The sequence below is a fragment of the Somniosus microcephalus genome, unplaced genomic scaffold, assembly GCF_052327205.1.
Source record: "Somniosus microcephalus isolate GS21.2 unplaced genomic scaffold, FLI_Smic_1.0 unresolved_chr9, whole genome shotgun sequence".
Classification (NCBI taxonomy): domain Eukaryota; kingdom Metazoa; phylum Chordata; class Chondrichthyes; order Squaliformes; family Somniosidae; genus Somniosus; species Somniosus microcephalus.
In genome coordinates this window covers 42198872-42270960 of record NW_028225187.1, presented here as the reverse complement: position 1 = coordinate 42270960, position 72089 = coordinate 42198872, and the positions used below count along the sequence as shown (strand labels likewise).

General features: G+C 46.1%; 1 pseudogene across 1 annotated transcript; it reads left to right on the top strand.

The window, feature by feature from the left end:
* The first annotated feature begins 23589 nt into the window (after nt 1-23589).
* Nucleotides 23590-56127, top strand: LOC147085122 (NACHT, LRR and PYD domains-containing protein 3-like; annotated as a pseudogene). The gene is made up of 4 exons (XR_015075907.1): nt 23590-23653; nt 48892-49113; nt 49219-49284; nt 54352-56127. The product of XR_015075907.1 is annotated as an NACHT, LRR and PYD domains-containing protein 3-like (transcript).
* The last annotated feature ends 15962 nt before the right edge of the window (nt 56128-72089 follow it).

The window sequence follows — 72089 nt, the reverse complement described above, 5'->3', positions numbered from 1 at the left end:
TCTCTGGCTTAGATTACCCTACCTTCCCCCCTACTGGAAATGTACCTAGACTGCACCCAAACTATCTCCTCTTCAAAGGCAGCCCACTGTTCGATTACAGCCTGCCAATCTTTGATTCCAATTTACCCTGTCCAGATCTATTCTCAAACCTTCCTCCAATTAAGTATTTTTACTCTAGATTGCTCCCGGTACTTTTCCATATCTAATCTAAAGCTTATGATACCGTCATCACTGGTCCCTAAATGTTTCCCAACTGACATTTGCTCTATTTGACCCATCACATTCCCCAGAACCAGATTCAGCAATGCCTCCTTCCTCGTTGGGCTGAAAACTTACTGATCAAGAAAGTTCTCCTCAACACACTTCAGAAATTCTTCTCCCGCTCTGTCCTTTACTCTATTACTATCCCAGTCTTTATTAGGATAGTTGAAATCCCCCATTATCACTACTCTGTACTTCTTGCAACTCTCTGTATGTCCTCTTCAAATTTTCTCCTCTATATACTTCCCACTAGTTGGCGGCCTATAGAATGCATCTAGTCATTTAATGGCACCTCTACTCTTTCTGAACTCTAACCAAATAGATTCTGTCCTTGAACCCTCCAGGACATCCTCTCTCTCCAGCAATGTTCTCCTAAATCAATACTGCCACCCCACCTCGTATCTTTCCTCCCGTATCTTTCCTGATCACCTTATATCCAGGAATATTTAGCACCCAATCCTGCCCTTTTTTGGAGCCAGGTCTCCATTATCGCCACAACATCATATTTCCATGCGGCTATTTACTCCTGCAGCTCAGCAAACTAATTTACCAAGCTTTGTGCATTCACACACATGAATTGTAATGCTTTTTTAGACTTTCTTGTGTTCTCTCGTAGTCTGACCCCACCTACCACCGTACTATTTCTTGGTCTAGTGCTATCTGTCTCTCCCAATCCATTGTGCACATTGTTTCTCCATTCTAATGCGACATCCTCCTGCACACCCGCTGCCGAATTAGTTTATTCCCTCCCCAGCATCAGTAGCAACACCCAACCCCTGGTGGATATTGGACCCAGCCTTGTTGAGGTGCAACCCATCCGGCCTGTACAAGTCCCACTTCCCCCAGAATCGGTGCCAATTTCCCAGAAATCTGAAGCCCTCCTCTGCACCATCTCTCCAGCAACGCATTTATCTGTTCCAACCTCCTATTTCTACATTCATTAGCTCGAGGCACCGGGAGTAATCCGGAGATTACTACCTATGAGGTCCTGCTTTTTAATCTCTTTCCTAGCTCCCTAAAATCTGCCTGCAGGACCTCATCCTTCTTTCTAACTGTGTCATTGATACCGATATGGGCCACGACCTTTGGCTGTTCACCCTCCCCTCTCAGAATGTCCTGCAGCCACTCACTGACATTCTTGACCTTAGCACCACGGAGGCAACATACTATCCACGAATCACGTCTGCAGCTGCAGAAAAGACTGCCTGTTCCCCAGCTATCGAATGTCCTAGCAATATTGATTTCCAGATCTTCCTCTTGCCCCCCTGCCTCCGCCCCGTTCACAGCTGAGCCCCCCCATGTTGCCATGGACTTGGCTCTGGCTGTATACCCCAGAGGAACCATCGCCCTAACCATACTGGTTAGAGAGCGAGATGCACTCAGGTGACACCTGCATTCCCTGCCTGGTCTTCCCTGTATCACTGACGGTCACCCACTCCTTCTCTGCCTGTGCACTCTTATGTTGATGGGTGAGCACCTCCTGCAACGTGCTGTCCACGTCGCTTTCAGCCTCATGGATGCAGCGCGATGACGCTAGCTGCTACCCAAACACGGAAAACTGGTGTTTGAGCTCTTCTGGCTGCTGACACTTCCTGCACATGTGGTTGTCCAGGACATGGGATGCGCCCTGGAGTTCCCACATGGAACAAGATGCGCATTCAAGATATAATAACTCCAAGTTTGCAGATGACACAGAGCTGGGTGCGCATGTGTGCTGTGAGGGGAATGCAGCGAAAATCCAGTATGATTTGGACAGGTTGAGTGATTGGGCAGATGCATGGCAGATGCAATATTACGTGGATAAATGTGAGGTTATCCACTTTGGTGGCAAAAACAGGAAGGCAGATGGTTATCTGAATGGCAGTAGATTGGGAGCAGCAGAATTGCAACGAGACCTGAGTGTCCTTGTGCACCAGCCGCTGAAGGTAAGCATGCAGGTGCAGTAGGCAGTTAAGAAGGCAAAAAGTATGTTGGCCTTCATGGCGAGAGGATTCGAGAACAGGAGCAAGGATGTCTTGCTGCAGTTCTACAGGGCCTTGGTGAGAGCACATCTTGAGTATTGTGTGCAGTTTTGGTCGCCTTATCTGATGAAGGATGTTCTTGCCATGGATGGAGTGCAGCGAAGATTCACCAGACTGATACCTGGGATGGCAGAATGATGTATGAGAAGAGATTCGGTCTATTGGGCTTATATTGGCTAGAGTTTAGAAGAATGAGAGGGGATCTCATTGGAACTTATAAAATGCTGACAGGACTGGACAGATTAGATGCAGGAAGGATGTTCCCAATGGCGGCAGAGTCCAGAACCAGGGGTCACAGTCTAAGCTTAAGGGTTAAGCCATTTAGGACTGAGATGAGGAGGTATTTCTGCACCCAGAGAGTGATGAACCTGTGGAATTGTCTACCACATAATGTGGTTGAAGCCAATTCATTAAATATATTCAAGAAGGAGTTAGATATATTTCTTAAGGCTAAAGGGATCAAGGGATATGGAGAGAAGGCAGGGACAGGGTACTGAGTTTGGATGATCAGCCATGACCTCATTAAATGGCACAGCAGGCTCGAGGGGCCGAATGGCCTACTCCTGCTCCTATCATCTATGTTTCTATTCCAAGGGATCGAGGTGCCCTGCAATTGCTTTATTTAATTGACTATTAAGTAACTTAAGAACAATAAACTTAAAAACTAAAATAAAATGACCAACTACTCACCAATCAGCTCCTTCATTTGCGCTGATGTCACTTACCTCGCTCAGTGACACTCGCGCTCCCTCCGGGCTCTTGGGCCTACCTTTATCTGTGGCCATTCCTCTCAATTTCCGACAGATCCACTCTCGTGTCTATTAACTTGTCTCCACTCCTCCTTTTCAGTCCGATGTCTCCTCCAATTCCACCTCTACACCGATTCCTGCACTCACAAAATTCCTCACTCTTCTGGCGAGTCACTTTGTTTGAAAACTCCTAGCTCTGTGATTTTGCAAACTAGTGCCTAAGATATACCTTTTGAGAGTCAAACAATCTGCAACTGCATAATCAGCTTCTAACTCACAGCTTTTACCACCTACTGAAGCAGCTACTTACAGCTGATAGCTCTAAATTGCGAACTGCCACTGACCATGCAGTTTCTTTTATGATACAAATCAATACCAAATTCCAATCTGATGATTACTTACCTAACTTACCTCATACCGAGCAGTGAATTCATCCTCTTCACTAACTCCTGCACTCAAAAAATTCCTCACTCTGCTTGCGATCTCCCAGCTCTGTCTCCAAGCTAGGTGTTCAAGCTCTCTTCTATCCCTGTTAGGTCTAAGGTGGATGACCTCACATTTGCCTACATTAAAATCCATTTGTCACAGTTTTGCCCATCCATTTAATCTCTCAATATTTCTTTGCACTATATGCTTCTATCTATACTGCTTACATTTCTGCCTACCCTTGTGTCATCGGTAGACTTGCCCTAACAGTGCTTTGTAATTGTTCAAACTGATTTAAACAATACCACAGGATCTTCAAACGGATTTTTTGTTAACTCTAGTCCAATGTTTAGAAAAGTTAAAATTTATTTTCTACCATGGCAACTTAACTTCAAGGCTGATGCTTGGACTAAAACTTAGCTTTTGTCAAACAAACTGTTTTGTTTTGGCTCTTCTCAGACTTTCCACACCAGCTTTTCTAACTAAAATTGTAATAGAGACTTTTTCCCCCAATTCAGAGTGCACAATCTTAACTTAAAATGAACACACCCAATCAACTATACGTTTATGCAACTTTCAAATACAATTTCTAACGATTCTAACCATTTCTTATCTCAGGGTCTCGCAACATTGTTTGAGGCTGTCACCCTTAATTCTGTTGCCTTTTGTTGCGAGTCCACATCTGGACTGCTCGAAAACGACACTGATTTTTTATACCTGCTTCTTTCCCATACTGATTTGGACCCTATTGGATGGGACCAGTCTCCTCTACTTTTTGATGTGCCTCAATGAATCCGAGACTCGACGTTAACGGAGCAAAGCAAGGCTTTTATTAACTCAGAAAGTAATACACATTGGAGAAGTGTCTCTCATCCAGAGATCTGCTGTACTGCTGTGAGACACGCTGGGGCTTGCTTAAGTAGGGGCCAGGTATGGGCGGAGCCCTACACACAATACAATACAGGTAAGGAAGCGAAACTGAAACTAAACTAAACACAGGGAATACAGTGCCTGATGAATGGCATATTTCATCACATTCACCCATTCTACAGATTTAGCCTGTTCGGGGGTTTGATAGTCCTCTGTGACCGACGTAGCTGTTGTGGTGCCGCGGCTGTCGGCTGGGTGTCCCCGGTGGCCTCCTGGGTCTCTGTTGGGGGCGCCGCCAGGGTTGTTGAAGGGTTAGTTGGTGGGGGCACCATTGGTCGATGTTCTTCCGGGGGTGGTGAAAGGATAGTGGGTGGGTAAGAATTGCTGTGATCATTGTTGCTGTTGTTGTCGTGGTTGTTGTCGTTACCGGCTGGGGCGACGTCTTTTATGGACACGGTGTCCTCCCTTCCATCGGCGTGCTGGACATACGCGTATTGGGGGTTGGTGTGGAGTAGGTGCACTGACTCCACGAGGGGGTCCATCTTGTGGCCCCTCACATGCCTTCGTACAAATACCGGACCTGGGGCGGAGAGCCATGACGGCATGGATACGCCCGAGGTGGATTTCCAGGGAAAGTCAAACATTCGTTCATGAGGCATGGCATTAGTGGCAGTACACAATAGCGACCGTATCGAATGGAGCACATCTGGGAGGACTTCCTGCCAGCGGGAGACAGGGAGGCCCTTGGTCCTTAGAGCTAGAGTGACTGCTTTCCATACTGTCCCATTCTCTCGCTCCACCTGGCCGTTACCCTGGGGGTTGTAGCTGGTGGTACGGCTCATGGCGATCCCCCTGGACAGCATGTACTGGCGTAGCTCTTCACTCATGAAGGACGCCCCCCTATCCGTATGGATGTAGCTCGGCATACCGAACAGGCAGAACAGGCTGTTGAGGCATTTAATTACCGTGGCACTGGGTAGGGGAAGGCAAATGGGAAACGGGAGTATTCGTCCACAATGTTCAGGAAGTAAACATTGCGGTCGACTGACGGGAGGGGGCCCTTGAAATCTAAGCTGAGCCGCTCAAAGGGCCATGTAGCTTTGATTAAGTGGGCTCTATCTGGCCGGTAGAACCGAGGCTTGCACTCAGCGCAAGTGCGGCAGTTCCTGGTCAGAGACCGAGCTTCCTCACTCGAGTAGGGTAAGTTGCGGGACTTTATGAAGTGGAACAGCCGTGTGACCCCTGGGTGGCAGAGGTTGTTGTGGAGGGTCTGTAGCCGATCCCCGGTGGCGCTGGCACACATCCCTCATGAGAGGGCGTCGGGGGATTCGTTAAGGGCCCATGGCCGGTAAGTGATGTCATACTCGAAGGTGGAGAGCTCGATCCGCCACCTAAGAATCTTATCATTTTTAATCTTTCCCCTCTGTTTATTATTGAACATAAACGCTACCGTCCGTTGGTCGGTAAGTAGGGCGAAGCGTTTGCTGGCTAGGTAGTGCCGCCAGTGGCGCAATGCCTCCACGATGGCTTGGGCCTCCTTTTGCAAGGAGGAGTGTCTGATCTCGGGCCCTTGGAGGGTCCTCGAGAAGAAAGCTACGGGCCGCCCCGCCTGGTTGAGGGTGGCCGCCAAGGCAAAGTCAGACGCATCACTTTCCACTTGAAAGGGAGTGTTCTCGTCCACTGCCTGTAGCGTGGCCCGCTCAATATCCCGCTTAATGCTTTTGAAGGCGGCGTTGGCCTCAGCAGAGACTGGAAAAGAGGATGCTTTCAAGAGGGAGTGGGCTTTCTCGGAGTAGTTGGGGACCCATTGGGCATAATAAGAAAATAACCCCAGGCACCTTTTCAGGGCTTTGGGAGTGTTGGGCATGGGGAGCTCCCGTAGGGGGTGCAATCGGTCGGGGTCTGGTCCGATTTCCCCATTCTCCACCACGCTGCCTAGTATGCTGAGGCGCGTGGTGTTGAAAATGCACTTGTCCTCGTCGTAAGTGAGCTTGAGTTTTTGTGTGGTTTTCAGGAACCTCTCGAGGTTCGAGTCGTGATCCTGCTGGTTGTGACCGCAGATGGTGATGTTGTCAAGGTAGGGGAAGGTTGCCTGCAAGTGGTGGTCATCGACCATGCGGTCCATCTCCCTCTGGAAGACCGAGACCCCATTCGTCACACCAAAGGGGTCTCTGAGGAATTGGTAGAGGCGTCCGTTCGCCTCGAAGGCGGTGTACGGGCGGTCCTCTGGTCTGATAGGGAGCTGGTGGTACGCTGACTTGAGGTCGATGGTGGAGAACACCCGGTATTGGGCGATTTGGTTCACCATCTCGGATATGCGGGGTAGTGGGTAGGCGTCTAGCTGGGTGTATAGATTAACCGTCTGGCTATAATCTATCACCATCCGCTTCTTCTCGCGACCCCTCACCACCACCACTTGGGCACGCCACGGGCTGTTGCTGCATTCGATAATGCGCTCCTTCAGGAGCCTGTCCACCTCGGTCGCGATAAGCCGCCTGCCCTCCCAGCTGTGCCTCCTGCTTTTGGTCGCTATTGGCCGGCAGTTGGGAGTAAGGTTCGCGAATAGCGAAGGCGGCTTTACCTTCAGGGTAGCCAGACCGCACACTGTGAGGGTTGGCTGCGACCCACCATAATTGAACATGATGCTTTGGTGGTGGCACTGGAAATCCAGGCCCAAGATCACGCTCGCACATAGATTCTTCATGAATAGTAATTTAAAATTATCGTATACAGTTCCGTTAACAGACAATTGTACCGCGCAGTAACCCATAATGGTCGATGTCTGGGTTTTATCAGCTATAGAGATGGTGCCCCGAGCAGGGACCACCATTAGAGAGAGTTGTTGTGCTAGTTCAGGGTGGATAAAACTCTCTGTGCTTCCACTGTCAATTAAACATTTAACCCCGCACCCGTTTACCTCGATGTCCACCATTGATTTGGATAGCGGGTGCGGTCTGGTCTGGTCCACTGTGACCGATGCCACTGTAGGGCCCTGATCGAGACAAGATGGCGTCCACGCTGTCTGCTCACAAGATGGCGGACCCCACGAGGTCTGGCAAGATGACGTCCAAGATGGCCGCTCCCACGGCGCACACGCGGCGGTGGCGGGTTTTCCAAGCGGGGTTCCCTCTGCACACCTTCCCGAAGTGCCCCTTCTTACCGCACTTAAAGCAGGTGGTGCGTTTCGCTGGGCACAGGTTTCTGATGTGCTTCGGCTGCCCGCAGAAGTAGCAGTTGGGGCCCCGACGCATCGCGGTTGTCGTAGGGCTTCTGGGTGGAGAGTGGGGCCCCGACGGTTTCGGGCTGCCGGGCAGGGAAGATGCCTTCCAAGATGGCGGTGCCCTTGGTGCACACGTGGCAGCGTGGGCGGCACGGGCCGAAGAGTAATCGTCCGAGTTTCTCTGGGCCACATCCAGGGATCGTGCTGTGTCCACAGCCTGTTTCAGGTCCAATCCCATTTTTTCCAGTAGTCTCTGCCGGATGTAAGTGGAGCTGAAGCCTGCGATAAAGGCATCACGAACAAGCTCGTCAGTGTACACTGCGGCTTTTACATCTTGGCACTTGCAGTCTTTGCCAAGCGTTTTCAGGGTCACTAGGAACTCATCCAGCGATTCCCCAGGTCGCTGTGTGCGAGTAGCGAGCAGATGCCTAGCATACACCTCGTTCGTAGGCTGCTGGTAATGTGCCCTTAGGATGTCGCAGGCAGCCGGGCACGTGTCGGTGTCTTGGATGAGGGGTTAAACCCGGTGGCTTACCCAATTCCGCAGGATTCCGAGTTTCATACTCTCAGCGTCCGTAGCGCCTATGATGGCTGCGGAATTGTCCTGAAGAATTCCATACACTTAAACCAGTGTCCGAATCATGCCGATGCGTCCGAAGCATGCGGGTCCAAATCCAAACGTTCGGGTTTCAAGAGTTGGTCCATTGCGTTGAAAATTGAGTTAATAAAATTGATGTGCCTCAATGAATCCGAGACTCGACGTTGACGGAGCAAAGCAAGGCTTTTATTAACTCAGAAATTAATACACATTGGAGAAGTGTCTCTCATCCAGAGATCTGCTGTACTGCTGTGAGACACGCTGGGGCTTGCTTAAGTAGGGGCCAGGTATGGGCGGAGCCCTACACACAATACAATACAGGTAAGGAAATGAAACTGAAACTAAACTAAACACAGGGAATACAGTGCCAGATGAATGGCATATTTCATCACACTTTTCCTTCCATTGATCCCTGCAAAGGGTTATGAACTCAAAGTGCCAAAATTTAAGTGATAGTCACATGTCGCGAGCCAAGAAATATTCACACAAACTCTCGGAAACGTTTGTCTCTTTTTTAAAGGAAAACAAAACATGATGACGTCACAAATCGTATTCCTTCCTCAGAGCAATCCTAATTCTTTAACTTTGGCTGTGGGCTGTTCAATTAATTTCTCCCTTTCCTAAACCCTTTTGGTGCACATTAAGTCTTCAACCCAGGGTTTTTATTAGCTGCTATTGATGCCACAGGATCCTCGGGCACTGTCAAACCTGGAGGTAAGGCAGCCTGCAGCAGTGGAAAAGCATCCTCGTCTGTGGATGCGTCTGCCTGCTGCAGCAATCGAACTTTACTTGCTAACTGAGTTGGGTCTCTTATTTCCTTATATTTGGGCATTTGGCCACTGAGTTTGCACAATTCTGGAAGGGTCAGATCCCGATTTGCTTCTGTATCTTTGTATTCATACACGACTTGACTTTCCCTGTTTGTCGTCTCTCCTGTACGCAGGTATTTGGTAACTATGGGGGCCATCTTAGCAGACGTGTGTACCTCCATATAATCTCCTGTTTTAGACTGGGTATAATCCTCGCCATTCCTACATTACTACTGATAATGGAAGTATGACTTTCTCCCTGCTCGGCATTACAGACCTCCACCTTCACTGGTCTACTAGACGGTGGGAGCGCTGTTGGGAGAACTGGATCATCCTCGTCATTGTCAGTACTGCATTCTTCCTCGAATGTGCCCACAGACAAGGCTGCCACTCCAGTTTTTAATTCTTTAATATTGTTCTTGTCCTCTGCTCTTTCCTGTCTCTTCTCTCTCAATTGATTTACCACCTTTCTATCCTTGTTTTCCTGCAAAATATTCCATAGTTCTCGATGAGCTATTTTGGTACCCTTCTCTTTTCCCTGCATCTTTGCTATTGTTTCTGAATAATTTTGCAGCTGGACGCATAACTGGTGCATCTCCAACTGTTGGTTGGCGGCTAATCTCGGTTCTGCCTGTACAGCACACAATGCATTTTTTCAATCTCTCTACCTCTGCCAGAAGAGTCCGAGCCTGGAGTTTGGTGAGCATACAGCTTAGATGACCATTCCTGAATTCTAGCATCTGACGTCCTTTTCCCCTCTCTCCTTCATCTCTCTGAGAGTTGTTAAACCATATGTCACCACGTTGTGTGCACACCTGAGCTGCCCAGTGTAACAACTGCCTGTCCTTCTAACATTCTGGCCGCACCCTCCGTGAGGATACTTCATTGCTACCATTTCACATTTTATTTTTACAGTTGTCCCCTGTTTGGCCATCTCCTGATTGGACTTGGCCTTTATCACACTTCATCGTGCGGTCCCTGTAAGGGTCACTGTTGCCCTCCTCAGAAGGTTCTTCCCGAGTGAGCTTTTGGATCTAACATTCTGACTGCAACATTACACGATAATATTCATTTATTATTGTTTATTTTTACAGCTGTTCCCTGTTCGGCCCTCTCCTTCTTGGACTCGGCCTTTATTGCTGGCGATCAATCTCCAATTTCCTTACAACACCCTTCCCCTTTCAATGGTGTCTATAAGAGATTGAGGACTATATGATTAGTACAGTGGTCCTTCAAACACTGCCATGATAAAACGCCAAATAACCTTTTATCTTCTATACCCCACTATCAAATTGAATAATACTCACACGTGTAGCTTATATTATCCTGAGTTCTGCTGTGTTACCTTGGTTTGTCATTGGTAAAAGACGTCTAACTCCTTCCCCAGAGCTAGTTCACCATTGAGTTCTTGATGGCGGAGGTTCATCTTCGGGTCCGTCTCGACGCCCCCGGTTTTCAAACAACAACAGGATTAGGCCGTTGGTTTGGCTTGCCAATGTTGTCTTAAACAGGGTTCTGTTTGTTCACTTGCGTAGTACCGAATTCAGTCTTCTGGTTATAATCATTTTATTCTTTAACTTCACCATGAAAATCAATTTACAAGCGGAGAATAGTCACAGTTAGTCAAGCAAACTAAGCATGGGTCTTTTGGTGCCGCCTGAATGAAGGAAAAACTTATATTTATACATTGTTTTCTTATCAAACGAGAGCAGGCATTGCCTAATATGGTAGTCCAGAGACACACGTCTCCATTTTCTTCAACATACATCAAAAACGTTGGAAGCACATAAAATTCGTGGCCTTGCTGTGGTAACATATCCAAGGCCACAAACACCAGCTGTGGCTGAGTGAAACCCGTCTCTCCCTCTCTCTCTCCAATGATACCAACCACATGTTCTCCCTATATCGAATGAACTAAACATGAACCCCTTTCAGAAGCTGAATTAACCGAGTTCCATATGCCAACAGCCAAGCATCACAATTGTCACTGCTGGACTTTCTCAGGACTGCACCCTTGGTTAGGTACATTCATTAATGACTTTCTCTCTGTCATAAGTTCAGCAATCGATCAATTATCTGTCAATTCAACAGTGCTCTGCTCCATTTACAACTTCATCAATAATGAAGCAGCCCATGGCAGCCTAATTCACTACTAGTACATTTTCCAGGCTTACAAAAGGCAGGTATCATTTGTGCCATGTCAGTGCCGGGCAATTACCAGATCCAAGAGGAAAAGGCACAACAAATCGCTCCATCATTTTGGGCAACAACATCACTTCCTGCCGCCTCATCAACATCCTGGAAGTGCCCATCGACCAGCAGATAAACGGCACCAGCTGTATCAACAATGCAGGTGAACGGCAGAGACTGGGATCTCCATGCTAAGTGTCTCTCTTTCTGATCGACTGAAAGCCTCTTCACTAGGCCTCACGTTAGGAATGTGAAGGAATAATCACCACTTGTCTTAAATGGATACACCCACAACACCACTCAGAAAGCTCAGCGTCACCAAGGACAAAATATTTTATGTGATTCTAAGTCCATAATATAAATGGACGGGTCACATTGTCTGCATGCCCGATACAAGACTCCCAAATCAAGCGCTCTACTCGGGGCTCCGGCATAGCAAGAGAGCCCCAGGTGGGCAGAGGAAACGCTTCAAGGACACCCTCAAAGCCTCCTTAAAAAAGTGCAACATCCCCACTGACACCTGGGAATCCCTGGCCCAAGACCGCACAAAGTAGAGGAGAAGCATCCGGGAAGGCACCGAGCACCTCGAGTCTCTTCGCCGGGTGCAAGCAGAAGCCAAGTGCAAGGAGCACACATCAACCTTAGCACCCCACCCACCCGCCCCTTCAACCACCGTCTGCCCCACCTGTGACAGAGACTGTAGGTCCCGCATTGGATTAATCAGCCACCTGCGAGCTCATTTTTAATGTGGAAGCAAGTCATCCTCAGTTCTGAGGGACTGCCTAAGAAGAAGAAGAATGATAATATAAACCCCGTCCACCAACAGTGCAGTCTGTCTTATCCACTGCAAATCACCAAGCTTCACCTGACATCACCGCTCAGACCTGCTCTCTCTATCACTGATAAGGATACGAGCAGAAATGTCATGAGATACCCGCTGCTCCATAAGACCCCTTCAAATCACAGGCTATCCTGACCTGGACACAGATCAAGGTTACTTCATCGTTGCTGACTCAAAATCCTGCGATTGCATTGTTAACACAATCCGAGCAGCATCGTCACACAGCTTTGCTGCGGTTCAAAAAGGACAACCAGAAACTACTTGAGGCAGCGAGAGACAAAAGATAAAACCATCGGGTAGAATGAGAAACAATGGATTTTTTAATATGGGGATGTGTGAGCAAAAAGAAAGGAATATTGAAGAGAAACATGAGGCAGCTGATCGCGTGATAGTGTAGGTACCATTTTCCCAATCGGTAACTGCATTCGGTGAAGTTAATATAAGAGGGACTCTGTAGGTTATGGGGGATTATGTGGACATTTAGTGTGAGGCTGGAGTACTTTGAATAGCTTTGATGTGTCCTTTGTGATGAATGGGGAATCAGACTTGTAGCAGAATGGAGAGCGAAGCAGGCAAGATAATCAGGAATAGAACAGGTAGAAGGGAAAGGACAGGAAGCATCAGATATAGAGCCGGAGGGTGAATGAATGCAGGGGTTGAATCAGCAACTGCGCAGGAGAAGCGGAAGGTAAAGGGGAGAATTAGGATTGTAACAGGTGGGGAAGGGAAGGAAAAATTAGGAACAGAATAGGTGGGGAACCGAACATGAAGCACTGGAAGGAGCGGCACGGAGAAGGAGGAAGGGGAATCAGACATAGAGGAGTCGGGAGATATTTTATGAAGTTTATATTTATGTTAAATGCAAATTATAATTAGGAAATTGGTTTACTTTTAAGAGTTACTCAGTCTCATAATGAATTGAATTTGCTGCCCGTTTTTTAAGTTAAATTAAATGTAAATTTACAGCACTACCAATAACAGTTAACTGGCCAATGATACAAACGTTCACTTGTTTACCGCACACATTTGCTGATTCAGTTCCAGTAAGTGAAACATGGAGCCTGATACACCTGGGTGTGAACAACCTGATCAAGGCCCACACTGTTACTCATTAACTGGAGATTGTCTCCCGAATTTTATAATCGTTGCTTTGTTGCTAATAAATGAGCATCATTGGAAACTGACCGGTAAATGGTCATGTGACAGGAATTGGGAACTCCGTGTCAATCCAGATCAGGTGAACATTGTAAAAAGCCGGATACCCAGATTAATAGATCCGAGATCCTAATGATTTACATTTACACAGAGTTGGAATTGGGTCAAAGAAACAGCTAATGATCGAAAGGGAAGGTAATTGCAAAACATTAACGTGTTAACTCCGAGAGCTCACTGTGACCTTCCCTCTGATATTTGATCCCAATAAACTAACAGCGATCTTTGTCCCTGGCAATCTCTGCCCTTTTATACTCCAATAATAGTGAATATTTATGATGTCATCAAATCGAGTTGCGACACGAAAGTGATTCCGGCTACAGAACGCGGTCTCTCCGCGGGGTCTTCTGAACCACAGGTGGAAGAGCTGGGGGGGAGACATAGTTGTTTTTGTCGCAATTAATATTAATGACTTTGGTTAAAAGATCAGTATTTCATCAGAACAATTCAATTCGAATAAAACCGTGTGTGATTCAGATCGAGCCCTGCACCAGAGAACAGGGCGGGCAGCGATTGTACTGATCAGGCTGAAGGTCGGCTTTATGATTGCGATGTGGAACTGATCTTTACTCAGGGTATGTTCAGTAACCTGCAGAACACACAACATTAACTTACCCGGAATCTCTGGAACCAGAATCAGGAGCCGCAGCACAAGGTAAGGACCTGGAATATACTAAGCACAATTATAGTGCTTTAATAAACCGGACTGGACTCATCACCTTGTTTTTTTGTGTAATTTTTCAAAGATATTGAAATGCTGTCGAATCCATTTTGAGTAAGGTAAGAAAGGATTGTTTATTTCAGAAATTAACTTAATGGAAGCAGCGCCACTTAACAGGTTAAAACCTCAAAATGGAAACTCCCATGCTAAAATTATACTACTGTAAACAGTATTAAAACATATATTTCCCATTTGTGACACGGATATGAGCCAAAACGTAGATCGAGACTCTTCAACATAACACAGTTAGCATAACCATCACCGAAATCCAAAGTTTCCAGCCACGGGAGATTCACCTTTGACCCGCATTGACCTCAGGATGCTGGGGCTCCTTGGTGCTAAACCGAGTCAAATATCGTCTTGTTGTCGAGGGGATTAACGGTCACCTCTGCTTTGGTCTTTAACTCTTTTATCTGCGACCAAGTCGGGATCCGAGGATTTCAGGCACCACCCGAACTGAGCATCCCTGAGCAGGTTATTGGTGAGTGAATGTTGTTTGATGGCGCTATTGATGAGTTCATCCCTCACTTTGCTGATCATTGTGTGGTGGCTGGTAGGGCGCTAATTGGTTGGATTCTATCTGTTGTTCATTTTGTCGGTAGGACCTTGCTGGTCATCCAATATGCATCCCTAAAGAGCAAGAATTCCAGTTGTACAGACAAACAACCATGGTCAGCATATGAGATAAGAAGCAGATTAAATCTAAAGGAAGTGACTCTCACTATTATCAATAAAAGCAGTAATCCAGAGGACTGGGAGAAATATAGAAACCAACAAAGGACACAAAGTAAATATTAAGATCTGAAAAAGGGAAATAGAACATAAACTTGCAATTAATATAAAAACAAATAGTAAAAACTTATGTAAATATATTAAGATTAAGAGGGTGTCTGAGGGAGATGTGTCCCATAAAAGAGAAACACAGATGATATGGTAATAGCTAACTAGCTCACAGCAGATTTATATAACTGATACTTTACGCTGGTTTCTACAATAGATGAAGAGGACAAATAATAGAGATAGAATGGAAAACAACATTAAATCAATGAGTGACTTACTGTATATATAACTGTAAAACTGTTGATGGAGAAAATAATGGGGCTTAGGATAAATAAATCACTGGGAGCTGATGATTTCCACCAAAGGTTATTAAAGAGTGGGGGTGGAAAATGCAGAAGCGTTAGTTAGAATCTTTCACAGCTTTCTTGATTCGGGAATTGTACTGTTAGACTGGAAATTGCTATCGTCACTCCAATATTTAAGATGGATGAGATAGAAAAATAGGTAACTACATGCATGCTAGTTTAATGTCGGTTGAGGAGAACCTACTAGAATCGGTCATTAAGGATAGAGTAAAATGAGCTGATCAGAGAGAGCATTCATGGCTTTATTAAAGCTCAGTCATGTCTGACTAATCTAGTTGAATATATTGAAGATATCACTAATAAGATGCCTAGGGATGTTATCTACTTGGGCCTGAAGTAGGCATTTGATAAGGGACCTCACATAAGGGTCCATAATTGGCAAAGATCAGAGCGCTTGGAAATGGAGGCATTCTTTTGGCTTGGATTAGGAATTGTTAGGGAATTAGGAGAACGAGTGGGGCTCAATGGTATGTAGACAGATTGACAGGTTACAAAAGCCTGGCATATATTCACTTCAGTATCGAGTGTTCAGGGCAATCTGACATAGGTGTTTAAAACGTTGAAAATCTTCGATAGGGTAGATAGAGAGAAAGGATTTCCTCTGATCTGCGAATCAAGAATGAGGGGGCATAACTGGACTTTAGAATGAGACCCTGACCTAGTGAAACTACAAAATAGACAAAGTACCACAAGTGGAATTTTTAACGGGAAGATGTGTGGTGAAACAAAAAGAATATTAAAGAAAACATTATCCAGCTGGGTAATGCTTCTGAATTATTGTCGGTACCATTTCTGGACAAGAGCTGGAAAGTGGGATTAAGCTCGATAACACTTTTTCCGTCGGCACACACACGATGGGTTCATCTGTGCCACAAATGTCTACGATCCTATTATATGATTTCTCGAGTTTGTAACAACAAACGGTGAAGATAGCATGGGACGGGTTTGGGGATTATGTGTATATTAGTGTGACGCTGGAGCACATTGAACAGCTTTGATGTATCCAGTGAGGTGGATGGGGAAATCAGACATGCAGCAGGAGGGGGAGCTAATCAGACTTGGGGCAGCTGGAAAGTAAAGTAGGGGGTGGAGAACACATAGCTTGAGGGCGAACTGATGTGGGATTGATCGGGCATGGAGCAGGAGAGGAGGAAGGGCAAGGGTAACAATAGGTTCGCAGCAGGTGGGGAAAGTAATAAAGGATTAGGGAACAGTTGGGGTGGAGGAAGGTTGTAGAGTTGGAGGGGGTTAAAGATGCAGGGGGCATTCAGGCATGGAGCAGGTGGGGTGGAAAATCTATCTGGAGAAGTGAAGTTACGGCAGAATCAGAAATAGAGCTGGGGAGAAACAGATGTGGAGCCGGGGTGGGGGCTGAGGGAGTGGGGCGGGGGGGGGCTGAGGGAGTGGCGGCAGGGGTGAGGTGGACGCAGACAGGTAAAAGGCAAGGAATTTAGACATGGAGCAGGGGAAACTGTAAACAGACTGGGAGCGGCAGCACAGAGAAGCAGGAAGGGGAATGAGAACCCGAGCGGGGGAGCTGTAAACAGACTGGGAGCGGCAGCACAGAGAAGCAGGAAGGGGAATGAGACACGGAGCAGGGGGAGCTGTAAACAGACTGTGAGCGGCAGCACAGAGGAGCAGGAAGGGGAATGAGACACGGAGCAGGGGGAGCTGTAAACAGACTGGGAGCGGCAGCACAGAGGAGCAGGAAGGGGAATGAGACACGGAGCAGGGGGAGCTGTAAACAGACTGGGAGCGGCAGCACAGAGAAGCAGGAAGGGGAATGAGACACGGAGCAGGGGGAGCTGTAAACAGACTGGGAGCGGCAGCACAGAGGAGCAGGAAGGGGAATGAGACACGGAGCGGGGGAGCTGTAAACAGACTGTGAGCAGCAGCACAGAGAAGCAGGAAGGGGAATGAGACACGGAGCGGGGGAGCTGTAAACAGACTGGGAGCGGCAGCACAGAGAAGCAGGAAGGGGAATGAGACACGGAACAGGGGGAGCTGTAAACAGACTGGGAGCGGCAGCACAGAGAAGCAGGAAAGGGAACGAGACACGGAACAGGGGGAGCTGTAAACAGACTGGGAGCGGCAGCACAGAGAAGCAGGAAGGGGAATGAGATCCGGAGCAGGGGGAGCTGTAAACAGACTGGGAGCGGCAGCACAGAGAAGGAGGAAGGGGAATGAGATCCGGAGCAGGGGGAGCTGTAAACAGACTGGGAGCGGCAGCACAGAGGAGCAGGAAGGGGAATGAGACCCGGAGCGGGGGAGCTGTAAACAGACTGTGAGCGGCAGCACAGAGGAGCAGGAAGGGGAATGAGACCCGGAGCAGGGGGAGCTGTAAACAGGCTGTGAGCGGCAGCGCAGAGAAGCAGGAAGGGGAATGAGACACGGAGCGGGGGAGCTGTAAACAGACTGTGAGCGGCAGCACAGAGGAGCAGGAAGGGGAATGAGACCCGGAGCGGGGGAGCTGTAAAAAGACTGTGAGCGGCAGCACAGAGAAGCAGGAAGGGGAATGAGACCCGGAGCGGGGGAGCTGTAAACAGACTGTGAGCGGCAGCACAGAGGAGCAGGAAGGGGAACGAGACACGGAGCAGGGGGAGCTGTAAACAGACTGGGAGCGGCAGCACAGAGAAGCAGGAAGGGGAATGAGACCCGGAGCGGGGGAGCTGTAAACAGACTGGGAGCGGCAGCACAGAGAAGTAGGAAGGGGAATGAGACCCAGAGCGGGGGAGCTGTAAACAGACTGGGAGCGGCAGCACAGAGGAGCAGGAAGGGGAATGAGACCCAGAGCGGGGGAGCTGTAAACAGACTGGGAGCGGCAGCACAGAGAAGCAGGAAGGGGAATGAGACACGGAGCAGGGGGAGCTGTAAACAGACTGTGAGCGGCAGCACAGAGGAGCAGGAAGGGGAATGAGACACGGAGCGGGGGGAGCTGTAAACAGACTGTCAGCAGCAGCACAGAGAAGCAGGAAGGGGAATGAGACCCAGAGCGGGGGAGCTGTAAACAGACTGGGAGCGGCAGCACAGAGAAGCAGGAAGGGGAACGAGACACAAAGCATTTGCAAGAGGTAGCTTGAACTTTTACTCTTTATATTAAATACAAATACTCATTACCAAATGAGTTTAATGTGCAGAGTTTCCCATTCTCATAATAAATATAATCCGAAACTGCTAAAAGAAAGATTAAAATAAAATGTGAAATTACATCACGAGCACTAAAATTTAACAGGGCGGTGTAGAAGACACCTCACTTGTTTACCGCCCACATTGGCTGATTCAGTTCCAGTTACTGAAACCTGGAGCCTGATACTGACGGGTCTGACCATCCTGATCAATGACCAGACTGTTACTCATTAACTAGAGACTGTTTCTTGCAGATTCTCATCAGCGATCTTTGTCCCTTGGTATCTTTGGCCTTTTCTGGTCCGATAATAAACTGGTTTTAAGGTGAGCAATGAAATCTAATTGAAGTTCTGAAACTGATTCCCGCTACAGGACAAGGTTTCACTGTCGGTTCTTCTGAACCGCAGATGGAAGAGCTGTGGGGAAATGTAGTCATTGTTACCACACAGAGGGTTAATGACTTTAATTAAAAGGTTAGCAATTTATCAGATCAATTCAAACTGAATGTAACCGTGTGTGGTTCTGATCGAGCCCTGTACCAGAGCACAGGGCGGGGAGGGATTGTACTGATCAGGCTGAAGGTGGTGTTTATAACTGTGAGGTGTAACTGATCTTTACCCAGGGTGTGTTCATTAACCTGCAGAACTCACAGCACTAACTTACCCGGACTCTCTGGAACCAGAATCAGGAGCCGCAGCACAGGGTAAGGACCTGAAACATACTGAGTAAAATTATTGTATTCTAAAATAGCGAAATCGCCGTTTATTTTACCAGTATTTCAAATAGAGACAAGTTAACATCACAATAGTGGACAGGTAACAGCGGATCTATTTCCAGAAATTAATTTACTGGGAGTTGTGCGATTTAACAGAATAAAACTTCCAAATACAATTTCACACGCTAAATTGCTGCTGCTGTAAATAGTATTCAAGCACATTGATCAGGTAAAACACACTTAGGAACAAAGGGCTAGATTTTCAGTTGCTTGCGCCAGCAGTTAGCGCCTTAAGAGAAGTGATTTTCGGGCGCTATTCATGTAGCGCCCGGGCGCAGCGCAGTTTGTGCCCCGCCCCAAATTAAGTTGCCCGTTAGCGCCGGCGCAAAGTTTAGCGGCCGCCCGGATGCGCGCGCAGAAAATGACGTCCCATCCTCGTGCAACGCCCATTGGCCGCCCCGAATCCAAACTTCAGTCGGGCCGCCCCATTCTGCGGCTGGCGTCCAGAGCGTTTGTAAAATGGAACGCAACACACCCTGGGGAGCGCAAATGAAAGGGCACTCCTCCTGCACTATAAACGGCAGTCTGCATGTGTTGTGTGGAAGGATCCAGTGTCCTAGAAATTGGGTTTTGGCGCAGCGACGGCTTTAGCGCCGGAAGTTAGTGCCGGAGCTAAGTCGCGCTAGGCGGGCCAAAAATTCACTAGTTCTGCGCCCAAACGGCTGCCGGCGCTGCTGAAAGTTGTTTGCGCCTGAAAACTGGCGCTACACGCTGAATTGCGGCGCTATTCCGGCGCTGCGGCGCCCGCTGCGGTGCGGCAGGTTCGGGAAGTGCAGGCCTCCTCCTTCCCTTAAGGAGGAGCTGCCTGCACCCGGCCGCGGCCCGCGAAAATCATTGTAAAAATGAGCCCGGCACCTCGGACAAGTGCCGGGCTTGCATCTGTCCCGGGGGGGGGGGGGAGAAGTCCGGGGAGGAAGCTGCGGCCAGGCGGCCGGCGGGAAAGCGGCCGGCCGCCACGGGGCCTTTAATGCGCCGGCGCAAAGTCCAGTAAGGCACCTCTGCCAGAACGTTGCTTGTGGCTGCCACGGGCGAGGCGGCCGCAAGTCTATTTCGGAGTTCGGGCGGGTTACCATGGCAACCGGGACGCTGCGCACACCGATGACGTCATCGGTGCCGGCGCAGCGCTAACGGCCTAACGCCGATTTAGGGACCCACTCAATTTCCAAACTGGCCATAACTCCGGCGCTAGGCCCTCTAGCGCCTCAAAAGCGGCGCTAAGCCTACCGAATTTCTAGGCCAGTGTGTTGTTGTGAACGGTGTATTTATGTTTCCGGCCACCACCACCACCACCACCACCACCTCCTCCTCCTCCTCCTCCTCCTCCTCCTCCTCCGAAAAAAACACATGCACCCTTCCCCTTTAAGAGCTCACTGGCACCAGAGTGTCTGCCGTGTGCTGCGCCCGAGCTCGGGCACTGCGCTCTGCACCGCCGGCTTAGCGCCTAAAGATAGTAGTGGAACACCTCTTTTAGCACTCCACCAACCTCTTAGGGCGAAGCCACTGAATTTCCGGCAACGGGGCGCTACTTTGGGGCGGGCGCTAACTTCGGGCGGGCGCTAAGGTTAGCGCCCCAAAACTGTCTATACTGAAAATCTAGCCCATAGAGTCAGAGGTCGATGTCATGAAGCATAGAATCCTTCAGCTCAGAGGGCCCATCAATCCTGTGCCAGAACATTAAATGAGCAATCCAATTAGTCCGACTGCACTGCTCTCTCCCCTGAGCCCTACAACTTTGTCTACTTTTATTATTTATCCAATTCCATTTTAAAAGTTACTATTGCATTTTCTTCTACCATCCTTTCAGGCATTGCATTCCAGTAACATCGTAACTCGATGCCTAAAAATCTCTCCTCATCTCTTTTGCCAATTGCATTAAATCTGTGACTTCTTTATACCGACCCTTTTGTCAATCGATACAGTTTCTCCTTATTTATTCTATGAAAATAGCAAAACGTTTCATGATTTTAACGCCTCCATTAAATCTCGTCTTAACCTTCGCTGATTTAATGGAGAACAATGCCACCTCCTCCAGTCTCTTCATGTAACTGAAATCCCTCATTTTTGTTTCCATTCTAATAAATCTCTTCTGCACCCTCTGCAAGGCTCTGACAGCCTTCCTAAAGTGTGGTGTCCAGAATTGGACACAATGCTCTAGTTGAGGCCGAGCCACTGTTTGGTAAAGGTTTAGCATAACTTTCTTGCTTTGCACTCTCTGGGCACGACAGTGGCAGATGGAGATCAGTGTGGGAATGTGTGATGTCACTCACGTTGGACCTAAAAAGGAATGATCAGAGAATGTTCTAAATGGTTAGAAGTTAGGAAATGTGGATGAGCAGAGAGAACTCTGGATTCAAGTACATAAATCACTAGAAGCTAGTTGATGGGTACCACAAATAAGTAAAAGTCTAATGGAATGTTGGGCTTTATCTCGAGGGCTGGAATACAAAGGGGTAGAAGTTCTGTTCCAGCTGTACAGAGATCTGGTTAGACCCATTTAGAGAACCACACCTCGGCAACAATATCTTGGCTTTGGAGGTGGTGCAGCTCAGATTCACCAGAATGATACTGGGGCTAAAAGCTTTAAATTATGAGGTTGGGTTGCATAGACGAAGCTTTTATTCCCTTGATTATACCATTTTAAGGGGTGATCTAATTGAGGGGTTTAAGATGGTCAAAGTAATTGCTAGCATAGAAAGAGTTAATCTATGTCCTTTGGTGGACCAGTCCAGCAAAAGCGGCATAACATTAAACACAGAGCGAGGCCGTTCAGGGGTGATGTTAGAAAGCATTTCCTCAGACACAGTGTAGTCGAAATCTGGAACACTCGCCCTCAAGAAGCTGTTGAGTTTCGGTCAATTGAAAATTACAAAACTGTGATTGATAGATTTGTGTTAGGCAATTGTATTAGGCTTACAGAACCAAGGCGGGGTAGATGGAGTTAAGATACAGCTCAGCCATGTTCAAATTGAATGGAGGAACGAGCTCGAGTGAATGAGGGGCCTACTTCTGTTCCTATATTCCTCTATTATAAAGCTAATGGTCTCGTTTACTTCTCTAAAAGCTTTATCGTCCTGTCCTGCCACCTTCAAAGATTTCTCTATGCGTACTCCCAAGTTTTTCTTTTCCTGAAACCCAGTTAAAATTGTAACATTTAGTTTATATTGCCTCATTCTTCCTTCCAAAGTGCATCACTTCACACTTCGCTGCATTAAATTTCACCTGCCATGCGTCTGCCCATTTCACCAGAGTGTCTATCTCCTCCTGAAGTCTGCTGCTAGCCTCCTCATGGTTTACGACTTTTCTGAGATTCGTGTCTTCAACATACTTTTAAATTGTGCCCTGTATACCTAGGTCCATGTCACTAAAATATATCAAAAAGAACAGCGGTCCTAATACTGACCCCTGGGAACACTGTAAACTTCCCTCCAGTGTGAACAATATCAGTTCACAACTACTGTCTGTTTTCTGTCCCTTCGCCAATTTAGTATCCACGCTGCCACTGCTCCTTTAATATCATTGGCTCCAATTTTGTTAACCAGTCTATTATGAGATATTTCTTAAACGCCTTCTGAAAGTCCATATACAGAACATCAACTTCACTACCTTCATCAACCCTCTCCTATTTCATCCATTAGCTCATTCAAGTCAGCCAGGTTTGAATTGCCTTTACAAAAAATCCATTTTATCTGTCGCTAATGAAACCATGTTTTTCCAAGTGACAGCTAATTTTGTTTCAGAAATGTTGACCCGAGGAGTTTCCTCAACCCCGATGTTAAGCTGAGTCGCCTGTAGTTATTTGGTTCATCACTCTCTCCTTTTTTGAACAGGGAAGTAACGTTTGCAGTCCTCCCTTCCTCTGGCACCTTTCCCATAACCAAGGATTGGAAGATTGTGGCAGAGCGGGTGACATTTCTACTTTGAGCCCTGACAACCGATTTAGTCCATCATCCTAATCGATGTATATCCTGTCCAATTTCTCTACACTTCCTCCTTTACTGTACAATTGGCAGCATCCTCTCCTTTAGTGAATACAGAGGCAAAGTGTTAATTTAGTACCTCAGTCATGTCCTCTGCTTCCACAAGATGATTGTCTTTTCGGTCCTTAATCGGCCCCACCTTTCCTTGGACTATTCTTTCACTATTTATATGTTGATAAAAGGCATTAGTGTTCCCTATTATGTTACCACTAATCATTTCTCATACATTCTCTTTGCACCTCTGTTGCTGTTGTGTGTTTATTACACTAGTGGCAGCGTTAGTGCAACAGCAACGTACTTAAATTTACAAAGACTCAAACTGTTACTGAATTAACTGAATCGCTTTTACGTTTCCACAGTGGGGAAAGGAAAGGCTGCTGATTGATAGTTTCATTGGACGCACGTGTGCGGGCACACACACAAATGGAGAATTATGATTGTAAAACAGCAGTCACATCCACCACTTGTACATTCATGGTGTTTTCTGAGATCCCAGAGCTACCAGCTGCTGTACTGATGGGGGAGGAGGGACTTGATATCATGTTAAAAAGGCAATGTTCTCCTTCTCATTTTAATATTTCCGTCTAACCCACCTTTAATATAATATTTGTTACAGAGCATTATAGCCTGGGAACGCCTGTCACCACCATGGTTGAAGGTTCAGACAAGGGAGAAGATCGAACATCTTCAACACGAATGAGAATGGACACAGGTTGGTTCAGATAATACTTTAAAATACAACTTCTATCCTGGCAAAAGTTCCAGATCTAGTGCCTGAACCTGCAGCTCACACAAGTAGATGGAGTAGGATAGGGGCTGAATAGAAAGCGGGAAGTGAGTGACCACCTAGAGGGATACCGCAGTCGCAGGTGGAAGGAACCCCTGAGTAATGGAACTATCCAATGGATAACTGACATTGGGGACTCTAAGGTGGATAGAGGCAGTGACTCAGAGGATCGTCTTCCTGAGCAACAGTGGCACCAGAGAGCAGGAGACCACCCCAAGTGGGGCAGGGGTGAGAGGCAGGTGGGGCACAGGAATAGGAGAGCTATACCGGTGGGAGATTCTATCATCAGTGGAATAGACAGACTCTTCTGCAGCCCTGAGCAGGTCAGGTATGATTACTTACCTCCCTGGTGCCAGAGGGAAGAATATCATGATACGTATGGGACTATCTCAGGGAAGCAAAGGGGAGCAGAAAATAGCCATGTTCGGAACCAATAACATGGATAGAAATACATTTATAGAGTGGCTATTAAGACTGAGGCATTAAACTAAGACACAAGGCCTCAAGCTGTTGAGCTCTGGATTGTTTTGCACTGAGCTGCTTAAGGCCGGTAATATGAGACTGGTCATTGTGTGGCTGCAGGGCTGGATCAGGGGGAAAGTTTCACGATCTTGGGGCATTAGAGTGAGTTCAGTCAGGAGGCAAAGGACGGCCACGATCTGAACCGACCAACAGCAATGGATTTACAGAAAAGTTGAATGGAGAAGTGGGAGGGTATCGGCTGATATGACTGGAGGATGGGGAATGTCCGGATCTGAGACTAGACTGCCGAATTACTAAAACTGTTGAAACAGGAACATGTGGGTAGGGATTTCCATGATGTTGACCCAGCGATGATGATGATCGGCGATATATGTCCAAGGCAGGTCGGTGTGTGACTTGGAGGGGAAATGGGAGCCAATGGTGTTCCCATGCGCCTTCTGCCTTTATCCTCCTGGGTGCTGTGATCGATTAACAATGAGACAGGACTGAGGATTGAATGGAACTCGGAGCGAAACGATCCTGATTATAACATTTTGAGGAGAGTGAAAATATAATTGTGGATGACAGTTTTACAAAAATTTCTATGTCCGCGCTGGATGTTTCCTGGAGTTATTTTAAGATAGAATCTATAAGCGTACAGCAAAGGAATAGGAAGGGGAATAGCACATTTTGCAGTGGGTTTTGCAGGCTATCGAGCAGCAGAGATGAGACAGAGAGGGAGGACTGTTTTCTGTTGAGCAACCTTCTGGAATATGTGTGCGCACCTGTGCAGGGAGACAGAGGAAAGTTAAGCAAGGATAGAAGCAAAAGACAGGAAGGAGAAAAGCAAAAGTGGCACTCAGAGAAATCAAGGGTTTAAATCAAACATGGCCACAGTAAATAATGATTCTAAAAGTTATAAGAGTGTTAAAAAACAAGCCTGAAGGATTTGTGTCTTAATACGAGGAGCATTAGTAATAAGGTGGATGAATTAGCTATGCAAATAGATGTAAACGGATATGATATAACTGGAATTACAGAGACATGGCTCCAGGGTGACCAAGGCTGGGAAATCAACATCCAGGGGTATTCAATATTCAAGAAAGACAGGCAAAAATGAAAAAGAGGTGGGGTAGCATTGCTGGTTAAAGAGGAGATTAACACAATAGTAAGGATGGATATTAGCTCTGATGACGTGGCATCTGTAAGAGTAGAACTGAGAAATACGAAGGGGCAGAAAACGTTAGTGGGAGTTGTATACAAACCACCAAACAGTAATGCTGAGGTTGGGGATGGCATTAAATGGTAAATTAGGGACGCGTGCAATAAGGGCACAGCAGTTATTATCGGTGACTTCAATCTACATATAGATTGGGCTAACCAAATTAGTAACAATACTGTGGAGGAGGAATTCCTGGACTGTATACGGGATGGTTTCCTGGACCAATATGTCGAGGAACCAACTAGAGATCAGGCCATCTTAGACTGGGTATTATGTAATGAGAAAGGATTAATTAGCAATATTGTTGGGCACGGCACCTTGGGGCGGAACAATCATAATAAGAGAGAATTCTTCAGTAAGATGGAGAGTGAAGTATTTGAATCAGAGACAAGGATCCTGAATTTAAATAAAGGAAACTACAATGGTATGAGGCACGATTTGGCTAGGATGGATTGGGGAACGTTACTTAAAGGGTTGATAGTGGGTAGGCAATGGCAAACATTTAAAGATCGCATGGATGAACGACAGAATTTGTTGATCCCTGTTTGGCATAAAAATAAAACACAAAAGGTGACTCAGACGTGGCTAACAAGGGAAATTAGGGATAGCATAAGATCCAAGGAGAGGACATATAAATTGGCCAGAAAAAGCAGCAAACCTGAGGATTGGGTGCAGATTAGGATGCAGCAAAGTAGGACAAAGGGATTAATTATGAGGGGGAAAATAGAGTATGAGAGTAAGCTTGCAGAGAACATAAAAACTGACTGTAAAAGCTTCTATAGATATGTGAAGAGAAAAAGATTGAAGTCAAGCATAGGTCCCTTGCAGTCAGAAACAGGGGAATTTATAATGTGGAAAAAAGAAAGGGCAGACCAATTAAATACATACTTTGGTTCTGTGTTCACAAAGGAGGACACAAGTAACCTCCCAGATATGCCAGAGAACACAGGGCCTGATGAGAGGAAGGAACTGAATGAAATCAATATTTGTAGGGAAATGGTGCAAGGGAAATTGACGGGATTGAAGGCCGATAAATCCCTTGGGCCTGATAATTTACATCCTATGGTACTTAAGGAAGTGGCCCTAGAAAGAGTAGATGCATTGCTGGTCATCTTCCAAAATTCTATAGACTCTGGAACAGTTCCCATGGATTGGAGTGTTGTTCATGTAAACCCACTATTCAAAAAAGGTGGTACAGAGAAAACAGGGAATTATAGACTGGTAAGCCTGACATCGGCAGTTGGGAAAATGCTAGAGTCCATTACAAAAGATTTAATAGCAGAGCATTTGGAAAACAGTGACAGGATTGGACAATGTCAACATGGATTAAGAAAGGTAAATCATGCTTGATAAATCTATTGGAATTTTTTGAGGATGTTACTGGTAGAATAGATAAGGGAGAACCAGTGGATGTGGTGAATTTGGACTTTCAGAAGGCTTTTGATAAGTTCCCGCCTAAGAGATTAACGTGTAAAGTTAAAGCACATGGGATTGGGTGTAAGGTACTGAATCGGATAAAGAATTGGTTGGCAGACAGGAAGCAAAGAGTTGGAATAAACAAGTATTTTTCCGAGTGGCAGCCAGTGACTAGTGGGGTACCGCAGTGATCGGTGCTAGGACCCCAACTATTCACAATATATATTAATGATCTAGATGAGGGAACTAGTTGTAATATCTCCAAGTTTGCTGATGACACAAAGCTTGGTGGACGTGTGTGCTGTGAGGAGGATGCCGAGAAACTCCAGTATGATATGGACAGTTTGCGTGATTGTCAGATGCATGGCAGATGCGTTATTATGTGGATAAATGCGAGGTTATCCACTTTGCTGGAAAAAACAGGAAGGCAGATTATTATCTGACGGCAATAGACTGGGAGAAGGGGAAGTGCAACGAGACCTGGGTGTCCTTGTGCACCAGTCGCTGAAGGTAATCATGCAGGTGCAGCAGGCGGTTAAGAAGGCAAATGGTATGTTGGCCTTCATAGCGAGAGGGTTTGAGTATAGGAACAAGGATGTCTTGCTGCAGTTGTACAGGGCCTTGGTGAGACAACATCTTGAGTATTGTGTGCAGTTTTGGTTGCCTTATCTGAAGAAGGATGTTCTTGCCATGGAGGGTGTGCAGCAATAATTCCCCAGACTGATTCCTGGGATGGCAGGAATGATGTATGAGGAAAGATTGGGTCGATTAGGTTTATATTCGCTGGAGCTTAGAAGAATAAGAGGGGATCTCATTGAAACTTATAAAATTCTAACAGGACTAGAAAGACTAGATGGCGGGGGAGTCAAGAACCAGGGGTCACAGTCTAATGATGAGGGGTAAGCCATTTAGGACAGAGATGAGGATGAATTTCTTCTCCCAGAGAGTGGTGAACCTCTGGAATTCTCCACCACAGAAGGCAGTTGAGGCCAATTCATTAAATATATTCCAGAAGGAGTTAGACATACTTCTTAAGGCTAAAGGGATATGGAGAGAAAGCAGGGACAGTGTACTGAATTTGGACGATCAGCGGCGGCGGAGCTAACAAAACCGAGGCGGCAGGAGCAGGTAGGCCCCGCGGCAGACCTGGTGGAGTGAGGCGGCGGCGGAGTGAGCTAACCAGACCAATGCAGCTGCAGCATCAGCAGCAGGTAGGCCCACAGCAGCGGCGGACCTGGGTGGAGAGAGGCGGTCGCAGAGCGAGCTAACAAATCCGAGGCGGCAGCAGCAGGTAGGCCCAACAGCAGCGGCCGACCTAGGTGAGGCAGCAGCGGCGGAGTGAGCTAACAAAACTGAGGCGGCAGCAGCAGGTAAGCCCCACAGCGGCGGTGGACCTGGGTGGAGAGAGGCGGTCGCGGAGCGAGCTAACAAAACCGAGGCAGCAGCAGCAGGTACACCCCCCAGCGGCGGCGGCCCTGGGTGGAGAGAGGCGGTCGCGGAGCGAGCTAACACAACCGAGGCAGCAGCAGCAGGTAGGCCCCCCAGCAGCGGCGGACCTGGGTTGAGAGAGGCGGTCGCGGAGCGAGCTAACAAAACCAAGGCGGCAGCAGCAGGTAGGCCCCCCAGCAGCGGTGGACCTGGTAGAAGCGGCGGCGGCAGAGCTAACTTATAATCGAGGCGGCAGCAGCAGTTAGGCCCCACAGGTGGTGGACCTGGGTGAAGTGAGAGCCTGAGGATACAAAGTGGCGGTGAGGAGCAGGTAGGCTTAACAATCTCAGAGCGGGAGAGAGAGAAGTAAAAAGTAATGGAAGTGTGACATCACCAGAAAGCAGGTAAATGATTGGTTGGTGAATATTTCACTCTTCCTCCTTTTTTCCAAACTTAAACTCAGTGGTTTATAGTTTCTAAGTTCTCTCTGGTATAATGGGGACTGTTGGTAAATAAGGACCCTTGAATATATCATTTAATTATACTGTAATTGGTGGTATTGATTGGAATTAATTTAATTTGAATTAATTAAAGGGTAAATCATGGCAGGAGAGCTCGGCCCCGTGGTATACTCCTGTGCTATGAGGGATATCAGCGACACTTCCTGTGTCCCTGACAACAATGTGTGCAGAAAGTGTATCCAGCTGCAGCTACTGGCAGACCGCATTGCAGCACTGGAGCTGTGAATGGATACATACTGGAGCATTCGCGAGGCTGAGGATGTCATTGATATCATTTTTAATCTGTTCGCCACACCGCAGGCAAACGTTGCACAGGCAGAAAAGGAAGGGTTGACCACTAGGCAGAATAGTAGGTGCAGGCAGGTAGTGCAGAAGTCTTCTGTGGTCATCCCCCTCTCAAACAGATATACCACTTTGTATATTGTTGAAGGGGATGGCTTATCAAGGGAAGGCAGCAGCAGCCAACATCCTGGCACCAGGGGTGGTTCTGCTGCACAGGATGGGAGGAAAAAGAGGGGTAGAGCTACAGTAATAGGGGATTCTATTGTAAGGAGAATAGATAGGCGTTTCTGCGGCCGCAAATGAGACTCCAGGATGGTGTGTTGCCTCCCTGGTGCAAGGGTCAAGGATGTCTCAGAGCGGCTGCAGAACATTTTGGAAGGGGAGGGTGAACAGCCAGTTGGCATGGTGCATAAAGGTACCAACGATATAGGTAAAAAACGGGATGAGGTCCTAAAAGCTGAATATAGGGAGTTAGGAGGTAAATTTAAAAAATAGGACATCAAAGGTAGTAACCTCAGGATGGCTAACATTGCCACGTGCTAGTCAGAGTAGAAATAGAAGGATATTTCAGATGAATACATGGCTAGAGGATAGGTTCAAGTGGGAGGGATTCAAATTCCTGGGACATTGGAACCGGTTCTGGGGGAGGAGGGACCAGTACAAACCGGACGGTTTACACCTGGGCAGGACCAGGACCGATGTCATAGGGGGAGATTTTGCTAGTGATCTGGGGGAGGATTTAAACTAAAATGGCAGTGTGTTGGGAACCTGAGCAGGGAGACAGAGGAAAGGGAAACAAGGATAGAAGCAAAAGACAGGAAGGAGAAAAACAAAGGTGGCAGTCAGAGAAATTAAGGGTTTTTAATCAAACATGGCCACAGTAAATAATAATTATAAAATGTCTAAGAGCATTACAACAACAAGCCTGAAGGCTTTGTGTCTTAATGCAAGGTGCATTCTTAATAAAGAGGATGAATTAGTTGCACAAATAGAGGTAAATGAACTTGATATGATAGGGATTACGGAATCATGGCTCCAGGGTGGCCAAGGCTGGGAAGTCAATGGCCTAGAAATTGAGTGGGCTTTGCGCCCATTTTGCGGCGCTAGAGGTCATTGCGCTGGACTTACAGCCGGTTCAGAAATTCCCTGGGGCCCTACCATCGGCGGTAGACCGGTTGCGCTGCGCCAGCACCGATGATGCCATCGGTGGGCGCAGCGTCCCGGTTGCCGTGGTGACGTGCCCCAGCGCCGAAATTGAGTTGCGGCCGCCTCGCCCATGGCAGCCGCAACTAAGACTCTGGCAACCGAGTCTTACAGGAGTTTGCGCCGGCGCATTAAGGTCGCGCGGCAGCCGGCCGCTTTCCCGCCTGCTCGCACCTCCCTCCCCGAACTCCTCCACCCCCCCACCCCCGCGGAACAGATGCTTCTGGGCTGCGAGCCCGGCACTTCCCCGAGTTGCCGGGCTCATTTTTGTGAAGATTTTACCGGCCAGCGGGCGGGTGCAGGCAGCTCCTCCTTAACTGAAGGAGGAGGCCTGCACTTCCCGAGCCTGCCGCACCGCATCGGGCGCCGGAATAGCGCCGCAATGCGGCAGGTAGCGCCCATTTTCAGGCGCAAACACCCTTCAGTAGCGCTGGCAGCCGTTTGGGCGCGGCGCTACTGAATTTTTGGCGCGCGCAGGGGGACTTAGCGCCGACGCTAACTTTCCGGCGCTAAAGCCCTGGCGCGGCGCCAACTGAATTTCTCGGCCAATATACAGGAAAGATAGGCAAAAAGGAAAAGGAGGTGCAGTAGTATTGCTGGATAAAGAGGGGAATAACACAATTGTAAGGAAGGATATTATCTCTGATGATGTGGAATCTGTATGGGTAGAACTGAGAAATACCAAGGGGCACAACTCGTTAGTGGGAGTGGTATATTGACCTCCAAACAGTAATGCGCAGGTTGGGGTGGCATTAAACGGAAAATTAGAGATGCGTTCAATAAGGGCACAGCAGTTATCATGGGTGACTTTAATCTGGGCTAACCAAATCAGTAACAATAATGTGGAGGAGGAATTCCTGGAGTGTATACGGGCTGGATTCCTGGACCAATATTTCGAGGAACCAACTAGAGATCAGGCCATCTTAGACTGGGTATTATGTAATGAGAAAGGATTAATTAGCAATCTTGTTGTGCGATGCCCCTTGGGTCAGAGCGATCATAATATTATAGAATTCTTCATTAAGATGGAGAGTGAAGTAGTTGACTCAGAGACTGGGGTCCTGAATTTAACTAAAAGAAACTACGATGGTATGAGGAGCGAGTTGGGTAGGATTGATTGGGGAATGTCATGCAAAGGGTTGACGGTGGATAGGCAACGGCAAACATTCAAAATTCGCATTGATGAACTACAGAATTTATTCATCCCAGTTTGGCATAAAAATAAAACAAAAAAGGTGATTCAACCGTTGCTAACAAAGGAACTTAGGGATAGCATAAGATCCAAGGAGAGGACATATAAATTGTCCAGAGAAAGCAGTAAACCTGAGGATTGGGCGAAGTTTAGGATTCAACAAAGGAGGACAAAGGGATTAATGAAGAAGGGGAAAATAGAGTATGAGAGTAAGCTTGCAGGAAACATACAAACTGACTGTTAAAGCTTTTATAGGTATGTGAAGAGAAAAAGTTTGGTAAAGTCAAGCGTAGGTCCCTTGCAGTCAGAATCAGGGGAATTTATAATGGGGAACTAAGAAGTGGCGGACCAATTAATTACATACTTGTGTTCTGTTTTCACAAAGGAGGACACACATAACTCCCAGAGATGTCGGGAACATAGGATCAAATGAGAGGGAGGAACTGAAAGAAATCAGTATATATAGGGAAATGGTGTTGGGGAAATTGATGGGATTGAAGGCCAATAAATCCCCAGTGCCTGATAATCTACATCGTAGGGCAGTTAAGGAAGTGGCCCTAGAAATAGTAGATGCATTGCTGGTCATCCTCCAAAATTCGACAGACTCTGGAACAGTACCCATGGATTGGAGGGTAGTTAAGGTACCACACTATTCAAAAAAGGTAGTAGAGAGTAAACGGGGAAGTATTGACCAGTAAGCCTGACATCGGTAGTGGGGAAAATGCTAGAGCCCATTATAAAATATGTAATAGCAGAGCACTTGCTAAACAGTGACAGGATCGGACAAAGTCAACATGGATTTACAAAAGGTAAATCATGCTGGACTAATCTACTGGAAATTTTTGAGGATGTAACTGGTAAAATAGATAAGGGAGAACCAGTGGATGTGGTGTATTTGGAATTTCAGAAGGCTTTCGATAATGTTCCGCATAAGAGATTAGCGTGTAAATTTAAGGCACATGGGATTGGGGGCAAGGTATTGACTTGGATAGAGAACTAGTTGGCAGACAGAAAGCAAAGAGTTGGAATAAATGGGTCTTTTTCCGAGTGGGAGGCAGTGACTACTGGGGTACCGCAGGGATCGGTGTCAGGACCCCAGCTATTCACAATATATATTAATGATCTAGATGAGGGAACGAGATGTAATATCTCCAAGTTTTTGGAAGACACAAAGCTGGGTGTGCGTATGTGCTGTGAGGAGGATGCCGCGAAACTTCCGTATGATTTGGACAGGTTGGGTGATTGGGCAGAAGCATGGCAGATGCAATATAACGTGGATAAATGCGAGGTTATCCACTTTGTTGTCAAAAACAGGAAGGCAGATTAGTATCTGAATGGCAATAGATTGGGAGAAGGGGAAGTGCAATGATACCTGGGTGCCCTTGTGCACCAGTCGCTGAAGGTAAGCATGCAGGTGCAGCAGGCGGTTAAGAAGACATATGGTATGTTGGCCTTCATAGCGAGAGGGTTCAAGTAGAGGAACAAGGATGTCTTGCTGCAGTTGTACAGGGCCTTGGTGAGACCACATCTTGACTATTGTGTGTAGTTTTGTTCGCCTTATCTGAGGAAGGGTGTTCTTGCCATGGAGGGAGTGCAGCGGAGATTCACCAGCCTGATACCTGTGATGGCAGGAATGACGTATGAGGAGAGATTGGGTCGATTGGGCTTATACTCGCTGGAGTTTAGATGAATGAGGGGGGATCTGATTGAAACTTATATAATTCTAACAGGACTAGACAGACTAAATGCAGGATGGATGTTCCCGATGGCCGTGGAGTCCAGAACCAGGCGTCACAGTCTAAGGATAAGGGGTAAGCCATTTAGGACAGAGATGAGGGGGAATTTCTTCACTCAGAGATTGGTGAACCTGTGGAATTCTCTACCAAAGAAGGCAGTAGAGGCCAATTCATTAAATATATTCAAGAAGGAGTTAGATATATTTCTTAAGGCTAAAGGGGTCAAGGGATATGGAGAAGAGGCAGGGACAGGGTACTTAATTTCGATGATCAGCCACGATCTCATTGAATGGCGGAGCAGGTTCGAGGGGCCGATTGACCTACTCCTGCTTCTCTCTTCTATGTTTCTATGTCTATGTTTCTATTAAAGAATACTTTGAGAATATTTACTGATACAGTGGATGATGGGGTGGCTGGAACCGATAAGCTGTCGATAAGTCATGTTTGACAAATCTGACTTTATAGGTTGAGGAATGTAGCACATGCGATGTATGTGCGTTTTCAGGAGGTGTTTGTTAATGTGGTCCTTTGCGTTCACAGATCGGAACTCGACAATCAATATGTGCTTGACAAAGTGCAACGATTACCAGCTGTTCCAGTTGACGAAATTCTACCGGGACAGACTGGAACAGGCGGTTGAAGAGGGTGTGGAGGGACTCAGTCTCGGGTTAACAGGCGAGGAGCATTTCAGTGGACCAGAGTATCAGGTGAGTGGGAGGGACACAGAATGAGTTTAGTTTATTCTACGTCACAGCGCTGACTGAATATCCTAACATAGGAACAAAGGAATTACTCGATGAGGTGTATGTAATTCCCCTACAAACATCCTGATAATCGAATGCTGCAATTATAATAGAGTTGTTGACTAATCGATCTCTATCAATTAATCTACAACAGACCCAGACATGAGGTGAGGAAAACCCGAGAGGTGGCGAGCTTTGGGAACCGTAGAACCAAAGACACCTCTTCCTCCCAAGCATGCTACACTTACCACATCATATCTCAGATTACTCATACAAGGCAATCCCAAATGTGATTTTCTGAAATAAATCTATCTAATTTGCCATTTAATGAATCAATACAAACTGTTTCTGCCATCTCTCTAGGGAGCCTGTCCCCCAGATTGACCACTCGCTCACTGAAATATTGTTTCCACAGATTAGTTTTGAATTTACCCTCCAAGCGCAGGCCGTGTCCACTGATTGTAGTATACTGGACAAAGTGAAACAGCAATAATATTACCTCAAACTTCTCTTTTCCAGTGAGAACATGCCCAATTTACACATTAGCTCCTCTTAATCCAACCCCTCCACCCTCTCAATCACTCTAGTTGCTGTCTTCAATAGCTGTGATAGCGTTTCTGTACTGAGGCAAGCAGAACTGTACACCGTATTCTCAGTGCGCTCACACCAATGATTAATAAAGTAGCGGGATTATCTCACTACATCTGCTTGATATTGATCTGTTAGCACATCCAAAATCTGATTTTCTTTCCTCACTGCCACTGAGAATTGTTGCAATATCAAATATTGGAATCTGAGAATGTTACTGAATGGAATTGGCAAAATATCAAAGAAATGGATAAAACTGCAAATATTGTGAAACTGAAACAATGATACGAAGAGGTGTAAATACCAAGCGGAACCGTCAGTATCTGTACAAAGAACAGGGGAATGGTTCTGGTATAACACTTGCGTGGACTGAATACAAAGGGAAACGGTTTTAGTGGGACTGGGAAAAGGAGAGACCAGAGGCAACAGACAGGAGTTAGAGGGAAGGCAATGAACTGAGTGACCAGGAAACTACTTAATATTAAATCGGGGAAATGTCAGATGACACCAAAAAATCACCTCTGGGTTAATGAAAAGACATTAAAAAACAGAGGAGCTCATATGGTGAAATATTGAGTCACAAAGAAAGGAAACAAGACAAAAAAAGCAGTGTGGGGCTGGAAAAACCGGACTCTCCCCATTCAATAAAGTGCAATTGTTTCTTTTCAACTCCGATTCACTTAGTCTAATCCCACCAATCTAATCCCAACCGCCTGTTCACTACCCATTACTGTAAATATCCCACCTAGTGTAATCACAACCTCCTGCTCACTACCCATTACCGTTAATATCCCACCTAGTGTAATCCCAACCTCCTGCTCACTGCCCATTACCGTTAATATCCCACCTAGTCTAATCCCAACCTCCTGCTCACTACCCATTACTGTTAGTATCCCACCTAGTCTAATCCCAATCTCCTGCTCACTACCCATTACTGTTAATATCCCACCTAGTCTAAACTCAACCTCCTGCTCACTGCCCATTACTGTTAATATCCCACCTAGTCTAAACTCAAACTCCTGCTCACTGCCCATTACCGTTAATATCCCAACAATCTAATCCCAACATTCTGCTCACTTCCCATTACCGTTAATATCCCACCTAGTCTAAACTCAACATCCTGCTCACTGCCCATTACAGTTAATATCCCACCAATCTAATCCCAACCTCCTGCTCACTGCCCATTACTGTTAATATCCCACCTAGTCTAATCCCAACCTTCTGCTCACTACCCATTACTGTTAATATCCCACCTAGTATAATCCCAACCTCCTCCTCACTACCCATTACCATTAATATCCCACCTAGTCTAATCCCAACCTCCTGCTCACTACCCATTAGCGAGAATATCCCACCTAGTCTAATTCCCAACCTTCTGCTCACTACCCATTATCGTTCATTTCCCTCCTCGTCTAATCCCAGCCTACTGTTCACTACGCATTATTGTTCATATACCACCTGGTGTAAACCCAAACTGCTGATCAGTGCCCATTACTGTTAATATCCCATCTAGTCTAATCCAAACCTCCTGTTCACTACCCATTACTGTTAATATCCCATCTAGTCAAATCCCAACCTCCTGCTCACTGCCCATTACTGTTAATATCACACCTAGTCTAATCCCAACCTGCTGCTCACTACCCAGTACCGTGAATATCCCACCTAGTCTAATCACAACCTCATCCTCATTAGCCATTAGCGTGAATATCCCACCTAGTCTAATTCCCAACCTCCTGCTCACTCCCCATGTCCGTAAGTATCCCACCCTGTCTTATCCCAAACTCCTGCTGACTGCCCATTACTGTTAATATCCCACCTAGTCTAATCCGAACCATCTGCTGACTACACATTACCGTTAATATCCCAGTAGTCTAATCCCATCCCCCTGCCTGCTGTGCCTTACCAATAACATCCCACCCTGTCGAATCCCAACCTCCTGCTCACTACCAATTACAGTTAATATCAAACCTAGTCTAATCCCAACCTCCTGCTCACTACACATTACCATTAATATCCCACCTAGTCTAATCCCAACCTCCTGCTCATTGCCCATTACTGTTAATATCTCACCTATTCTAATCCCAACCTCCTGTTCACTACCCATTATCGTTCATACCCCACCTCATATAATCCCAACCTCCGGCTCAATGCCCATTACCGTTAATATCCCACATAGCCTAATCCCAACCTCGTTCTCACTACCCATTACCATTAAAATCCCACCTAGTCAAATCCCAACATCCTGCTCACTACACATTAACTTCAATATCCCACCTAGTCTAATCCCAAACTCCTGCTCACTACAAATTACCGTTAATATCCAACGTAGTCTAATCCCAAACTCCTCCTCACTACCCATTACCGTTAATATCCAACCTAGACTAATCCCAACCTCTGGTTCACTACCCATTACCGTTAATATCCCACCTAGTCTAATCCCAACCGCCTGCTCACTACCCATTACCATTAATATCCAAACTAGTCTAATCCCAACCTCCTGTTCACTACCCATTACTGTTAATATCCCACCTAGTCTAATCCCAACCTCCTGCTCACTATCCATTACAGTTAATATCCCATCTAGTCTAATCGCAACCTTCTGCTCTCTACCCATTACAGTTAATTTCCCAGCTAGTCTAATCCCAACCTTCTGCTCACTACCCATTACTGTTAATATCCCACATAATCTAATCCCAACCTCCTGCTCAATATCCATTACCGTTAATATCCCACCTTTCTAATCCCAACCTCCTGCTCACTGCCCATTACCGTTAATATCCCACCTGGTCTAATCCCAACCACTTGTTCACTATCCATAGCAGTTAATATCCCACCTAGTCTAATCCAAACATCCTGCTCACTATCCAATACCGTTAATATCCCGCCAAGACTAATCCCAACCTCCTGCTCTCCGCCCATTACCGTTAATATCCCACCTACTCTACTCCCAACCTCCTGTTCACTGCCCATTACTGTTAATATCCCAACTAGTCTAATCGCAACCTTCTGCCCTCTACCCATTAGGGTGAATATCCCACCTAGCCTAATCACAACCTCCTGCTCACTACCCATTACCGTGAATATCCCACCCAGTCTTCTCCCAAACTGCTTCTCACTGCCCATTAACGTTAATATCCCACTAGTCTAATCCCATCCTCCTGCCTGCAGCCCATTACCGTTAATATCCCACCTAGTCTAAACCCAACATCCTGCTCACTAACCAATACCGTTAATATCCCACCCAGTCAAATCCCAACCGCCTGCTCACTACCCATTATCGTGCATATCTCACCTCTACTAATCCCAACCTCCTGCTCTCCGCCCATTACCGTTAATATCCCACCTACTCTACTCCCAACCTCCTGTTCACTGCCCATTACTGTTAATATCCCAACTAGTCTAATCGCAACCTTCTGCCCTCTACCCATTAGGGTGAATATCCCACCTAGCCTAATCACAACCTCCTGCTCACTACCCATTACCGTGAATATCCCACCCAGTCTTCTCCCAAACTGCTTCTCACTGCCCATTAACGTTAATATCCCACTAGTCTAATCCCATCCTCCTGCCTGCAGCCCATTACCGTTAATATCCCACCTAGTCTAAACCCAACATCCTGCTCACTAACCAATACCGTTAATATCCCACCCAGTCAAATCCCAACCTCCTGCTCACTACCCATTATCGTGCATATCTCACCTCTACTAATCCCAACCTCCGGCTCAAAACACATTACAGTTAATATCCCACCCAGTCTAATCCCAACCTCCTGCTCACTAGCCATTACTGCGAATATCTCACCTAATCTCATCCCAACCTCCTGCTCATTACCAATTACCATTAATATCCCACCGACTCTAATCCCAACCTCCTGCTCATTACCAATTACAGTTAATATCCCACCTAGTCTAATCCCAACCTCCTGCTCTCTATCAATTACTGTTAATATCCCTCCTGATCTAATCCCAATCTTAAGCTCTCTACCCATTACTGTTAATATCCCACCTACTCTATCAACATTCTGCTCACTGCCCATTTCCATTAATATCCCACCTGCTCTAATCCCAACCCCTTGTTCACTACCCATTACTGTTAATATCCTGCCTATTCTAATCCCAACATCCTGCTCAAAACCCATTACTGTTAATATCCCAACTAGTCTAATCGCAACCTCCTGCACACTACCAATTACTCTTAATACACCACCTAGTCTAATCCCAAACGCCTGCTCACTACCCATTACTGTTAATATCGCTCCCAGTCTAATCCCAACCTACTGCTCATTACCCATTACTGTTAAGATCGCACCAAGGCTAATCCCAAGCTCCAGCTCACTACCCATTACCGTGAATATTCCACCTAGTCTAATCCGAACCATCTGCTCACTACCCATTACCGTTAATATCCAACTAGTCTAATCCCATTCTCCTGCCCGCTGCCCATTACCGATAACATCCCACCCAGTCGATGCCCAACCTCCTGCTCACCACCAATTACAGTTAATATCCCACCTTGTCTAATCCCAACCTCCTGCTCACCTACCAATTACTGTTAATATCCCATCTAGTCTAATTCAAACCTGCTGCTCATTACGATTACCATTAATATCCCACCTAGTCTAATCCCAGCCTGCTGCTCACTACCGATATCCGGTAATATCCCAACTACTCTAATCCCAACCTCCTGCTCACTACACATTACCGTAAATATCCCACCAATCAAATCTCAGCCTCCTGCTCACTGCCCATTACTGTTAACATCCCACCTAGTCTAATCCCAACCTCCTGCTCACTACCCATTACTGTTAATATCCCACCTAATCTATTCCCAACCTCCTGCTCAATATCCATTACCGTTAATATCCCACCTAGTCTAATCCCAACCTCCTGCTCACTGCCCATTACTGTTAATATCCCACCTATTCTATCACAACATCCTGCTCACTGCCCATTACAGTTAATATCCCACCTGGTCTAATCCCAACCACTTGTTCACTATCCATAACAGTTAATATCCCACCTAGTCTAATCCAAACATCCTGCTCACTATCCAATACCGTTAATATCCTGCCAAGTCTAATCACAACCTCCTGCTCTCCGCCCATTATCGTTAATATCCCACCTACTCTACTCCCAACCTCCTGTTCACTGCCCATTACTGTTAATATCCCAACTAGTCTAATCGCAACCTGCTGCTCACTACCCATTAGGGTGAATATCCCACCTAGTCTAATCACAACCTCCTGCTCACTACCCATTACCGTGAATATCCCACCCAGTCTTATCCCAAACTGCTGCTCACTGCCCATTACCGTTAATATCCCACTAGTCTAATCCCATCCTCCTGCCCGCAGCCCATTACCGTTAATATCCCACCTAGTCTAGCCCAACATCCTGCTCACTAACCAATACCGTTAATATCCCACCCAGTCGAATCTCAACCTCCTGCTCACTACCCATTATCGTTCATATCCCAACTCTACTAATCCCAACCTCCGGCTCACTGCCCATTACCGTTAGTATCGCACCCAGTCTAATCCCAACCTCCTGCTCACTGCCCAGTACTGTTATTATCCCACCTAGTCTAATCCTATCCTCCTGCTCATTACCAATTACCATTAATATCCCACCTACTCTAATCCCAACCTCCTGCTCACTACCCATCACTGTTAATATCCCACCTAGTCTAATCCCAACCTCCTGCTCACTACCCATTAATGTTAGTATCCCTCCTGGTCTAATCCCAACCTCCTGCTCACTATCAATTACTGTTAATATCCCACCTATTCTATCAACATCCTCCTCACTGCCCATTACCATTAATATCCCACCTGGTCAAATCACAACCCCTTGTTCACTACCAATTACTGTTAATATCCCACCTAGTCTAATCCCAACCTACTGGTCAATACCCATTACTGTTAATATCCCACCTAATCTAATCGCAACCTCCTGCTCACTACACATTACAGTTAATTTCCCAGCTAGTCTAATCCAAACCTCCTGATCACTAGCCATGACTGTTAATATCCTACCTAGTCTAATCCCAACCCCCTGCTCACTACCCTTTACTGTTAATATCCCACCTAGACTAATCCCAACCTCCTGCTGAATATCCATTACCGTTAATATCCCACCTAGTCTAATTGCAACCTCCTGCTCACTGCCCATTACTGCTAATATCCCACCTATTCTATCACAACATCCTGCTCACTGCCCATTACCGTTAATATCCCACCTACTCTACTCCCAACCTGCTATTCACCGCCCATTACTGTTAATATCCCAACTAGTCTAATCGCAACCTCCTGCTCTCTACCAATTACTGTTAATATCCCTCCTGGTCTAATCCCAATCTCATGCTCTCTACCCATTACAGTTAATATCCCACCTAGTCTACTCCCAACCTCCTGCTCACTGCCCATTACTGTTAATATCCCACCAAGTCTAATCGCAACCTCCTGCTTACTAACCATTACCGTAAATATCCCACCCAGTCTTATCCCAAACTCCTGCTCCCTGCCCATTACCATTAATATCCCAATAGTGTAATCCAATCCTCCTGCCCGCAGCCCATTACTGTTAATATCCCACCTAGTCTAATCCCAACATCCTGCTCACTATCCAATACCGTTAATATCCCACCTAGTCTAATCCCAACCTACTGCTCGCTACACATTACCGTTAATATCCCACCTAGTCTATTCCCAACCTGCTGCTCATTTCCAATTACCGTTAATATCCCACCTACTCTAATCCCAACCACCTGCTCACTACCCATCACTGTTAATATCCCACCTAGTCTACTGCCAACCTCCTGCTCACTACCCATTACTGTTAAATCCCTCCTGGTCTAATCTCAATCTCATGCTCTCTACCCATGACAGTTAATATCCCACCTAGTGTATTCCCAACCTCCAGCTCACTGCCCATTACTGTTAATATCCCACCTAGTCTAATCCCAACCTCCTGCTCACTACCCATTACTGTTAATATCCCACCTAGTCTAATCCCAACCTCATGGTCATTGCCCATTACCGTGAATAACCCACCTAGTCTAATACCAACCTTGTGCTCACCACCCATTACCGTTAATATCCCACTTAGTCTAATCCCAACTTCCTGCTCACTGCCCATTATTGTTAATATCACAACTGTTCTAATCGCAACCTCTTGTTTACTACCCATTACCCTTAATATCCCACCAAGTCTAATCCCAACCACCTGCTCACTGCCCATTACTGTTTATATCCAAACTAGTCTAATCGCAACCTCCTGCTCACTTCCCATTAGGGTGAATATCCCACCTAGATTAATCACAACCTCCTGCTCACTACACATTACCGTGAATATTCCACTCAGTCTTATCCCAAGCTCCTGCTCACTGCCCATTAATGTTAATATCCCACTCGTCTAATCCATCCTTCTGCCCGCCCCGCATTACCGGTAATATCCCACCTAGTCTAATACCAACAAGCTTCTCACTATCCAATTCTGTTAATATCCCAGCCAGTCGAAACCCAACCTCCTGCTCACTACCCATTACTGTTAATTTCGCACCCACTCTAATCGCAACCACATGCTCTCTACCCATTACTGTTAATGTCCCACCTGCTCTAACCCCAACCTCCTGCTCACTACCCATTACTGTTAATCTCCCGCCATTCTAATCCCAACCTCCTGCTCACTGCCCATTACTGTTAAAATCCCACCTAGTCTAATCCAAACCTCCTGCTCACTACTTACTGACGTTAATATCCCACCTAGTCTCATCCCAACCTCCTGCTCATTACCAATTGCCGTTAATATCCCACCTAGTCTCATCCCAACCTCCTTCTCATTACCAATTACCGTTAACATCCCACCTAGTCTAATCCCAACCTGCTGCTCATTACCCATTGCTGTGATTATCCCACCTAGTCTAATCCCAACCTCCTGCTCATTACACATTACTGTTACTATCCCACCTAGTCTAATCACAACCTCCTGCTCATTACCCATTACTGTTATTATCCCACCTAGTCTAAACGCAACCTCATGCTCTCTACCCATTACTGTTAATATCCCACCTAGTCTAATCCCAACATCCTGCCCTCTACCCATCACTGTTAATATCCAACCATTCTAATCCCAACCCCCTGCTCACTGCCTATTACTGTTAAAATCCCACCTAGTCTAATCCCAAACTCCTGCTCACTACCATTACCGTTAATATCCCACCTGGTCTAATCACAACCTCCTGCTCACCGCCCATTACCATTAATATCCCACCTAGTCTAATGCCAACCTTCTGCTCACTAACCATTTACCGTGAATATCCCACCCAGGCATATCCCAAACTCCAGCTCATTGAATATTACTGTTACCATCCCACCTAGTCTAATCCTAAAATCCTGCGCACTTACCATTACTGTTAATATCCCAACTAGCATAATCCCCACCTCCTGCTCACTGCCCATTACTGTTAATATCCCACCTAGTCTAACCCCAACCTCCTGCTCACTACCCATTACTGTTAATATCCCACCTAGTCTAATCCCCACCTCCTGTTCACTGCTCATTACTGTTAATATTCCACCTAGTCTAATCCCAACCTCCTGCTCACTACCCATTACAGCTAATATCCCACCTAGTCCAATCCCAAACTCCTGTTCTCTACCCATTACTGTTAATATCCCACCTAGTCTAATCCCAACCTCCTGCTCACTGCCCTTTACTGTTAATATCCCACCTAGTCTAACCCCAACCTCCTGCTCACTACCCATTACTGTTAATATCCCACCTAGTCTAATCCCAACCTCCTGCTCACTACCCATTACTGCTAATAACCAACCTAGTCCAATCCCAAACTCCTGTTCACTGCCCATTGCCTTTAATATCCCAATTTATCGAATCCCAAGCTCCTGCTCACTGCCCCTTATCGTTCATATCCCACCTACTCTAAGCCCAACCTGCTGCTCACTACCCATTACCGTGAATAACCAACCTAGACTAATCCCAACCTCCTGCTCACCACCCATTACCTTTAATACCCCACCTAGTCTAATCACAACCGCCTGCTCACTACCCATTTCTGTTAATATCCCACCTAGTCTAACCCCAACCTGCTGCTCACTACCCATTACTGTTAATATCCCACCAATCTAATCCCAACCTGTTGCTCACTACCCATTACTGCTAATATCCCACCTAGCCCAATCCCAAACTCCTGTTCACTACCCATTACTGTTAATATCCCACCTAGCCTAATCCCAATCTCCTGCTCACATCCGATTACCATTAATATCCCACCAGTCTAATCACAACCGCTTGCTCACTACCCATTACCGTGTATAACCCACCGAGACTAATCCCAACCTCCTGCTCACCAGCCATTACCATTAACATCCCACCTAGTCTAATCCCAACCTCCTACTCACTACCCATTATCGTTAATATTCCACCGAGTCTAATCCCAAATTCCTGCTCACTACCCATTACTGTTAATATCCCACCTAGTCTAACACCAACCTCCTGCTCACTACCCATTACTGTTAATATCCCACCTAGTCTAACCCCAACCTCCTGCTCACTACCCATTACTGTTAATATCCCACCTAGTCCAATCCCAACCTCCTGCTCACTGCCCATTTCTGTTAATATCCCATCTAGTCCAATCCCAACCTCCTGCTCACTACCCATTACTGTTAATATCCCACCTAGTCCAATCCCAACCTCCTGCTCACTACCCATTACTGTTAATATCCCACCTAGTCTAATCCCAACCTTCTGCTCACTGCCCATTTCTGTTAATATCCCACCTAGTCTAACCCCAACCTCCTGCTCACTACCCATTACTGTTAATATCCCACCTAGTCCAATCCCAACCTCCTGCTCACTACCCATTACTGTTAATATCCCACCTAGTCTAATCCCAACCTCCTGCTCACTGCCCATTTCTGTTAATATCCCACCTAGTCTAATCCCAACCTCCTGCTCACTACCCGTTACTGCTAATAACCCACCTAGTGCAATCCCAAACTCCTGTTCACTGCCCATTGCCTTTAATATCCCAATTTATCTAATCCCAACCTCCTGCTCACTGCCCCTTATCGTTCATATCCCACCTAGTCTAAGCCCAACCTGCTGCTCACTACCCATTACCGTGAATAACCAACCTAGACTAATCCCAACCTCCTGTTCACCACCCATTACCATTAATACCCCACCTAGTCTAATCACAACCGCCTGCTCACTACCCATTACTGTTAATATCCCACCAAGTCTAATCCCAACATCCTGCCCACTACCCATTACTGTTAATATCCCACCTAGCCTAATCCCAATCTCCTGCTCACATCCGATTACCATTAATATCCCACCAGTCCAATCACAACCGCTTGCTCACTACCCATTACCGTGTATAACCCACCTAGACTAATCCCAACTTCCTGCTCACCACCCATTACCATTAATATCCCACCTAGTCTAATCACAACCTCCTGCTCACTACCCATTACTGTTAATATCCCACCTAGTCTAATCCCCACCTCCTGCGCACTGCCTATTACCGTTAACATCCCACCTAGTCTAATCCCAACCTCCTGCTCACTGCACATTACAGCTAATATCCCACCTAGTCCAATCCCAAACTCCTGTTCTCTACCCATTACTGTTAATATCCCATCTAGTCTAATCCCAACCTCCAGCTCACTGTCCATTACTGTTAATATCCCACCTAGTCTAACCCCAACCTTCTGCTCACTACCCATTACTGTTAATATCCCACCAATCTAATCCCAAGCTGCTGCTCACCACCCATTACTGCTAATATCCCACCTAGTCCAATCCCAGCCTCCTGTTCACTACCCATTACTGTTAATATCCCACCAAGTCTAACCCCAACCTCCTGCTCACTATCCATTACTGTTAATATCCCACCTAGCCTAATCCCAATCTCCTGCTCACTACCGATTACCATTAATATCCCACCAGCCTAATTACAACCGCTTGCTCACTAGCCATTACTGTTAATATCCCACCTAGTCTAACACCAACCTACTGCTCACTACCCATTACTGTTAATATCCCACCTAGACTAATCCCCACCTCCTGTTCACTGCGCATTACTGTTAATATCTGACCAAGTCTAATCCCAACCTCCTGCTCACTACCCATTACTGCTAATATCCCACCTAGTCCAATCTCAACCTGCTGTTCACTACCCATTACTGTTAATATCCCACCTAGTCTAATCCCATACTCCTGCTAACGACCCGTGATCTTTCATAACCCACCTCGTCTAATCCCAACCTCCTACTCACTGCCCATTACCGTTAATATCCCAACTAGTCTAATCCCAACGTCCTGCTCACTACCCATTTCCGTTCATATCCCATCGTGTGTAAACCCAACCTTCTGCTCACTGCAAATTACCATTAGTATTCAACCTTGTCTAATCTAAACAGTCTGTTCACTACCCATTACCGTTCATACCCCACCAACTCTAATATCAACATCCTGCTCACTACCCATTATCATTAGATCCCATCTAGTCTAATCCCAACCTCTTGCTCCCTATGCATTACTGTTAATATCGCACCGAGTCTAATCCCAACCTCCTGCTCACTGCCCATTCCTGTTAATGTCCCTCCTAGTCTAATTCCCAACCTGCTGCTCACTACCATTACTGCTAATATCCCACCTAGTCCAATCCCAACCTCCTGCTCACTACCCATTACTGTTAATATCCTACCTAGTCTAATCCCAACATGCTGCGAACTATCCAATACCGTTAATAACAGACCTAATCTAATCCCAACATGCTGCTCACTATCCGATACCTTTAATAACCAACCTAATCTAATCCCAACCTGCTGTTCACCCCATGAACACTAACAATCCCTTTTCTTCAAAACAATCGAATTATTCGTTTAAATTAATTCATCGACTTGCTTCCTCACCCTTAATACTCTGAATAAGCCCTTTGACCAAACAGTGGAAACAATCTGCAAACATTTCTTTCATCATAAGCTTAGAGAAACTGAAGACTTCCATCAACTCCTCGCCAAATCTGCTGAACTAGTGTAGCATGAGCCCTAACTTCTCAAATCCCCTCTAGAACAGGAATTCCACATCCCAGTGAACCTGCTGAGCAGTTTTTCAAGGTATTTTATTTCCTTCCTATAATTGATTTTCCAAATCTCTCTGCATCTGGGTAAATTACCTGCAACAGCGCTCTTGGTGTGGAATGTCACTCCCCATTTACCTCCAGTTAAACATTGGGAAGACTGATGCCACCGTCTGCTTCCCCACCACAAATTCCATTGCCTCATCGCTTGAGTCCATCTCCCTCCCTGGCCACTGCCAGAGACTAAGCCAGGCTGTTCGCAATCTCCGCATCCAACCTTGAGCTGAACTCCCTGCACCATATACCCGCCATCACAAAGATCCCCTACTTCTATCCCCGTAACATTGCCCGCCCCTGCCTCGGCCCATCGCTAAACCCGACTGTCCCAATGCTCCCCTGGCCTGCCTCGCTCCTTGCACCCTCTCTAATGTTCAGCAACTCCTAAATGCTGCTGCCAGCAACCTGCCCAGGTGTCATTCAGATATCACTCGTGTGCTCACACAACTTTCATGGCTCTCGCTCCTGGAATGCCTTCAGTTTAGAATTCCCATTCTTCTCTTTAAATAACATTAGGACCTCGACCCTTCCTATCTCTGTAACCCACTGCAGCCCTACAACCTCCCGTGCAAATGGAATTCTCCGTTGCTCTGACTCTGGCCTCTTGTGCACCCAATCCTTCACACCACCACTGGTGGCTGAGCGTTCAATTGTCTCAGGCCCCACGCTCAGGAATTCACTCCATCAACCCCTCTGCCTCTCCACCTTTCTCTACTCCTTAAACCTTACCTTTCCTCCAGCTTCTGGCCACCTCTGCTATTTTATCCTGCCATGTCTCGGGTTCATTGTCTGATTCCGCCTCTCTGAAACACCCTGGGACTAGTTTCTACCTTAAAAGCCCTATAAAAATGTAAGTTGGTGATTGAAGCCGTGACTATCCATTGGTGGACACGTGCTCCCAGTTACTGGGGTTTCATACCGGCAACGATTGTGCAAGAAATTAAGGGCTAAAAATTCGGTATCGCCGCGCCAGGTCTTTAGTGCCTGAAATTTTGCGCTCGCCCGGATTCCCGTAGCGCCTGCCTGAAATTCAGTTGCACCACCCCAAGACAGAGGCGGGCGCTATTGCAGGGTTTGGCCGCCTCGTTTGGGGCGATGAAAGTCAGTTTCAGGTGACCAGCTGCCGCTGCGGCACCCAATGCGGTGCGGCAGGCTGGGGTACTGCAGGCCTCCTCCTTCTCTTAAGGAGGAGCTGCCTGCAGCCGTGAGATCGCCGCTGGATTCCCCCGGAAAATGAGCCCGGCACCACGGAGAAGTGCCGGGCTCACGGGTTTCAGACACCAATGCGGGTGGGTGGTGCAGGAGTCCGTGGAGGGAGGTGCGGCCAGGCGGCCGCCGGGAAAGCGGCCGGCCGCCCCTCCACCTTTATGCGCCGGCCTCTCGGAGCTGCAAGACTCCATTTTTCAAACGCTGTTTGCGGCCGCTACGGGCGAGGTGGTCGCAACTGAATTTGGCCATCGGCACGGAATAGGATTGGAACCGGGGTGCTGCGCACACCGATGACGTCATCGGTGCCGGCGCAGCGCTACCGGCTAATGCCGATGTTAGGGACCAACTGAATTTTGGGCGCTAAAAAACTTCAGGCGCAAACCACTCTATAGCCAATAAGTGGGTGCAAACGCGACTGAATTTCTAGGACTAAGTGTCTGTCATTTCAATTGCTGAAGAAGCATGCTATTGGAGTGACTGGATTTGTCATCATTATTATTGTTATTATTGGTCGATTCTGCTGACCAATATACCAAGAGTGGTTGTTTTGATTAGTCGGTGTAATTTCTCAGGCAGTTTTCTAGCGGCTTCCCTCACTTCCGTGTCATCCCTTCCCTACCACTGGAGCTCTGATTCGCTGTGTTTTATTTCTAAGTAAATAACAAAGTGTGACAGCAGGAAGTAAGTATGAGAAGCAAGTGTATCCTATTGTCAATCAGGAATCTGATGTCATGTTGGACACTGAGGGAGAGAGAGAACTAATCCCATTAAACCTATTGCTGATACTCAGTGATTCCTCACTCTCCTAGAACAAGATTTCTGATTTCTTTTTTCCTTCTATCTTATTTATTTCCCGTGAATGAGTGAATCAAGATGTTTACAGAAAATTCAGCCCATGTTCAGAGTGGACCAGTACCCGTCCCAGTGATTACTTTCTGTGCTCAAAACAATGGGGAGATCCCATCACTGTGTAGATCCTTTCCTTCTCGTTAACAGTATTCATCTTCCACTCCGCTCCTCAATACATTCATTATTATTCTTTACAGAAAATCACTCAGCTCACAGAGAAGGGAAACCGGGTCGACAGTTCCAAACTTCTCCTAAATCTGGTGATGGAGAAAGGCTCTGGGGCCCGAAGGGTGATGTGGGAATCCTTTGTGAAAATGCGCCACAGATTACCAAAGCTGAACAATATACTGAAAGAAATAGAGGAACATGGTACGGTAAAATCACACATGGAATGCAAATTCAGATTCAAACACTGCAGAGTTTACTATAATATCACACAGATCTGATTTCATGAAAGTTCATTGATTTCAACAGGTTGTGACACATTTGTTTACATGAACATTGCACAAGGTTTATCCGAAGTACCCAGTCACCTGAAAGGTAAGTGAGAAAAGGGAAATTTCAATGTTTATTTCACATGAGAATCAGAATGTTTGACTGTATCCGTTTGTGAGAGGTTGTCAGAATCTGGCAGTCAGAGGAACAAAGGCTGGAAATACAGCATTAAACATCATTTGGATTCGTGATTAATCCACAAAAGATCTGCATAGGTTCAATTTACATTTAACACCGATTTTGGAATTATTGGCAAATTTACAGGTCTTCTATTCTCCAGTTAATCCAACTGCACATTGCAAACACGTGACAGGATCCTGATACACTGTGAAACCCCATACACACCTGGTAGGATCCTGATACACTGAAACCCCATACACACCTGGCAGGATCCTGATACACTGTGAAACCCCATACACACCTGGCAGGATCCTGATACACTGTGAAACCCCATACACACCTGGCAGGATCCTGATACACTGTGAAACCCCATACACACCTGGCAGGATCCTGATACACTGTGAAACACCATACACACCTGGCAGGATCCTGATACACTGTGAAACCACATACACACCTGGCAGGATCCTGATACACTGTGAAACCCCATACACACCTGGCAGGATCCTGTTATAATGTGAAACCCCATACACACCTGGCAGGATCCTGATACACTGTGAAACCCCATACACACCCGGCAGGATCCTGATACACTGTGAAGACCCATACGCTCCTGGCAGGACCCTGATTCACTGTGAAACCCCATACACAGCTGGCAGGATCCTGGTACACTGTGAAATCCCGTACAAACCTGGCAGGATCCTGATACACTTTGAAACCCCATACACACCTGGCAGGATCCTGATACACTGTGAAGACCCATACGCTCCTGGCAGGACCCTGATTCACTGTGAAACCCCATACACAGCTGGCAGGATCCTGGTACACTGTGAAATCCCGTACAAACCTGGCAGGATCCTGATACACTTTGAAACCCCATACACACCTGGCAGGATCCTGGTACACTGTGAAACCCCATACACACCTGGCAGGATCCTGATACACTGTGAAAATCCATAAACATCTGGCAGGATCCTGAAACACTGTGAAATGCCATACACATCTGTCAGGATCCTGATAAACTGTGAAAACCCATAAACACCTGGCAGGATCATTATACACTGCGAATCAACATACACACCTGGCAGGATCCTGCTAACTGTGAAATCCCATGCAAACCAGGCAGGTTCACGAAACAGCATCAAAGGTGCGTTGACAGTTGCCCACAAATATTTGACCGTCTTTAGACTTGCTGCCACGAGTTGTATTTTCCAGTGTAGTGCCCTCTACAGGGTATCTGTGGACTGTGAGCAGGGGAAGAAACAGCGCGGCTCTTCAGCCAGTCACAGGGAAGGATCCTCACTGAGACACAGATTCCAAACCAGGAATCATAAAACAGGAAATATAAATTACATTTATATCAAGTAGATCAAATGAAATAAAGTTTGAGCAATGTACATGGGATTAAGGAAGAGAGATAAAGGAGACAAGCAGAAAATGTAAATATGCACATATTAAATCTGCAACATTAATTTTCTTCTGTTGGTGTGAGACTCCACACATATATATTAATTTTTTTCAGGGCCAGAGAGATTGTTCAGCAGTAATTATCACTTATTAGGCCGTTAGAAATCTCACTTAATCCTGAATGCCCTAGCCCTAACTCTTTCAGCCGTCTTCAGTGTGGAATTAATGGGTAAGTACCCCAGGTTTACGCCGTTGCAGTGATTTCAATGCCGACTATCGGCGAGGACTGCAACAGCGTCTCTTCTGGGAGAGGAGGGTATCTCTGACAGCAACTACTGGATTTCCGTGTTTAACCACACATGTGAGACACAAGAAGTTGCTGTCAATTTTATCCAGTAATAACGGCGAGCGCTGACAGTCTCCCCATTATTATTACAGCAAAATCCAGGCCAATGTTCAAGCTGATTAGGTTATTAAGCAGCTTCGCAATTGCAGTGAAAGAGCGAACATTATTCTACTCAAAGAATAGTCCTTCAATTCCCGAGTCTTTTTAGACCCAATGTAATGACTAACGGAAATATGTTAGTTCCCAAACCTGCAGTATAGGAAACTAAGACCAACATTAAACAACAGAGTATGATTATTGGTAGAACATTTCAAATGAACTGTCAATGTTTTCTGCACTAACATTACACTGAGTGAAGTGGGCTATAGTTCTATTTCTGTTTCTAATCAGTGATATGACAGGATTGTTATAAAACACATTCAATAAACCTATGTAGAAAACTGCTGAAAAAATGATCGCAATTTCTGATAAACAATGGCCCTGAATTTCCGATCGGAGGCTTCCTGCCTGCGGATGCCTCAGATCGGAAAAAATCTACGAACCTAACTGTTGGTTCCATAGACCCCGAGGCTGGGCCTCTCCGGGTCCGCGCCGGGCCTCTCCGGGTCCGCGCCAGGCCTCTCTGGGTCCACATTGTTAGAGGCCCCCGTATCCCAAGGGCGCATATGGTTTGCACACCACTGGGTTCACGTGGGCTAGGTGAACAAATTAAAGAACGGGATTCCCCTTCATACTTTTGACAGGTCTGTACACACAGAATTGAGTCAGAGTTATACAGCACAGAAAGAGGCCCATCGTGTCTGTGCTGGCCGTCAAACCCTGTCTAATCTAATCCCATTGTCCAGCACTTGGACTGTAGCCTTGTATGCTATGGCGTTATCAAATTTAATTTTTCTATTTTTCAACATTCTTAAGCTGATAAAAGCAGGCCTTACACCTGCTTTTACCAGGCATAGGTATTCCATGGCCTTTCAGCGGGCGGAAGTTGTGCAAAAAGCGCATCTCTCCACCCGCAGAGGCAATTTCCCTGGGCAGGCGGACCTTGACAGATCGCCAGTGCCGGTTTTCAGCACATGCGCTTCTATTGCCTGAAACCAACACTTGCGAGATGCCTATGGGTGCGTACACACCTCGTAAGCAACCGTAGGGGTAGGAAAATCCGGCCCATTATAACAGGAGAATGATTAGGTGCAGAAAATGTGTATTTGAACCAAAATAAGCCTGTCCCTGTTATAGAGATGACCCACTTACCCCTCCTCCCTGTGTATCTACACAAACTCATTCAATTGTCCCTACCCCGTCTAACGTGGCCCACCCGATGAATTACACTATGGGTGACAAAAATACCCTGAGTTACCCTCTTACTTTCAATTCACTCCGTTGTTAATTATTTTGCTAATTGTGAGCCTGCTTCCTGCATTCATTTTGTGAAATCCATTAAAGCATTTCAATACCGAAGTCTCCAGACCAAACAAAACTCATCAAACCCAGTAACCCTTCTTACAGCCTAAACTTTGAATACTTTCAATCACCTTTCTCAGTGCACACAATACATCGGATAACCCGCACAATTTATGAAACAATAGCAATCTACCTATGGCCTATTCACAGTCGGTCCCTCTCTCAGTCACACAATACCCCAGATAACCTGCCCTAACCCTGAGACATTTGCAGTGAACCTTTTGTTAAGGGAGGGAAATGATAAGGGTGCTAATTCCTGAGCTCAGCGTCCTGGCAGCTGAAGCACAGCCGGCAATGATGGAACAATGTAAACCTGGTATGTGAAAGGGGCATGAATTGCAGGCGCACAGTTACCTCGGTGGATTGTGTGGCTGGAGGAGGTTACAGAGATAACGAGGGGGCTAGGACATGGAGGAATACGAAAATAAGAATGAGAATGTTTAAGTCCAGACGTTGCCTGACCAGGAGCCAATGTAGCCCATGGGTAAACAGGATTGATGCGAATTCGGATATGGGCACCAGAGTTTCAAATGAGCTTATTTATGTAGTGTGTAAGGTGGGAGGCCAGCCAGGAGAGCATTGGAATAATCGAGTCCGGAAGTAATGAGGAGCACGGATGAGTGCTGCAGCAGCAGCTGAGCGAAGGCAAGGGTGGAGATTGAGGATATGGCAGAGGTGGAAGTAGGCAAACTTTGTGATGGTGAGGATATGGGGTCGGAAGCTCAGTTAATGGTTCAATAGAATGCCGAGTGGAACATCCATCCATTCACAGTCTGTCCCACTCCCAATTCACACAATCCCCCAGATAACTTGCCCAAGGTCTGATACAATAACAGTGGGACACTTGACCACTCACAGTCTGTCCCACTCCCAATTCACACAATGACCCAGATAACCTGCCCAAGGTCTGATACAGTAACAGTGGAAGACTGGGCCATTCACAATCTGTCCCACTCCCAATTCACACAATGTCCCAGGTAACCTGCCCAAGGTCTGATGCAATAACAGTGGGCACTTGACCATTCACAGTCTTTCCCACTCCCAATTCACACAATACCACAGATAATCTGCCCAAGGTCTGATACAATAACTGTGGGACATCCATCCATTCAGTCTGTCCCATTCCCAATTCAAACAATGCCCTAGATAACCTGCGCAATGACTGATACAGTAACAGTGGGACACTTGACCATTCATAGTCTGTCCCACTCCCAATTCACACAATGCCCCAGATAACCTGCCCAAGGTCTGATACAGTAACAGTGGGACACTTGACCATTCATAGTCTGTCCCACTCCCAATTCACACAATGCCCCAGATAACCTGCCCAAGGTCTGATACAATAACAGTTGGACACTTGACCATTCACAGTCTGTCTCTCTCCCAATTCACACAATGCCCCAGATAACCTGCCCAAGGTCTCATACAGAAGCAGTGGGACAATTGACCATTCACAGTCTGTCCCACTCCCAATTCACACAATGCCCCAGATAGCCTGCCCAAGGTCTGGTACAATAAAAGTGGTACATTTGACCATTCGTACTCTGTTCAGATCCCAGTAATATCCTGTGCCCTATTTCCCAGTAAATATTAGAATCACGTGAGGATTTGAAACAGTTCTCAGCGACTAACTGAGTTTTAATTTCTACACGCACCTCTATCGAAATTGCCAATTAAATCTTGCATTATTTTACTTAATAGTGAAATGGTATTGAAAAGTTATTTTTATGTCAATACAAATAATACTGAGAACCATTTTATGTCTGTTCTAATCGGAGATGTTCAGCAGAAGCACAAGGAAACACTCCGGGTACAAACTGAATAACTGAGAGTGAACACTATCCTAATAAGGGAGAAGGTTAAGATTTTCCAGCTGGTTGATCGATACGCTGAGCTAACGGTAATTTCTACTGTTCGAGATCGGACACTTGTAGAACATGAACTGCTGGCAAGAGGCCGAGACCATGAAGAGTGGAGAGAGAAACACCTCCGGGGAGTGCTGGAAAAAATCCGAACTGATCAATTGTTCCAGAGCTGTTTTTCTCAGAGTGGAGGTTTGTTTCCGAAAATCAAGGGTAACGTCCGGCAATCCAAGTCTGCGAGTTCAGCAGCAGTGAGCGGAGTCCCGGGAATTGGAAAAACAACAATGGTACAAAAGATTGTCCATGACTGGGCCACTGGGAAAATATACCCACACTTTCAATTTGTTTTCAGTTTTAAATTCCGGGATTTGAACGCTATTAACTGTAGATTAAATCTGAGGAATTTGATACTGGATCTGTATCCTTACTTTGGGAATATTCTGGGAGAGCTCTGGAAGAACCCAGAGGGATTGCTATTTATATTCGATGGTTTGGATGAATTCAATGACAGCATCGATTTTGCTGACAATCGGAGAAATACAGAACCTCAGCACAGGTGCACAGATCCTGAAGACTGGTGTGAAGTGTCTGACATTGTGTACAGTTTAATACAGCACAAGCTGCTCCCAGGATGTTCAGTGCTAGTGACCAGCCGCCCCACTGCATTACATTTATTGGAAATGGCTGAGATCGGTGTCTGGGCTGAAATCCTGGGATTTGTTGGTGAAGAACGGAAGGAATATTTCAACAAGTTTTTTGAAGATCAGATGGTGGCAGCAGTTGTTTTCAAACACGTGGAGGAGAACAAGATCCTGTACACCATGTGCTACAACCCTTCCTACTGCTGGATCCTCGGTCTGTCACTGGGCCCCTTCTTTACACAGAGACAGGAATCAGAAGCAAGTTCCCAAGACAATCACCCAACTATATTCCTACTATATTTACAACATTCTTAAAAACCATGGCCGAGAGATTGAAAGCTCCCGTGATGTGTTACTGAAGATTGGTGAGATGGCCTTCACAGGAGTCTCCGAGAAGAAGATTGTGTTTGGAAATGGAGATTTGACCAAGTACAATCTACAACCTTCCCAGTTCCTGTCTGGGTTCATGATGGAACATTTGGAGAGAGATGAATCTGCCCAGAGCGCGGTGTACACATTCCCGCACCTCACCATCCAAGAGTTTGTAGCCGCACTCGCACAATTCCTGACCCCAGATCCCGGGGACATCCTGAAACTCCTCAGAGAAGCCCACAGCAAGGAAGATGGGCGATTTGAGATATTTCTCCATTTTGTTGCTGGTCTCTCCTCCCCACAGGCAGCTCGGCCCCTGGAGGAGTTTCTGGGTCCATTTCTTCATCAAACCACCTGCCGAGTGATTGATTGGGTGAAGGAGAAGATTGAAGGACAGATTGGAAACACAACGAGTGAAACTGGTAAAAGGAAATTCCTGAATATATTCCACTATCTGTTTGAGTCTCAGAATAAAGCACTGGCTCAGACCACAGTGGGATCTGTGAAAACACTTACATTTAGTGGATTGCCATTGACTCCGATTGACTGTGCAGTCCTGTCTCATGTCATTGGACTCTGTGATACGATAAAAGAACTCGGTCCAGAGAACTGCAACATTCTGTGTGAAGGACTCCAGCGGCTGGGCCCCGTGCTGCACAAATGCCGGGTGTTGAGGTAACAGTTTATTTGTCTCTAACTGTTGGGTGAATTGTAGAGCAGTCAGACATTGTGTTGCTGCTCCGTAATGTAGGGAAACAAACAGTTCAGTTAAACCAGAGAGAAGCGGATTCAACACAAATATGACCAATAATAAGAGGATCGGTCAGTAGTTCCCTAAGGACTGGAGAATCTAAAATGGATCCTTGTGAACAAGTAGGGATCAGCAGATACAGGTCACTGAGAGTCTGATAATTTAATTACAATAAATAATATTTAATAAGGCTGGACAGCGGAATGTAAACATAAAATATAAACAGTCAGTAAAGATAAAATTAATTTTAAATGTTTTCCACATCCACCATATCAACTGGAAACAGGAGAGAAACCCGAGTTTAAATCTCTAACAGTTCGACATTTACTCCAATACTGTGCCCTGTCGAGGGGGTAGTTTCCTGGATTGGGAATATTGGGGGATCGGGAATTCTTTCAGCTGTAAATGTTTACAACTATACACATTCTTAAAGATTTAGTAGATTGATATTCAGGATCTTAAACCTGCTGGTGAAAAGGTTCCAATCTAAGCGGAGTACAGACACACACCGGCCAGCGGTGGGGCCTCGCACACAGCGGGCGGCTCCTGGGTAAACTGGGGGCAGTGAACCCGGGAATTCCCCATAATCTGCCCCCATGTGAGTGAGGCCCCGCTCGGGGAGGGAACTTCCGAAAATTCCCCAAAAACTGTCGGGCCAGTTACACCTGAAATAAATGTAGAGCCAGTTTAATGGCAATAAAGTGAGAGACTATCCTCCCCTATAAACTAGGAGCACAGGGACATTTAAAACTTGTAACGGGACAGAATAAACTCTCTTGCTGCTATTGACAAGCATTCACTATAAGCCCTCTGACTCCCACAGCTACCTGGAATACACTTCCTCCCACCTCGCTTCTTGTAAGGACGCTGGTCCATTCTCCCAGTTTTTCTGTCCCTGCCGCATTTGCTCTGACGATGCCACCTTCCATATTAGTGCTTCCGACATGTCTTCCCTTTTCCTCAACCGAGGATTCCCCTCTACCGTGGTTGACACAGCTCTTGACCATGTCCATTCTATCTCCTGCACTTCTGCTCTCACCCCTTCCCATCCCACCCGGAACTACGATAGTGTTCACCTTGTTCTCACCTTTCACCCCACCAGCCTCCGCATTCAATGGATCATCCTCCACCATTTCCGTCACATCCAGCGTGATCCCACCACCAAACACTTCTTCCCCTCACCTCCCCTTTCAGCATTCTGAAGGGACCACTCCCTCCGCGACACCCTGGTTCACTCCTCAATCACCCCAACATCCCTTCCCTTTCCCCTTCCCAAGGCACCTTCCCATGCAAGCGCAGGAGATGCAACACCTGCCCTTTTGACTCTTCCCTTCCCACTGTCCAGTGCCCAAAACACTCCTTCCAGGTAAAACAGTGATTTACTTGCACTTCTTGCCATTTAGTATATTGTATTCACTGCTCACGATGCGGTCTCCTCTACATTAGGGAGACCAAACGCAGATTGGGTGACCGCTTTGCGGAACACCTCCGCTCAGTCCGTAAGTGTGACCCCGAGCTTCTGGTCACCTGTCACTTTATTCTCTGCTCCACTCCCACTCTGATCTCTCCGTTCGCGGCCTCTTACACTCTTCCAACAAAGTACAACATAAGATCGAGGAACAGCACCTCATCTTTCAATGAGGCACTTTACAGCCTTCTGGACTCAATATCGTGTTCAACAATTTCAGACGATAAACTCAGCCCCTATTTTATTCGTTTCATTATTGATTTTCCTTTTCCCTTGTTTTTCTCTCGCATGTCAGCTGTTGATGACTTTGCCATTGACATTTACACCTTAGCTAGATTCATCATTTGATTTTTAACTTGTCCCATTACCATCACCTTTTGCTTGCACCATTATCCCTTTTGTCTTTTAATCTCTCCTGTCTTCCACCCTAACACAGACCTTCCCTTTTGTTCTTTCCTCCGCTCCCCCCACCTTTCCCGGCCCCTACACTTGCTTAAACATCTGTTACATCTGTAACTTGTTCCAGTTCTAACGAAGGGTCCTTGTCCTGAAACATTAACTCTGTTTCTCTCTCTACAGATGCTGCCTGACCTGCTGGGTATTTCCAGCATTTCCTGTTTTAATTTCAGCATAAATTCTCCTTGTTATATAAAATCCTGGGTGACGGATTTTACAGCAGCAGTTTCATTTCACAATATAACTCACCCCGAGATATTATACAGCTTAATATAATGCACAGAGTATAAAGTACAGGGATTCACCGCTTTATCATTTAATTCTGGGAAAATAACCCCATTCCCATAAAATCCGGGATTTACAGAGCAGCAGAAATGGGACAAATTTCTCCAAATATGACGAGGCCGGTCACTGAGCTCCGGGAGGGTAATTCTGATCATCAGGGAATGAGACCGGACTGAGGGACATTTTAAAGGCTTCACACAGACAGCACTTTATTTAATAAATACATTTACGGACAGTCCCTGAATATATGGGGAGTTGGACAGAGTGAGGTACATTCCCAGTGAGGGGGGAATTTCACAGGTCAGCGGGCGCCATCAGTGGCGGGTTCGTTGGGACCCCGACCTTACCCGACCCGACCCCACCCCCACACAACCCGGCCCCAACCGACCCCGACCTGACCCCGGCCCCTGTCCCCACCGACCCGGCCCCACACGACCCGCCCGGGTGGGAAATCGCGGGCGGAAACCAGGTTATTGATTTCCTGAAGTATTTTGTGATTGCTGTAATATCCCAGAGGGAAAATTATATCAGATCCGGGCTTTGATTCAGTTTTTCTCTCTCTCTCTGTTTTTGTTTAGACTGGGTTATAATAAACTGGGAGATTCAGGAGTGAAACTATTGTTTGCTGCTCTGATGAACCCGGACTGTAAAATACAGAAACTGGAGTAAGTACCAGACTGTGAGAGATTGTGTTTATAATGACTGGATGTCTGACACTGTACATTAATATTTGTATCAGTAATGTTGTTATTAATAAACTCTGGGGATTTACCCTGATTCCTGTTATTTCTCTCTCTGATCCCCAGTCTATGGGTTGTCGGTCTCACAGATTCTTGTGCCGAGGATCTCTCCTCCGCTCTCAGTACAAACCGCTCACTGACGGATCTGTCCATGGAATTCAACTCCTTCACAGACCGATCTGTTCCGGCTCTCAGCCACCTCAGACTGAACTGCAGGAGTCTGGAGCGGATCTGGTGAGTGTTTGTGTTAATGTTTAATGTAATACATAGAAACATAGAAACATAAATGATAGGAGCAGGAGTAGGCCATTCGGCCCTTCGAGCATGCTCCGCCATTCAATGAGATCATGGCTGATCATCCAAATTCAGTAACCTGTCCCTGCCTTCTCCCCATATCCGTTGATCCCTTTAGCCTCAAGAAATATATCCAATTCTTTCTGGAATATATTTAATGAACTGGCCTCCACCGCCCTCTGTGGCAGAGAATTCCACAGGTTCACCATTCTCTGGGTGAAGAAATTCCTCCTCATTTCAGTCCGAAATCGCTTACCCCTTATGCTTAGACTATGACCCTTGGTTCTGGACTCCCCGGCCATCAGAAACATCCTTCCTGCATCTAGTCTGTCCAGACCTGACAGAATTTTATAGGTTTCGATGAGATCCCCTCTCAAATTTCTCAACTCCAGTGAGTATAAGCACAATCGACACAATCTCTCCTCAGACGTCATTCCTGCCATCCCAGGTATCAGCCTGGTGAATCTTCGCTGCACTCCCTCCATGGAAAGAACGTCTTTCCTCAGGTAAGTTGACCAAAACTGCACACAATACAAGAGGTGCGGTCTCGTCAAGGCCCTGTACAACTGTAGCAAGACATCCTTGTTCCTTTACTCGAACCCTCTTGCTACGAAGGCCAACATACCATTTGCCTTCTTAACCGCCTGCTGCACCTGCATGCTTACCTTCAGCGACTAGTGCACAAGGACACCCAGGTCTCTTTTCACTTCCCCTTCTCCCAATCTATTGCCATTCAAGTAATAATCTGCCTTACTGTTTTTGCCACCAAAGTGGATAACCTCACATTTATCCACGTTAAAGTGCATTTGCCATGTTTCTGCCCAATCACCCAACCTGTCCAAATCGTATTGGAATTTCACGACATCCTCCTCACAGCTTACCCTCCCACCCAGCTTTGTGTCGTCTGCAAATTTGGAGATATTACTTCCAATTCCCTCGTCCAGATCATTAATCTATATTGTGAACAGCTGGGGTCCTAGGACCGATCCTTGCGGTACCCCACTAGTCACTGCCTGCCACTCGGAAAACGACTCGTTTATTCCAACTCTTTGCTTTCTGTCCACCAACCAGTTCTCTATCCAAGTCAATACCTTGCCCCCAATCCCATGTGCCTTAACTTTACACGCTAATCTCTTATGTGGGACCTTATCGAAAGTCTTCTGAAAGTCCAAATACACCACATCCACTGGTTCTCCCTTATCTTTTTACCAGTTACATCCTCAAAAAATTCCAGTAGATTAGTCAAGCATGATTTACCTTTTGTAAATCCATGTTGACTTTGCCCGATCCTGTCACTGCTTTCCAAGTGCTCTGCTATTACATCTTTTATAATAGACGCTAACATTTTCCCACTACCGATGTCAGGCTTACCGGTCTATATTTCCCCGCTTTTTCTCTACCACCTTTTTTGAATAGTGGGGTAACATTAGCTACCCTCCAATCCATGGGTATTGTTCCAGAGTCTATCGAGTTCTGGAAGATGACCAGCAATGCATCTACTATCTCTAGGGCCACCTCATTAAGTACCCTGGGATGTAGACCATCAGGCCCTGGGGATTAATTGGCCGTCAGTCCCTTCAATTTACCTAACACCATTTCCCTACAAATGCTGATTTATTTCATTTCCTCCCTTTCATCAGACCCTATGTTCCCCGGCATCTCTGCGAGGTTATTTCTGGCCTCCTTTGTGAAGACAGAACCAAAGTATATATTTAATTGGTCTGCCATTTCCTTGTTTCCCAAGATAAATTCCCTTGCTTCTGACTGTAAGGGACCTATGCTTGACTTCACCAATCTTTTTCTCTTCACATATCTATAAAAGCTTTTAAAGTCAGTTTATATGTTCCCTGATAGCTTACTCTCATATTCTATTTTCCCTTTCTTAATTAATCCCTTTGTAGACTCCTATACTGCTCCCAATTCTCAGGATTATTGCTTTTTCTAGCCAATTTATATGTCCTCTCCTTGGATCTTATGCTATCCCTAATTTCCCTTGTTAGCCACGGTTGAGTCACCTTTTTTGTTTTATTTATATGCCAAACTGTTATGAACAAATTCTGTAGCTCATCCATTCGGTCTTTGAATGTTTGCCATTGCCTATCCACCATGAACCCTTTGAGTGCCATTCCCCAATCAATGCTAACCAACTCGCTCCTCAGACCATCGTAGTTTCCATTATTTAAATTGAGGACCCTTGTCTCTGAGTCAACTACTTCATTCTCCATCTTAATGAACAATTCGAACATATTATGATCGCTCCAACCCAAGGGGCCTCGTACAAGATTGCTAATTAATCCTTTCTCGTTACATAATACCCAGCCTAGGATGGCCTGATCTCTGGTTGGTTCCTCGACATATTGGTCCAGGAAACCATCCCGTAAACACTCCAGGAATTCCTCCTCCACAGTATTGTTACTAATTTAGTTGGCCCAATCTATATGTAGATTAAAGTCACCCATGATGACTGCTGTGTCCTTATTGCACGCTTCTTTAATTTCCCTTTTAATGCCATCCCCAAACTCCGCCTTACTGTTTGGAGGTCTATATAGTGCTCCCACTAATGTTTTTTTCCCCTTTGTATTTCTCAATTCTACCCATACAGATTCCACATCATCAGAGCTAATATCCTTCATTACAATTGTATTAATCCCTTCTTTAACCAGTAATGCTACCACACCTCCCTTTCCTTTTTGCCTATCTTTCCTGAATATCGAATACCCCTGGATGTTGAGTTCCCAGTCTTGGCCATCCTTGAGCCACGTTTCCGTAATCCCAAACAAATCATATTCGTTTACCTCTATTAGCGCAGCCAATTCATCAACCTTTATTACAAATGCTCCTCGCATTAAGACACAAAGCCTTGCGGCTTGTTTTTTTAACGCTCTTAGACCTATTAGAATTATTATTTATTGTGGCCACGTTTGATTTAAACCGTTGATTTCTCTGACTGCCACTTTTGTTTTTCTCCTTCATATCTTTTGCTTTTATCCCTGTTTTCCTTTCCTCTGTCTCCCTGCTCAGGTTCCCAAACCCCTGCCATTTTAGTTTAAACGCCCCCCCCCCGCCAAACAGTGTTAGCAAACCTCCCCGCAAGGATATTTGTCCCGCTCTGGTTCAGGTGCAACCCGTCCGACTTGTACAAGTCCCGCCTTCCCCAGAAGCAGGCCCAGTGATCCAGGAAACTAAAGCCCTCCCTCCTGCACCAACTCTAGCCACGCATTCATCTGCTCTATCCTCCTATTCCTATACTCACTAGCATGTGGCACTGGGCGTAATCCAGGGATTACAACCTTTGAGGTCCTACCCTTTAATCTGCTACCTAGCTCCCTAAATTCTTGCTGCAGGACCTCATCCCGCTTTCTACCTATGTCGTTGGTCCCAAAGTGAACCACGGCCTCTGCCTGTTCACCCTCCCCCTTCAGAATGCCCTGCAGCCGTTCAGTGACATCCTTGACCCTGGCACCAGTGAGGCAACAAACCATCCTGGAGTCACGTCTATTGCCACAGAAACGCCTATCTGTTCCCCTAAAGATAGAATCCCCTACCACTATTGCTCTCCCACTCTTTTTCCTCCCTTCCTGAGCAGCAGAAGCACCCCTGGTGCCAGGAAGTTGGCTGCTGCTGCCTTCCCCTGGTGAGTCATCCACCTCAACAGTATCCAAATTGGTATACCTGTTTGAAAGGGGGTTGGCCACAGGGGTCCCCTGCACTACCTGCCTGCTTCTATTGCTCCGCCTGGTGGTCACCCATTTCCCTGCTGCCTGTGCAGCCCTACCCTGCGGCGTGACCAACTCATCAAACGTGTAATCCACGACCCTCTCAGCATCATGAATGCTCCACAACCCACCCATCCGCAAATCCAGTGCCTCAATATGGCCCATTAGTAGCTGCAGCTGGATGCATTTCTGGCACACGTGGTCGTCAGGGACACTGGCAGCGTCCCTGAATTCCCACATAGAGCAAGAGGAGCATAACACGGGGCTGGGCTCTCCTGGCATGACTTACCCCTTTAATTAAGTAAAATATCAATGGGATTCAGTCACTTTTCTGGGTAATATTTGTCTGTAATTATTGTTGTAATATTAAGCCCAGTCTCGCGGTTATTTACATTGCTGTTCAATCTATTTATTTCCTGATTAGTCTTCAATCTGTTTCAGGCTGTTGGATAATCAGTTCAGTTTAACCAGACAGAGACACCTGAGGGCACTGCAGGAAACGAGACCCGGACTGAAAGTGGGGGTGTGAACAGTCCAAGTGATTGACGCCACTGCTCCCATTGTGTGACTATTGCAAGTGATGACGTCACTGCTCCCATTGTGTGAACATTCCAAGTGATGACATCACTGCTCCCATTGTGTGAACATTCCAATTGATGACGTCACTGCTCCCATTGTGTGACCATTTCCGGCCGTTGATTTGATTTCAATTTAATTTAAGGGTTTCCAGCTCGAGCTGATCGCATCATCTCCCATTTTGAGGTCAGAGGCCCAGCCACAGGGTCACGTGACTCAGCTGCTCCCCAGGCTGCACCCTTTTCAAAATGGATGTGTGAGTTTCTGCAAATTGCCGAGTCTCTGATTGTGTCTGTATGTGCGTGGGTGTCTGTGTCTGCAAATTGCAGAGTCTGAGAGTGTGTGTCATGTTACTGTAAATTTTAGTTCAATGTGGGTGGGAGGGAGAATGTGAGTAGCAGACAGACAGACAGTCAGTCTTCTTATCGTGTCCACGGACAGTCTATACATAGCCCAGCCAGAACTGGACACATTTTTGCGCCTTGTTGTTGAATTCAGCAAGATCTTCAACAGTGCAGGGTTCCTCTAACGATGGACATTGCAGGAGATGTTGCATAGTCTGTGCCTCCGTTCCACATTCACAAATTGTCGGGTTGGTTGAATATCCCCATTTGCTTAGTGACACCTTTGAGCAACCTACACTGGTCCCAAATCTGTTAAGGCACTTCCAGGTTGCCCAGTTGCAATTAGCTCCTGGGGGAAGGCTTTCATCAAGTAAAATTTCCATCGCTGGGGGTTGTTCAAGACTGGCGAGCCGGTCTTTCCACAAGGCAATGTGGGCTTCTGATGAGGTTGATTGTAATGGAACAACACTGTTCATGAAGCTCTTTGTTGACTTTAGGCGGCTGGGTGTAGGTGTATGATAATGCAGAGGGTGTCTCTCATCTGATGTTTGACGGAGTCACTCTTTCTTGCTGGCTACCTTCTTATATCAGGGGGAGCGATACCCACCAGGATATATAGGCTGTTGGTGTTTGTTGGTTTTAAGCAACCTGTGATAAATTGGCAGCTTGCATTCAGAACAGCATCCATCTTCATGGCATGAGTAGACCTTTCCCATGCAGGGCAGGCGTATTCGGCAGTGGAATAGCAAAGAGCACGTGCACTGGTTCGCAATGTTTTCAGGCTTGTTCCCCATCTTTTGTTATTGAGCTTATTCAGGATGTTGTTTCGTACGCTCACTTTTGCCTTTGTCTTCTCGATGTGGTTCTTGAAGGTGAGGCATCAGCCAAGCATGCCTCCTAAGTAGATAGGGTGCTCGCAATGCGTCAGTGTTGCTCCACACCAGGTTACTTTCAGCTGACGTTTGGCTTCACGGTTTCTGAGGTGGAATGCACAAACTTGCATCTTTGATGGGTTTGCGCGAAGGTGGTTTTCTTCATAGTAGGAGTTTAGTCCCTCCAGGGCCTCAAAGTGTTTTCTCCACGGCGTTAAAATCAGTGCTTTGGGCAGTGAAACATAAGTCATCATCAGCATATATAAAACGGCGTGTAACACCGTCTATAGGTTGGTCATTCGTGTAGATGTTGTACAGCAGCAGTGCAAGCATGCTTCCCTGAGGAAGACCATTCTTCTGAATACGCCACCTGCTGCGCTTCCCACCTAGTTCAACATAGAACCGGCGATTCTGAAGCATGCTTTCTAACAGCTCTGTTAAGTGAATCTCTTTTGTCATCTCTAGAATCTTGCAGAGGAGACGTCTATGGTTCACTGTATCGTAGGCTGCTGACAGGTCTACAAAAACAGCACCTGTTAGCATCCCTTGCTCAAAACCATCTTCGATGTGTTGTGTGAGGTTGAGCAGTTGGCGTGTTGATTTGCCAGGGTGGAAACCTGCTTGCTCTGGAATGATCTTCTCATCTACAGTTGGTGCTATCCTATTGAGTATCAGGTGTTCAAACAGCTTATAGGTGTGGCAAAGCAGTGAAATTGGCTGAAAACTCTTAGGATCTGAGGGATCCTTTCCAGGCTTTAATAGTGCTATTACATGTGCCTTCTGCCAGATATTAGGTAGTTTGTGTGTTGCCAGACAGTGGTTGAACAATTGTAGGAGCTATCTCTTTGCTTTCTGTCCAAAATGCTTTATCTGCTCCGTTGCTATGTTGTCAAGACCAATTGCTTTCCCGTGTTTTAGACTAGATATACCAGTTTCTAGCTCTTCCATGGTGAATGGTCTAGTGAAGCCAGGATCATCGCTGTACTCCTTCCTATGTAGTTGTGCTCTTGGTTGTTTCTTGTTGATTTTTCCATTTAGGAGCAACCGGTGTGCAACTTGGTTAGCAGATACATTTGGATGTTGGGCAGCTTTCTTGGGATCACCTCCAAGTTTGCGTATGCGAGACCATGCCTTTTTGCTGTTTTTTGTAAGATCTGTTGTCTCTATCAAGGTGTTCCAGGTGTTTTGACGTTCTTGAGAGATACTTAACATCACCCTCTCACCGGTAGATATTGTTTCCTATGAGAAGGGGTCAGATTCAAACATTGAGAACTACTCCCAGTAGAGTTCAGCATTCTCCTTGGTGAGACTAGGGATGTAGTGTACTCTGCAACCTCGGGGGATCTACCTTCTAGCTGTTTTTTGGACAGCTTTTGCAAAGAGGTTGTAGTGCTCAGGTAATAGTTTAATGCGTTTAACCTTGCGGTCAAGTGCTCGTGTAAAACTGTTCCAATTGGCCTTCTTGAAGTTGAAGCGCCTTTTGAATGGTACGACGGTTGGTAACACTGCTGCATTTACCTGGATGCCAATAGGATGGTGTTGTGTCTGTGGTATTGGGTCTGTGACAAGCTTCTTGCAGAGGCCAGCGATGTCGTTGCTGGCAATGGCAAGATCTGGATTATATCTACATTTCCAGCGGGCACTGTGGAAGGAGGCTGGCAATTTAGGATCGTGGATGAGACTAAGCTGGTTAGCGTCCATCCATTCTTCGACTGCTTCTCCATCGTTGTTAGTCTCCTTGTACTCCCATTGGGTACTGTGGCTATTAAAGTCTCCAATAATGATCTGTGGTTTATTGTGCAGGTTGGGTACAGGGTTAGAGAGGCTGAAATCTGTGCCAGGTGGCTTGTACACTGAGGTCACTAGTACTTAGTTCCGCTCTACGGTTAGAATTTCGATGTTGTCCTCCTCTGTTTTAGAAGTGGCTTCTACAACTGAACCAGCTCTAACAAATACAGCACTGCCATATTGTTGATGAGGTCTTTCAATAGCCAGGACCATTCCTGGTATTTTTGGGTGGTTGTTCTCACTTCCTCTATGTGTCTCCTGCAGGCAGAGGACATCACATTCCAACTCATTGCATAATGTAGTGAGGATGTTTTGTTTAGCTATAGAGAACCCTTCAACGTTAGCAGATATAACAGTCAATGCCGGTCATGAAAAAGACCCGTCTTTCTGACATCGACGACTACTTCCGTCTTCAGGCATGCTGTGTGTGGTGGTAGTAGAATTGGTTGAAACAGGGCCGCGATGTGAACGCTTCTACCTTAACCCCAGACAGTCAGTGCGAGTGAGAGAAACATGAAATCAAAAGGCAAGTTGCAGAATAGAAAGCCTGTTTCTGTAGGCCACAAAGTGAAAAGATAAGATACTGAAAAGTGCCTTTTTGGTTTTAATCTTCCAACACGGCAGTCATCGCTCTGCAGCCTGGCCAAGCTGTGAGTGTGTGTGTGTGAGAGAAACAGAGGGCAATAGCTGATGTTTGTGTGAGATGTGGTTTGCTGTCTTATTACCTGCTGTTGTTGTATTAAACCCTATTGATTCCATTCTGGCCTGGTCCACATGTAATGCTGTTGTGTATCACTTCATTGCACTTTTTTCACTTCACTTCACTTCAAGACAGACAGTCAGTCAGTGAGATACTGAAAAATATCTTTTTGGACTGTCTGCGAATAAAAGCTGCTCTGGGATCTTTACATTCATGTTATTCCACTCCACTCAAATCAAGACAAGGCTGGCAGGCAGTGAGAGAGACACATGAAATCAAGACAACAGGCAGAATAGAAATAAAAGCAGACAATGCTGGAAATACTCAGTATGTTAGGCAGCATCAGTGGAGATACAGAGAAACAGAGTAAATGTTTCAGCTCGATGACCTTTCGACAGAACCTTGCCAGAATCTGACAAAAGGTAAATGAGCTGAAACATTGACACAATTTCAATCTCCACAGATGCTGCCTTACCTGCTGAATATTTCCAAAATTTTCTGTTTTTATTTCAGATTTCTCACATCCACAGCATTTGCTTTTGATGCAGAATAGAAAGCCTGTTTCTGTAGGCTGCAAAATGAAAAGATAAAATACTAAAAATTGACTGACTGCTTTTAAACTGCCAAACAGAGCAGAGCAATGATAAAATTCAACTTTCTTTCATTGCTGACAGTGACTTGTGGCAATTTTAAGGCTGGCCTGTGTGTGTGTGTGTGTGTGTGAGAGAGAGACAGACAGACAGACAGCAAAAGCTGGTGTGTATGCAGGGCTTGTCTGTGTTCAAGTTATCTGCCATGTGCATTGGTACTGCATCTCATGTCGGAAGAAAACAGAAAGTATACAACATTAGATCATACTGATTTTAATCCAGACTGCACTGCTGTGGGATCTTACTTTCCGTTTCTTTCAAGAATTTTGTAAAAAGCAAATGTACATATATACATCAAGCCATTTGATATTTCTCTGGGCTAGACTTTATAGGGGAATGTTTGTGGAGTGTTTCATGGCATGTCCTGCTGTGCGATCTTACTCTCCCCTTCAGCCCAACCCAAACAAGACAAGATATTTGTAAAAAAAAAACATATATTTTATTTTTAAAATTATTTTCAGAACAATCCATTTTATTTTTTTCTGGACTGGGCTTTATTGGGGAATGTGCTTGGGATGTTTTCAGAGCAAAAGCTGCTGTGCGATCATTCCATTCAGTTTATTACACTCCAGGCAAACCACAGACAGGCAGACATTTAATTAACAGAAGTAAAGTATATATATTATTATTTATTCCTGATTGTATTTACATCTTTTCACCCTCCTGGGCTTTCATTTCCTCTCGGGGACCCAGATTTCAGGGGCCTCGGCTTCACTACTTCCTGTTGGATTGACCTCATCAAACATGGCCGCACAGCCAGGAAGGGACATCATCAAAAGTAGACACTCCCAGGCTGCGTCCCTTTCAAAATGGATGTGTGAGTTTCTGCAAATTGCAGAGTCTGTGTGAGTGTGTCTGTATGTGAGTGGGTGTCTGTGTGTCTTCAAATTGCAGTGTCTGTCTGAGTGTGTCTGTATATGAGTGGGTGTCTGTGTGTCTGCAAATTGCTGTGTCTGTGTGAGTGTGTGTGTCATGTTACTGTAAATTTTAGTTCAACGTGGGTGGGTGGGAGACTGAGTGGCAGACAGACAGACAGTCAGCGAGCGTGAGAGAGACATGAAATCAAAAGGCAAGTTGCAGATTAGAAAGCCTGTTTCTGTAGGCCACAAAGTGAAATGATAAGATACTGAAAAGTGTCTTTTTGGTTTTAACCTTCCAACACGGCAGTCATTGCTCTGCAGGCTGGCCAGACTGTGAGTGTGTATGTGAGAGAGAGGGCAATAGCTGGTGTTTGTGTGAGGTGTGGTCTGCTGTCTTACTACCTGCTGTTGTTGTATTAAACCCTATTGATTTCATGCTTGCCTGGTCCATTTAATGCTGTTGTGTATCACTTTATTGCACTTTATTTCACTTCACTTCAAGGCAGACAGTCAGTGAGACACTGAAAAATGTATTTTTATAATTTCTGACAAAAGCTGCTCTGGGATCTTTGCATTCTTTTTATTCCACCCTTCTCAAATCAAGACCAGGCAGGCAGGTTGGCAGGCAGTGAGAGAGACACATGGAATCAAGACAACAGGCAGAACAGAAATAAAAACAGAAAATGCTGGAAATACTCAGTATGTTAGTCAGCATCAGTGGAGACACAGAGAAACAGAATAAATATTTCAGCTCGATGACCTTTCGTCAGAACCTTGCCAGCATCTGACAAAAGGTAATCGAGCTGAAACGATGGCCCAGAAATTCGGGTCGGGGTCTTCCCGCGGGCGCAAGCCCCCGACCTACACTTACCTATCGCGCTGTCATTTGAAGACTGGGCCTGCGTGGATTTCCGGTCTGTGGCCCGGTTCAGCTCCCGGCGCGCTGTGCGTGCGTGATCCAGCGTCGTACTTAGTGCGATGAGCTGGCTGGGATCACGTGAGCACTGGGCAACAAATGGGAGTTTATAAAAGTCCATTCATGCGTTAGACATAAGACCTGTCAAACTCATGAAAAGTACGGGCACCCAAAACACTACTTAAACTTTAAATAAAAGTTAAAAAACATTCCAATAATTAAATTAACTATTAATAACTTTAAAAAACAATTAATCAAAAATTTTTTTCAAGAAATCGTGTTCAAAAATTAACTTACCTTACTGTAAATTCTTAAAAATAATAAACCTGTGGAAAAAAAATTCTAACTTTAATTATTAGACCACTTACCTTATAAAACTAAGTCCTTATGTCTGCTTTTTACATTCGTAAAAGGTGGAGGCATTCACGCACAGACAAACCTGTCATAAAAAACGAAGTTCAACGCGTACACGCTGCCCCAAACGTCGCTAGGGAACCGCCTCTTAACCCCTTGGGTCAGAGGAGAGGAAATACCGGTTTCCCGCGCATGCGCTGTGCATGCTGAAATCCGGCACTTCCAATGGGCCCACGTGTGAGTACCCCGTCCGTACTCACGCGTTGGGACCGGGATTACTGGGCCATTAACTCTGTTTCTCGCTCTCTCTCCCCACAGATGCTGCCTTACCTGCTGAATGTTTCCAGCATGTTCTGATTTTATTTCAGATGTCTCACATCCACAGCATTTGCTTTTGATGCAGAATGGAAAGCCTGTTTCTGTAGGCCGCAAAATGAAAAGATAAAATACTGAAAACTGTCTGCTTTTAAACTGCCGAACATAGCAGAGCAATGATAGAAATCAACTTTGCTTCATTGCTGACAGTGATTTGTGGCAATATTAAGGCTGGTCTGTGTGTGTGTGTGAGAGAGAGAGAGAGAGAGACAGACAGCAAAAGCTGGTGTGTATGCAGGGCTTGTCTGTGTTCCAGTTATCTGCCGTGTGCATTGGTACTGCATCTCATGTCGGAAGAAAACAGAAAGTATACACCTTTAGATCATACTGATTTCATTCCAGACTGCACTGCTTTGGGATCTTACTTTGCCTTTCATTCAAGAATTTTGTAAAAAGCAAATCTACATTTATAGATCAAGCCATTTGATACTTTTCTGGACTAGACTTCATAGGGGAATGTTTGTGGAGTGTTTCATGGCAGATCCTGCTGTGGGATCTTACTCTCCCCTTCAGCCCAACTCAAACACGACAAGAAATTTTCTTAAAAAACAAGTATATTTTACATTTTTTAAATTATATTCAGGATAATCCATTTGGTTTTTTTCTGGACTGGGCTTTATTGGGGAATGTGCTTGGGATGTTTTCAGAGCAAAGGCTGCTGTGCGATCATTCCATTCAGTTTATTACACTCCAGGCAAACCACAGACAGGCAGACATTTAATTAACAGAAGTATATATATTATTATTTATTCCTGATTGTATTTACTTCATTTCACCCTCCCGGGCTTTCATTTCCTCTCGGGGACCCGGATTTCTGGGGCTTCGGCTTCACTACTTACTGTTGGATTGACCTCATCAAACGTGGCTGCACAGCCAGGAAGGGACATCATCAAAAAGAGACACTCCCAGGCTGCACCCCTTTCAAAATGGATGAGTGAGTGTGAGTTTCTGCAAATTGCAGAGTCTGTGTGAGTGTGTCTGTATGTGAGTGGGTGTCTGTGTGTCTGCAAATTGCTGAGTCTGTGAGTGTGTCTGTATGTGAGTGTGTGTCTGCAAATTGCAGAGTCTGTGTGAGTGTGTCTGTATGTGAGTGTGTGTCTGTGTCTGTAAATTGTAGAGTCTGTGTGAGTGTGTCTGTATGTGAGTGGATGTCTGTGTTTCCATAAATTGCAGAGTCTGTGTGAGTGTGTCTGTATGTGAGTGGGTGTCTGTGTTTCTGTAAGTTGTCGAGTCTGTGTGAGTGTGTCTGTATGTGAGTGGGTGTCTGTGTGTCTGTAAATTGCAGAGTCTGTGTGAGTGTATCTATATGTGAGTGGGTGTCTGTGTGTCTGCAAATAGCAGAGTCAGTGTGTGCCTGTGTGTCATGTTACTGTAACTCTTAGTTCACTGTGGATGGGAGGGAGAGTGTGTGAGTGGGAGACAGACAGATAGATAGCCAGTGAGAGAGTGAGACCTGAAATCAAAAGGCAAGATTCAGAATAGAAAGCATTTTTCTG